Source organism: Phaenicophaeus curvirostris, chromosome 1, assembly GCF_032191515.1.
Source record: "Phaenicophaeus curvirostris isolate KB17595 chromosome 1, BPBGC_Pcur_1.0, whole genome shotgun sequence".
In the NCBI taxonomy this organism is placed as follows: Eukaryota; Metazoa; Chordata; class Aves; order Cuculiformes; family Cuculidae; genus Phaenicophaeus; species Phaenicophaeus curvirostris.
Genome location: NC_091392.1, coordinates 26,885,272 through 26,957,360, shown reverse-complemented (window position 1 = coordinate 26,957,360; position 72,089 = coordinate 26,885,272). Strand labels below are relative to the sequence as shown.

The 72,089-nt window shown below is 38.1% G+C and overlaps 1 protein-coding gene across 4 annotated transcripts; it reads left to right on the top strand.

Moving 5' to 3' along the window:
- Window positions 1-13,036: 13,036 nt before the first annotated feature.
- Window positions 13,037-67,007, top strand: MDFIC (MyoD family inhibitor domain containing). Of its 4 annotated transcripts, XR_011336902.1 has the most exons (6): window positions 13,037-13,160; window positions 15,079-15,234; window positions 28,247-28,369; window positions 51,225-51,500; window positions 63,349-63,671; window positions 65,219-67,007. XR_011336902.1 is itself a non-coding variant. In XM_069851067.1 (5 exons), the coding sequence occupies exons 2-5, from the start codon at window positions 15,144-15,146 to the stop codon at window positions 63,594-63,596; spliced, it is 738 nt and encodes a 245-aa protein (XP_069707168.1). In that variant the 5' UTR covers window positions 13,037-13,160; window positions 15,079-15,143; the 3' UTR covers window positions 63,597-67,007. The 4 variants fall into 4 exon arrangements, 3 of the variants coding, with proteins under 3 accessions (XP_069707168.1, XP_069707187.1, XP_069707177.1); XM_069851067.1 differs by having other exon boundaries at window positions 63,349-67,007; XM_069851076.1 differs by lacking the exon at window positions 13,037-13,160 and adding an exon at window positions 14,730-14,872 and having other exon boundaries at window positions 63,349-67,007.
- Window positions 67,008-72,089: the final 5,082 nt, after the last annotated feature.

Genomic DNA, 72,089 nt, shown 5'->3' with positions numbered 1-72,089 from the left:
ATGTCCAGAAGAGGTGGCAAGCTGTGTTTGACAACGCAAACCTCGCTATGTTCAATGTGAAAAGGGAGCTGGTGGTGGTCAGATGAGGGCTGTAAGCTGTCATTTAGAAAATAGTTCCCAGCTAATGGATAATTTTTTTTTTGAGCTTACTGGAATGGTTCCACAGCCAAGCTGTTATAAATGAATAGGTCTTTTGTTGTGAACCTTGATCTCTTTCCTCCTTCCTCCCTTTCTCCCTCCCCCATCTCTTTGTCAGGATGAGTCACTATCTTTCTAATTGGGTGTCCTTTCTGGACTTTTTTTCCAGGTTTTAGGCATTAAGAAAGTTCAAATCCTTAAACATACAGACCTGGTGCCCAGAAACCATTTCTTCCTTTAACAGATTTATCGCTTCAAGAAGTATTCATTTCAAAAGGCTCAACAGTATTTTTATGGGATTTTTGCTGCACACAAAAAATGTAAAAGGAACTCAGTTGTACTTCAGTGAAATGGCATTATCATCCCAAGAATGAACAAACTGATTTGTTATGTCCTCAACAAGAAGCCAGTCAACTTCTAAACAGTGTTGTGGGATTGTTCTAAAACCATGGCCCATTACGCTTTCAGAGATAACTACCCTGCTGTCTTGGTGGTAGCTCTTATTTTGTCATCACTTCCTTTCTGACTGCCTGAGGAAAGCGAAAGTGGGTGAAGCAATACGGGTGAGATAGGCCAAATTTAATGCTGATAGTGGGACAAGACTGAAAATCTGGTAATGTTGCCTCCTAAAGGGCCTTCTGAGATGGTCCTGTGGAAGATGAATGATGGGTGTATTTGGTGACTTCTCAAATTCTTGTCCTGAGATTTCTAAGAAATAATTACTACTTGGAAATCGTTGGTGCCTGCTATCCCCAAACCTCAGGCAAATATAACCTTCCCTGGAAGGAAACACTGCTATCCTTATTTCATAGATAATAAAAAGAAGGCACACAAAGATTAAATGTTTTGCTTGTAGATAAACTGAAAGTATGTGGTATATTTTAGAAGAGAGTTGAGGTTTCCTGCAGATGGTACATGCAGAGGAAACTATGTGCTTAAAGAAATGCAGCTGGGACTCTTGCACTGAGATTGTATTCGGTTTCAGGCCTGTAAGATTTTTAGAGACAAAAATGGAATCCCACATCACATTAGAGTGAGATTTTATAAACTTCTTTGCAATGAAAAGAATGTACTGATTGAACTGTATAAACATTGGGACAGTCTCTTTTATGGACAAAGCCTGATGTCTGAGGTAAGGGAAAAGCAACTCTTTGCAAATTAGTATAAGATACTGTCATGTGTAGATGTGAAGTAATTATTCCACACGTTTATCACCGACTTCTTTCACTTTTTCCTGAAATACCTGATGTTGCCTGCTCTAGGAAAGTCTCCAGAGTGCCTCAATGCAGCTGTTCCCTGGTTCTTCCCTCTCACTGAATGAGACCACGTGTGTGACAAGAGTTACGGGGTATCTGTGAGCAAAGGGGAGTGAAAATCAGTGCCCTCCTGCAATGCTATGTTCCTGTTTCCCTACCTTCTTCCCTTCTGAAATTTTCTAGGGAGAAAAAAATAGACATTGAAATTAAGACAACTAGGAACTGTAAATAAAAGTACTCATGTATTTTACCATCCGGTAATAGTCCATCTCCAGTCCTTGCAAGGATGTTGTTAAAAAAGACTATGAGGTATGTTCAGAAATTCAGATTTCCTCCCTTTATCTGTGAATCATTCCTAGTGCATATGAAGTGAGACAGTCAGAAAACTGAAGACAAAAAACTGTTGGGGCACATTTGTCTCCTTTTCTTTTTCTCTGCAACAGTACATTGTACTTCTATTCTGACCAAGAGTTAAGAAACTGCCAGCTTGCCACTGTGTTACCTGCTTTCTGTGTCGTCTACTTGGATAGGCTCTCCAAATGTGCCTTCCTATCTCTCTAGCACCTTTCTTCCACCTTCTTTGTTTCCATTAAATGAAAAGAGGGTTGAATTTTATACAGCTTTAGACTGACTCATCTGAGTTCAGAGGAAGAGGATGAAAGACAATGATAATGAGAAATGTCACTGGGCAGGTAACAGATTAGTTGCCCCAGTTCTGGAAGTCACCAGACTACAGCCTAATGTTCTTGGGTTTAGTAGTTCAGCTGCAGAAGATGTTACCTCATTTTCGCATGAGTACCAGTGACGCTTTCCTTGTAAACAAATAAAATAAACAAGAATTCCTATTTTGTGTATAGGAGTCGAGTCTCTTGATATTCACTGTCTAAATAAACATGGAGTAGTATCCCTGGCCTTTTACTTGTGACACAAGGCATTGACTAAAAACAAAAATTAAAAAAAAACCAAACCCTCAACTCGAGCTTCCTCTCCAAGCTTTTATGAGTTTTCCACCAGAACCTCCCTTCTCCTAGGTCCATTCCTTACTTCATTTACATTTTCGGAGGTATAAATGAAACAGGCCTGTTCCCATGAGACTGGAGAACTACAGCCGCTTTGAACTTGTTTCCAACGTATGCTAACAGGCCAGTTTGGCAGACGATAATTGTTACTCATTTACAGTAGCAATATGAAAATGAGTCATAAATCCTAACTCAAATCACTATTCGCATTTCAGTCTCAGTCCTCAGTTTCTACACAGGTAACTCCCTCATGCAATTATTTGTCCTTAGTTCTGCCTTTAGGAAGAGGAGTATACTCCTTCTGAATTCTATATGCACTTCACCTATACCTGTCCTTCATGGGACATGAAAAGGGCTTCTCAACTGCAGTTATGTCATAGAATTTCAAACCTCTGTTTACCTAGAAAAATCTGCCTTCTTAATGTTGTTTGTTAAATGTGCTTCTCTTTAGCTGATGGGTAGAACGTTCATGTGGCTAGAATATTCCAGCAACAACTAGCCCTTGTGATTATCAAAAGCTTTGGCTCCACTTCAGTATTTAATCACCCTCAAAAGCATAAATTGCCTCATACACTCCTCCACTATGAACACTGTCTCTTAATCAAACTGGACTGATAAGTTTAAGAGATATTACCCATTTATATGAGAATTTTGGTAGGTCATGAGAATAATGAGCCAGGTGTACAGGAGATGTAAAGAGCAATGTAAGTTGCAAGTCCGTAAGTTAAAGCTTATACAACACACAGAGAATAAAAATGTGTGATAATAACAGAGAAAGCTATTCTATACAAGTTCATGGTAACTTACACTTGACATACTTATTTACATTCAGCATGAAAATGTTTGCATTGTTTCTTGTCTCTAATGGGGTCACAGATACGCTTAGACCTGTTGACAGGGAGTAGTTTTCAGTACTGTCTGACACTCATTACTGCTTGTATACTTACTTGGAAAGGGTTTTGTATCCTGAACCAGTTAAAGATTTGTTCCAGAAATGCTTCATATACTGATTTTACAGTACCACGAAGGGGATTGCTACAATAGCTTTATTATTGCCATTTTTTAAATTTAAAGTTACATATCAATTACTGTATATATTTTATTTAACCATACTTAAAGAAAATAGCCCAAGAATAGTTATGGTAGGTGTTGCAAGCATTCTTGCCGACAGCTGTCCATAAACATCTAGTGTACACACAGATTACCACTGCTCATTAACTGTATTAGAAATTAAAGATTTTAACTGTTTGCTTATCCCAAAGTACTAAAACCCAACTGCATAGGCTATCACAAACTATAAGACAAGCAAACTCCGTCTGTCCACAGCAGCAAGGAGTCTGTGTGTAAATTTATGTTTTGAATTATAAAGTTGTAATGAACGTATTTTATGGTAGGAGCCCCTCAGTCCCAGTTTGATCTTCAGATCTGTGACACAATGATACAGGCTGCACTGATCTAAAGATAGCACTGACTTGGTACAGTACTGTGGGTACTCACAACTGGAAACAGAAAACTTACATTTTGCTAGGGGATTGCAGGTGTAGCCTGTGGTTTGAAAAGATAAGTGAGATATCACAAACTGAACAAATTTAAATCTGATTTTGCACAGAGTAAAGCACTGGTGACAATATTACAACTTTTCCAGTCTTAATAAAGCCATGTCCCCTTTAATTGATTTAGTTATATTATCAATCTCCTAAATTGCACATGGCATGCAGAAAACTGATTCTTTCCCAACAGTGATGTTTTATGAGATTGCCTGTGGATTTATAAATAGTCAGAGTGTTTTAAAATGAAATCAAAATCTAGAGACTGAAAGGAAGACTTTACTAGAAAGAACCTAGTCATAAATTATTGAAAGTAAATGTTCTTCATACATTAAAAAATAAATTGTAGTATTGATTAATGCAATGAGTAGCACAATTCCATCCCATTGCTCCCATATTATTGTCACTTCAACCTGAACTTGCAATTTTCACAAGTTTCAGCATTTATCTTTGGAACTGTCACTTGTCATGCTTAATGAAACTAAGTGACAATTGTATTTCTTTTGGTACATTAATATAATTAGGGTTTTTTAAAATCTAGTTCAGGGTTAAAATAAATCACAGAACTTCATTAAGTGTTGCAAGATAAGAAATCCAGCTTGCTGCTTTTTTCCAAAATACTGTAGGTTTGCCTTACTGTTACTTTGTCTCCTTTAATAAATATTGATTAGGATTAAATACTTTATAATATATCTTTTTCCGTTCATGAGTTCTAGGCATCCACCTTCACAAATGAGGATAAATGTATAATCTCATGGTCTACTGTAGCATATCCTTCACGCATGCACATTGTAAATGTAGCTAACTCTGGGTGTCTAGACAGATACTTAGACAAACACCAATGTACACGTACAGAAATATGTTGTGTCTTTATAAAACGTTTACTTTATTTTTTCAAATTCCCAAACTGTGTATTTCCCTGCAAACCACAGAGCAAACTAATGTAGTATTTCACAGGCTGCTGTATCCATGGGTCAAGATTCTGATTTTGTTTGCATCAATGTGAGGCCAAAGTCACCCCATTGCTCCCAAGTTAACTCATTCATGTTGAGAAAATGAGATCAAATACCTTCTGCTTTATTTTTAAAAGGTATTACACTGTCTCCTCTGTCATGGGAGCTTGTTGGTGCTACTCACCACTTTTTATTCCATAACAAATCTAATAAAGGTAAAGACAAGATATTAGAAGCTATGGATGTAAAAAGAGAGAGCTCCTTTTCTTGTATTATAAAGAAAAGAATACACACAGAATCACACACAGAATAACCAGGTTGGAAGAGACCCACCGGATCATTGAGTCCAACCATTCCTATCAAACACTAAACCATATCCCTCAGCACCTCGTCCACCCGTGCCTTAAACACCTCCAGGGAAGGCGAGTCAACCACCTCCCTCGGCAGCCTGTTCCAGTGCCCAATGACCCTTTCCGTAAAGAATTTTTTCCTAACGTCTAGCCTAAACCTCCCCTGGCGGAGCTTAAGGCCATTCCCTCTCGTCCTGTCCCCCGTCACTTGGGAGAAGAGGCCAGCACCCTCCTCTCTACAACCTCCTTTCAGGTAGTTGTAGAGAGCAATGAGGTCTCCCCTCAGCCTCCTCTTCTCCAGGCTAAACAACCCCAGCTCTCTCGGCCACTCCTCATAAGGCCTGTTCTCCAGCCCCCTCACCAGCTTTGTTGCTCTTCTCTGGACTCGCTCCAGAGCCTCAACATCCTTCTTGTGGTGAGGGGCCCAGAACTGAACACAGGATTTGAGCAGCGGTCTCACCAGTGCCGAGTACAGAGGGAGAATAACCTCCCTGGACCTGCTGGCCACGCTGTTTCTGATACAAGCCAAGATGCCATTGGCCTTCTTGGCCCCCTGGGCACACTGCTGGCTCATGTTCAGTCGCTGTCAACCAACACCCCCAGGTCCCTCTCCTCCAGGCAGCTTTCTAGACAGACTTCTCCTAGTCTGTAGCACTGCACAGGGTTGTTGTGCCCCAAGTGCAGGACCCGGCATTTGGCCTTGTTAAACCTCATGCCATTGAACAGAATAACCTTGTGTTCCTGCTTACCCTGGTGTTTTGCCTTTTCCAGCCAATTTTATAAAAAGAAAATTCAATGGATGATAAATTAGATATTTCTGAAGATTTCAATAACCCTTTCCTGATTCTTATATGATTCTTTTTCAGAATTACCCACAAATGGTAATATGAAGCAGCAAGATGCAGTTCTGGTGAGAAGTATTTATTGTTTTGGGCTGAGAGCATGGGGTGTCCATAAGAGGAGCGCTCCCATTCCCAGCCTCCAAAAATGATGCTGCAGTGGCGAAAAATGGAGTGGGCTCAAACATCTCATGTCCCCAACGCAAGTGGCAAATGTCTGAGAAAAAAATGGCAGTAGTATTTGTGCTACTCCCTTCACATACTCTTTCACTGTATTCATGCTGTAAACTAATTAAAAAAATACCTTTTACCCTAAAACTCCAATGCCAAATCTTCTTCAAGCCCACAATAAAACTGTGCTTGAAAATTTAACTATAGATTCTGGAGAGTACTATATCAAGCTCAGGGCTGGTTTAGCACTACTACATTAACAAATCTGACTTTAAAAAAAAATTATTTTACTATCATAACAAAATCAGACAAAGATCAAGGAACTGGTCAGAGATCCAGGACTATAACACCGACAATTCTACAGTGAAAGCTCCCACGACACAATTGCTTAAATTTTACTTGGCTGTAGATCCTTGTTTTCAGAACTTTACTTATATTAGAATAAACTGTATTAAACTGAAAATACAAATAATTTATTGGGAAGATGTGCAGCTCATTTTGGAAAACCACAGAAAAGTTGTTACTTGTTTTTTTGTTGATCTTTGATGATCAAGGTGATTTATAGCCTGCTAGCATTTTGCATCTTGAAACAATCTCTAAGAGAGAACACCTAGTTATGTTAGAATTATAGAATAATTGAGTACTATTTTACTTTTACTTACAGTCATAAAAGAAAAAAAACAGTTCAGACCTCAAAATAACTGCTTGTATAAGTTTACAGGAGCCTGCTTGTAGCTTTTATAATGTAAAACAACGTTAAATAAAATTATACTTCAACATTACAACTTTTACAGCATTTTCATTAATACTTTAAAATGTTTGACAGAAACCACAGACGAAAGAGAAGGGAAATGAAGGAATTCATATGGTACAATAGGCTTCCTCGCTAAACTAAAACGTGACCATTACTTTTAATGGGAAAACACTAGAAGCCCAGTGATTTCACATCCACATACACGCATACACTTTCTATCCCTGATATGTGGCAGATAGTACACGTATTAATTGAGAACATAATTGTGCTTATTATTCAGTGTGCAGGACTGCATCCCCATGTATGTGACCCAAAAGTACCAGCCCTAATGTGGACTCTCTGAATCTAATTTCTGTTTTCTGATTTTACTAATATTTTAGCTGAAGTATTATTATAGTCATGCATAAATATTTTGTTCTTTTATGGTTGGTAGTTTATACTTGTCATTAATTGCCAGCATGCTTATCTGAATACTTGTTGGAGTTAATGTCTCTGTGGTGATATCAGAACTATAAAATACCTTTCAGTACTGCTTATTAAAATAATACAACTGGAAGTATTTTAAAACTAATACTCCGTATGATCACTATGCAGTCCATGAAAAGTTACAGAGAATTTCTTCTTGTGTCTTTCTAGCTATTCCAGAAAGACTGAAGGATGAGGAAGGGAACCGGGCAAAAGGCCAGTATGTTTTCTTTCAGTTCCTGGGAAAATCGGTACCCTGTGACTAAAGATACAGAATTATACCAGTCCTGGAACCAAGATTTGCATTACTTTTGTTTAGGTAAGCACGAAACTGAGGCAGAAGACTACTTTTCTTTAATTCCCTGTTTTAGACAAGTAAGGGTGCTTTTTTTTCCACCTTTACTTGCATTGGTTGCCAGGATGCTCATCTGTCAATGTAGAAGAACAATAACTTTTTGATCCAAATGAAGTTTTGTAATCGTGTTACTTTTAATTTTATTTCTGTCCAATTTAGAGAATTCTAGGTTCCTGCCTGGCAAACCACCCTGTTATCTTAGGCAAATACACAAACAAACAAAAAAGGATAGTTAACATTACTAGTAGAACTGACTGAGGTCTATTTTTATGTTTGTTCCTCCTGCGAGCTGTATTTTACACGTAATATTCAAATGAGTGATGCCAAGACCTTAGGTCCAGTCATTTACAAAATGAAAAATCAGGCGCAGATATTCAGACAATTAAATAAAATATTGATTATAATTATCAGAAAGAATGAAGAGAAGAAAAAAAGACCTTATAATTTTTTTTTTACTTCAGGAAAACTATAATTCATACAATTCTTGCGATACTGGACTCTTTTTTCCTCGTGAGCTGTAAAGGTATGAGTGAGAAATGGCTGTGCAAGATGGCACAGCTGTCAGTGAGAAGCATGAGAAAATAAATTCTGCTTGTATGTATAGCAATGACTTTTTATCAAAGATTTGATTGTGCATTCAGTACTATGGGCTCATAATATGCAAATGCATTCCACTGTTAATACACATTCACAGCATACATGATGGTGATTCCAAAGGAGCTGTTACAATATATGCTCTGAATATGTATTAGGAGTAATACACAATGTGTAAGTAAGAACATTCTATATTATGAAAATGCAACACAGAATGCACAATATTTTTAGTACTCCTTCATAGTGCATTCCCTGGGAGCTCAAAAGGAGCCAACGTACTGTGTATTACACACTCACATTGAAGATGCACAAAATTAACTCTGTGTTTATAGATCTCTTGATGTGATACTATGATCTCACACGGTAATATAACATACGGTCTTCTGTTCCACTGCATTATTTATTCTATTTGTAAAATACACTTGGTTTAGTATTTTTCATTTCAATATTTTCTTGGAAGGATTAACTAGGTATACTTTCCATATGGAAGTATGTTTATTTTTGTGGAATTCTAGATATGGTATTTTTTTAAAATATCATTTGATATTGGCAATTAGTTTGATACTGCTGCGAAAAAGTAATGTAAATTTCATGAATACTCACAATTGTAAGGAATGTGCATAAAATACTAATGTTGAATAATGCCAGATCCAGATACTACTCAGCCTGCAGAAGTAAAAGGAGTCTAGTTAACCTGAAAAACAACAGAAATATTTGGCTTAGGTTTTTTCCTTGCCACAAATACAGCCTCTAGAATTGTTATGACTGTTTCAGGTAAATTCATTAAGTTATTCTAAACTTACTAAGCCTCCATATAGCTCATGCCACAACATTCTGTGTTCAGTTAGACACACTTTTTGATCAATACTCCCTTAAATTTCCTGTCCCATTAACTCAAAAGATTGTCCACCTTTTTTCTTTGATGAGATGATCTTTACTGTCAAGACAAGTTTGAAATAATCTTGGATGCACTAAAAATCAGCAGTGTTCAAAACGTTCACTTTTGCTGAATTTCAGGTTTCTTCTGAAGTCCTATATAAGTATTTTAATTAAGGTGCAATATTAACTCTAAAGTGAACAGCTGAATTACTGAAGTGAATATATGCAAATAAATTAACTGTTGCAATCCAGCACACTTAGTTGTAATTGAATACTGAATATTTCTTCTTGACTTATTTGTAGAAATGTAATGAATTACTAGTTGACATTTCATTGCGATGAAACATCATTTTGCATGCCTCAATATATGATCTGTTACTTTTTCATGTGAGCTCTATTACCTGCTCGAGTAAGCTACTTGCTTGAGCTTGCTAAGGAATAGCTGAAACTACTATAAACCACGCCAGGTGATGTGTTTCACCCTAGGAAGGATAAAACTTGTTGAGCTGCAGTCATCTTTGCACAACTCCTTGGACTTTATTGGAGTTACATCAGAAATAATTAATGTCAGAATATTTTGTTTTGTTTTACTTCATAATTGATCAATTTTAATGAAACCTTTGCCATCCACATAGAAAATATTTTACAGAAGCAAAATACTTCTTATACTATTATACTTACTACAAACAACAATAAAAATGGAGAATAATACCTTTTTGTATTTTAAATTCACGTTTACACCAAGTTTAATTCTCAATTGCCAGTTTGAGCCAGCACAAAGCAGTCATTAAGCCTCACATTCCTTTTCTTCTCACTGTGGAGTCCATCCTGTGGCAGAAAGACATCAAACCTGGACAAGAATCACCTACGGTATAAAGAATTTCTCTTGCTCACAGGGTAATGTACAGCATTACTGGAACCAACTACTTATCTATAAGAGAATGCATTTCTTTATTCCATTTCTGCTTATGGAAGGAGTTAGATCTGTATATCTCTAATTTCATTTTAGGCAATCTACTGTTCATTTGCTTCTCTGTATTCTACAGAGGTAGATTTCCTTGGACTAGAAGGGGTTGGTTGCCCTGTTTGGACCAGCTGGTCATCAATCCCATAGGACTTCAGTGCTGACAGTTTACATGGCTTTAAACAGGACGTTTTTGAGAAGGATAATATACAAATCTGGTCGTGAACACCGAGAACCAAAAGCACTCCAAACCAGGCATGGCAGTGACCTTCAAATTCCCTACATTACTTTATGCATGTGCTGCATGTATTTCTGATTTTGATTTATGTTTTTTTTTTTTTTTTAAAAAAATATAATCTTCACTTATAATTCTGTTATTTTGTTAATAATTTGATCTTAACTTCAAGTCTTTTCTTTAGCCATTTTAGCTAGAACAGTCTTCCCATTTCAGTGTTGCCCCATTATAAAATGTTAACGAGAGAGGTCCTGCCATGATCTAATACTGAAAAAAGCTATGCAATTTAGAGTAATACACGTGTTAAAAATGTGTATTACAAAGTTGAAAATATTGTTCTCAGGCATAGCAGAAGGATAGCTTGAACTCACAGCTACTAAGGCACAAGCAATCATCACAATAAGATTTACTAAATATTATTGTCCATCGTTCAAAAACTTTTAAGTGATGCAGGGTGTTAAGAAGGATGTAAAATGTTTCCAGTTTCCTCTTTTCCAGCTGAAGGAAGGAAGTCAGCATAACCTAAAGAGTAGCCTTGAGAACGGAGAGGTAACTGCTAGGATGGGGAGAAAATCTGGTTACCTACACCTGCATTGATCCATAAGTAAAAGTTACTGATCACTCCACTGTGTAAGCAGTAATATTTCTAATAAAATATTATTATTTTAAGAGTTATGCACAGATTTTGTACAGTGTTGTTGAGATGAGTAATACTGCAATCCAAAACTCCTCCACAAGAAACTATCTGATACCGAAAATACCTGAAAGACTAAAAGTTTGCCTTGGAAAACTCAAGCTGGAATTATAGCTTAAGTTTAAAATAATGTAAGTAAATAAAGTTTGCAGCTGTTAATTTTGGGATATTGTGGGTTTACCTTAAATAAACAGTTTAAATATTTTTGAAACTCTTTCTTTCAGTGACCAGTCTATTTTGACTAGAGGTAACAACTATCATATGGCTTGTGTAAAAGCTCAGATTAGTAAGTGATGACCAATTCTGCCTTGAAGGCATATGATTATATTCTGCGTTTTTTCCACTTTAAATAGGAATTTGTTTTACAGAATTTTTTTAATAAGGAAAATATCTTGGAGTTTTGTTTTTGATTTTTTTTCTTTTGGGAAATTTTTACCTGCCTACAAACTATACTTGTCTGCAAACAGCTCTGTGGCCTATGACACAAGGACACAGACCAGCTGGAGTGAAATCAGAGGGCCACGAAGATGAGGGCTTGAGCACTTCTGTGACGACAGGCTGCGTGAGTTGGAATTGTTCAGCCTAGGGAAGAAAAGGCTCTGGGGAGACCTTTTAGCAGCCTTCCAGTACCTAAAGGGGATGTACAGGAAAGACAGAGAAGAACTTTCTACTAGGGCTTGTAGTAATAGAGAAAAGGTAATAGCTTTAAACTGAAAGAGGGCAGATATAGATTAGACATAAGGAAGAAATTCTTCACAATAAGGGTTGTGAGGTGCTGGCAGAAGCTGCCCAGGGAAGCTGTGGATGCCCCATCCCTGGAGGTGTTCAAGGCCAGGTTGGATGAGGTTTTGAGCAATCTGATCTAGTGGAAGATGTTCCTGCCCATGGCAGGGGTGTTGTACTAGACAGTCTTTAAGGTGCTTTCCAACCCAAACAATTATATGATTCCATGATTTAGAAGCGTTTTGAGCTTCTCTTGATCCATCCCAAATCTGCCATTTATGGTCTAGAAGACCATACCTGAATTTTATGATCTAGCAACAGAAGAGTATATTGGAACATGTATTTGCAACAGCCTATACCTCAGTTGTTGTAATAAGACGCAATGTATCTCATATTTGCAGCCTAGCTGGAAGGCTGCTGATGTTAATGTCTGAGCTGCTGCTTCCTGACAATTTTCAGTAACTAGAACTTCAGAATGATACATATATTTAAAGAAAAGTAATAAAACTTAATTAATTAATTTAGATTAGCTGCGTATAAGCTAATAAGTATTAGCTGTGCAAAACTTTTTATTAGAACTATGCTGTACCATCAGGAAGTGCTGTATGATTGGCTTAAACCAATGAACTTTGCCCATCTGTGCTATCTCATTAACAGTGGCTACATCTGAACTCATCTTTTTGCAATCATCCCATCTTTGGAATGTAATGTATTATGAGTTACACAATATTTTTAATGCGCTATTTCAGTGAACTGTGCTTTTCATATATTGAATTCTCTTACCTTTTTTAAAATCTGATTTTGCTTAGTGTTATCTCCCACTGCATCGGCTGCAATATGGCTATATCAGTCGAAGATCCACTTCCATTCATTTACTTACTTCAAATTCTACATAAGCTGCTACATAGTTGAACCTTGGCAGGATGAACTCATCCCATCACCTTTTATAAGAAGATAAAATGAACGCCATGTAGTTTGCCACATGGGTTTCATAGATAAGGTTTAAAAAAAAAACCAAAATAAACACCAGCCCTGGATGGCAACTGCCCCTGAGAGATATCATTATCCAATGAAATATTTTGATGGCAGGGTGTGGTTGGCTAAATTATTGCTCCTCCCACTGTCCTCTGCTATGTTTCCAGTTTCAGAGGGAAAAATACAAGCTTGTACATTGCGCATGAGTCATAAGCTCTCTTCTGCTACTGACTCACTTGAGAGTTTGAGGTAAGTCTTTCTACCTGATGTCTCAAATTGCTCTACCCCCAGGGCAGTGAGGAGAGGAGGCGCTATGGAAAGTTATGTAATGTTTTCACAGATGAAAAATGTAGATATTGAGACCAATATTATTCAGTACAATAATAACTTTGTGTGCCTGAAATGGATTTTTTACATAGTTTCTTCTCCACAGAGCACATTCTTTTTCCATTTTGTCATGAAAAAGTTTAAAGAAAGACTATGTTGTACCAAGGAACATGTTAGGTTACTTAAATACTTAAAATTACAGTATTTTGCAGAGGAAAATGCATGCACGTTATATAGCATTTCTTATTAATTCAACCATGTTTCTCTTTTGCACCAGTAATGACTGATAATAAAGCTATAAAGTGCTGCAAAATTACCGATGACTTCTGAAATAAGAGGAAGCCTCTCACACAGAAATACTTCCTTCCGAGGTACTAACGCTGTTGGGGTTGGTTTGCAAGCATTGGAGGGCAACTGTAAACTTTAAGAGGTGCACTGTCAATACCTGAGCATATTCCTTAGCACTTATGATGCACACCTGATTGCGTGAGACATACTAGTAAAATATATTTACTAAACTACAGTAATAAAGCTACCTGCTAAGTTTTAAGGAAATTACAGTTTGAAAATGAGCACACTTCATTAAAGGAAGGTCATCTATTGTGATAGTGTAAGCAAGGCACGGTGTGCAGGTGATGGCCACCAGCACACAGCTGAGCAATAACCGCAGTGCTTCACGGGGTGGGCAAGAGCACAGCGTGAGGCAGGCATCAAATCAATCTGTCCCATCTGAAAGAAATGTATTTCCAATATAGAGAAAGCACAGTTAACAGGCAGGTGACAGCAGAGGACGTAGCTTGCTCTCTTGGGCTTAACTTTTGAAACACACTTGTTCTACCCTTCCTTCCAGTACCTGAAGGGGCTACAAGAAAGCTGGCGAGGGACTGTTCACAAAGGCTGGTAGTGATAGGACCAGGGGCAATGAATACAAACTGGAGAGGGGCAGATTTAGAGTAGACATGAGGAGGAATTCCTTCACGATGAGGGCGGTGAGGCACTGGCACAGGTTGCCCAGGGAAGCTGTGGCTGCCCCATCCCTGGAGGTGTTCAAGGCCAGGCTGGATGGGGCCTCGGGCAGCCTGGTCTGGTGGGAGGTGTCCCTGCCCGTAGCAGGGGGGTTGGAACAGGATGATGTTTAAGGTCGCTTCCAACTCAAAGCACTCTAGGAGTCTACGTTTGGCTCTCTTCGCCCTTTCCCGGGGCCGCCGGCGCGGGGCGGCCGGGCTGCGGGGCGGCCTGGGTGGCGCTGGGGGCGCCCCACGCGCTCGCTCCCCGCCTCCGAGGCGCAACCGGTTGCGGCGCCGGCCGGGGGCAACTTCGGAGCCAGCGCCTGCCCCGCGCTACAGCTGCAAACCCTGCCCAGGCACGACAGCCTCCCCTTTCGGGCTCTTGTTTTGTTTTCTCCTTCTTCCCTCTTTCTGCCGGGCGAGTTTCGGCTGCCCGGGGTTGGGGGTGCTGGTGGGGGGGTGCCTCCCGCGGCCGGCGCCCGCCCGCCCGCCGGGGTGGGATGTTTCATTGTCCGGAAATGATGGAGAAGAAGTGACTGCGAGCGGCCGCGTGTGCGCGCCCCTGCCCGAGGCGGGGAAGAGCCGGGGCGGCGGCGGCGCGGAGCTTCCCGGGGAGGAAATGCTGGGGTAGGGCGGCCCGGGCTCCGCCGCGGCGGGCGAGTCCCTCCGACCCCCCACCCGGGACCCCCGACCCCCCCCCCGGCCGCTCGCAGAGGGGGGCGGGGGGCGCGCCCGCCCTTGGTTGCTGTCCCTCCTCGGGTCCCTCGTCCCCGAACCGTGAGTTTCCTGCGTAAAGTACGTTAACGAGCCCTTTCGTTTGCTTGTTCCTTCAGGGTCGCGTGTTAGTTTTGTTGGAGGGGGGTGCAGGCTCTTTACTCCTCGGAGCGAGAGCTGGCAGATGTCCCAAGTGAGAGAACCTCTTCCTCCGGGGCCTGAAGGGCCAGAGCGAGCTCCGACTGAAAACAGCTCTTTGATCTCTCTGCCTCGAGGTAAGTTGCTTTAAAGTTTCTTTCTAATTGTTGCGCCTTTTATTTGAATGAGGCATTTACTGATTTGTTTTGTGAGTTTTAACCCCTCTTCTCTCGCCCCGTTCTCCCTCCCCCCCCCCCCCCCCGGCGTAACTGTAACACTTTCTCTTCCTCCTCTTTTGTTTTAACCAGAAATTCCTATGCGGGAAATAAATAAAAAAGAAAAAAGAAGAACTGGTGTCAGCGCTGGTTCTCAGTACTTGAAAAACTGCAGTGGTTCAGAGGCAGATGCTGCTCCTTAGAAACAGATTTCTTTTCCTCAGCTTTGCGTTTGTGTTTAGAAACTCTTTCCTGTAAAGCTCTCCTTCCAGGTCTTGCGGATCCAGAAGCAGGAGTGTTGTTCAAGTTGGTTCACTTTGCCGGTTTTGTCTTAGATTACTCTGTGGTGCTGCAGCCGAGGCGAGTTTCTGAGAGTATTAACTTGTTCTGTATCAGCTGTAAAGGTTGTTTAAAAGTACATTCATCTTAGAAATTCTTTAACTAATGTCTTATTTGCATTTGCACAAAACACATTAGTATCTCAATCACCTTCATGTAGGGAAGTTTGACAAGGTGTGTTGCAGGTTGTCCTCAAAATAGGGAAGTGTGTTTTTCTCCTGAGTCCGGCTCAGTGAAGGTGAGACTTAATTATTTGTTTTTCGTTTACAGCTACAGCTTTGTTTCCCAGAGTTCTGACAGGAGTTTAAAAGGTCTCTGAAGAACAAATAAGCTTGTTCAGAAACTGTAACTTTATTCATAACTGGTTAACTGGAGCAGAGCCTGGTAACACAGTTGTGCAACTGTGGATTAAAGATGCAGTCATGTTTTTGTAACTCGGAAAATCAATAGCTATGTGAAATCAAAGTTGAAGACTCATTCGAGAAACCAGAAAGTATCCGTAGCTAAGTAAAAAATGTTCTGGCAGGGAGACTTATTAAATTGGCTTATACTTATCTTATTGTTGGGGTTTTTTGCCCGAGAGAATGACTCATAACTTCTAAACAGTAACAAATAATAATAAATAAGATTAGATATAGAAGATCAAGCATGCAGAACTGAACTGTTAGAGTTGTGGTTTTGCCAGAAACATCAGTATCTGCGATACATGTTTATTTTCGATGTGTTGTTTTTATCTGCCATGCAATCAAGTGGCCATGCTGGTTAAGTGCTGCATGGTAGACCATACATCAAGGTTACTGAAGTTGTAAGTCAGTGAACCAACGAGCTTCAAAAGTGGTCTCATTCTTACAGTGTCACTTCAAACTAGGTTTTCGCTGTGAAGTAAAGCCTTATGTGAGTCTGTTGAGGTGGGGGATTATAAAGTTACTTTCATAAGGTACAAACAAGTGTAATATATTGATCAGATTTGCTTGCTGGCCACACCTCTCAAGGCATATGCTGAAGTTTAAAGAATGTATGTAGTTCACAGAAAGACAAGGCTGTTTTTTTTACAGAATTCAGCATGCAAATACATAATTTTTATTCTAATAAATTTAGATTTAAGGATAACTGTGAATATTTGTTGTTTTTTTCTGGCCTAAGTCTGTTGGGGAAATGGGGGTGGAAAGAGGAAGAGGCGAGTTCATAACATTTCCAGCCTATATTCCAGCATTTCTGTTGTCAGCTTTGCAGTTTGTGGTTACAGGGTAAGGTAGTCCAGATATTCCAGGACTGAAGATGTAAGTTAGTATGTCTGGGACTTTCAACGTCCTCTACTTCTTTTATACTATCCCTGGGACATCCAAAAGTACACTGACTTTGTTAGAATTTGGTGATGATTTTGAAATCTGTGGTTGAAGTTCATATTATTTCTGTAAATAGGGTAGAGATGTTTGGAAAAATCTGCAGTAGTTTGAAGTGACTACTACTTTACTTAGAATCACCTCATTGTATTTATGTGATGACTCCATATATTTACAGTGAGATACTTGGAATCTGTGTCCACCTAGGAAAAAAGATTTCTTAATTAGGAAAAAAGTGGTTTATGTTGTATATATAATAAAGTATTAAGTGAATTCTAGTGAGAAAATTTTGATTGATAATACCAAACTTTAATGTTCTTTTTATACTTGTTTAATTGGTATAGATACCTTATATCCCTGGAATAAACTTCTCTTGTGTAGTTCTGTGAGTTGTCATCAAAAAATCCAGATCCTTAAAGTGTTCCTTTTGCTTACTGTCATGTGCATTCAGATACTGAAGCTGAATTCTATTTTTCTGTGAAAGGAAAAGAAACTTCAATCAAATTTAAAATATTCAACAAATAGGTATCCCACAACCTAATTAAAAAACAGACAAAATTAATAAAGGGTAGGTAGATTGCAGGGATATGCATCAGTTGTGGATGTGGTGAAAACTGTGGGTTGTGACATAGTTTGGCCCACAGGTGTGGCATGCCCTGGCTTTCACAACTTACGTTTGTTTGTATGTTACTTTAACCAACATGCTCTCTCAACATCTCTCCTGGCACTGTTCTTTCTTGTTAGTTGATTTTTTAATTAATGCATAAATATCAGTGAGATTATTGGACTTTGCCCCTCCACAAATGAAATTGTAGGGTCTTCTGTGGCAGTGTCAAAACTCCAATTCAGTCTTCAAAGCAGTCTGTGCCAGTGAAGCCTGCTGCTCTAAAGTATAGGCTACAGGATGAAAGGTTTAACCTAATTTCTGCAAACATCTAGTTGCTTTTTGCTGCATACTTCGAAAAGTGTAGCTCCACTTGTGCACCTTTGTTCAAGACCCTGGTCATGTTGTCTCTTCTCCTGTAGCCCCAAAGGCCTTGGAATCAAATTATGACTACTTCTACCTGTGTGTAGTCGGTGAACAGCATCATCTCTATGCTCTACCCACTTCTGCTAGGCTGTGATCAAGTATTTTCTCCACTGGTAGGTACCAAAATAATGTCCCTAAGGAAGGAATTAGACAATTTGTGACCATCTTTAAGGAAGATATGTTAGAGATGATATAATGGTTATTACCTGGACTACGGGTAGATGTCTTTCATTAAATCCTCTGCATTTGAATAAACCATGGAATGCAAGAGAGAATTAATTGAACACAAAACTATATTTAGAGTATCAGGCCACATTTTAGAAAATGTAGGACTGTCATCTGTGAAGTATTTGGAATACTTTTACTTTTGCTTCTTGGTGATCAAATATAACCTAGAATTAACAAGTGAATAATATTTAGCTTTCTCAAATTAGGAGGAAAATCAATAAAGTAATAATAATAATACAAAACTACTATGAAACTGAGACTGATAATTGCACTTAAACTATAATAACTTTCTATTAACTCTTTAGATGATGGAAATTTACTAGAATTTATTTTTTTTAAGGGGCTGATGGTGGGGAGGAAGAAACGCAGTAGAAATATGAAGGGTCACGTTCTGTAAGTGACTGTTATCTTGTGTGCAAATGATGTTGCTGTTACTGGATGGAGATGCAGTTCTCATTTGGTGTCTGAAGAAACCATATTCAGCACCTAATACTTCCATTCAGAAAAGTAGAAAAAAGCATGTGCTCCTTTTCATGGATGTGATTCAGACTTCCATGTTTTCTGTGCTTAACTGTTTTCATGATGAGGAACACTAAAGGAACGCGCTGGCTAGAGGAGGCAGGGTGAAAGAAAACTTACTGCGGGGAATGTTTTGATATTCTTGAGGCAACAACGATTACTATCATCATAATTATTGCATTTACCAGCAGTGCCTCTGTTATGAGTAATGGATTTTTGTTTTAATGGTTAACCAGTGCACTTTGATTGCTCAAACTTACCAAATGCTGTGTCTATGTTTGTGTTCCCTCTTGTAATCTGACAAGGGTTGAGTGAATCTGTGTTAATTTGTTTTGTTGATGCCTGTCAGTACTAAGGCATTTATTGAACGTTACTGACTAAAATACCTAAAAGTTTTATGAATGTCTAACTCTTAATTTGTCATAAAAATATACTTCTGCTTTCAGTTTCACATGCTGTTCCAGTTAAGTGATTCATGTCCACATGGGTGTGATAGACTTGTATTTCATAGATTTGACTGTAAAGTCTTGTGTCAAATTTGAAATACTTTAGTTCCATCTCATAGGCTAATTTTATATCAGAATAATTCTTCTAAATTTTCATTCCAGGCCCTCAGAAGTTAGTTTCCTCTTTGTTTCAAACACTGTTTTTTTTCCTAATAAATAACATCCAGCAATGAGTGTGTTAGGCTAGTGTTTTCATATGGATCAGCAATGCAGTTTTGAAGTAAATCTCCTGTCCACCCCTGCTTTGGTTTGCATTGTGGAGTGATCCTGGGGAGTGACTTGGGCTGTATTGCTTTTGGACACAATAGTCTGAGAGATACACTGCAGGAATGTGCCTAATGCACTCCAACCACTAGTAAGCCTACAGCCTTTGAGATTAAATCTGAGAGCTAGTCCAAATTAGAAAGCTGCTGGTACACGTATAAAGAGGATTGTGTCCTTAAAATCAGCTATTTCACTCTACAGGCCCACTTTTACTGGCACCTTCTGTTGCTATTACAGCCATAGCCACTGAATTTTGCTTAGCACTCATGTGAAACTGGTTTTATACAGATGTGAAACATTGTTGGGTGAATGACATAAATCTATAACTGCCCATAGGACAATTAGTGTCATTATTTGTGAAAAGAAGCCATTTTCACTTATACATTTGAACTTTTTAATGCTTTTAATAGCACAGAGTACCTATTCGCATGTTGATATTAATTTTTTTATTTATCATGACTGAAATTTGACCAGGGCTGTTCAACTTGTAGTGCGTCCATAGTTGTTTCATAGCTGGCACCTGGAATTTCTGTGTAACAGATTTTCAAGAAGGTCAGTTGAATTGCTCTAATTTTAAGAGGCTGATTTTTTCACTGGCATTTTTGAGCCCACTGAGAGCTGCGATGAGACATTTAAATGAAAACCACTGAAATGAAATTTAAAAAAAATCAGTTATTTTAGTTTTGAAACAATCAGACATCTAAATGAAGGCTTCCAACTCCATAATTTGCAGATTATCAATATTAATTAGATTGTACAACCAGTCATTAATGAAATGACATCGTTTCAGGCAAATCATGAACTGGAATAGGCATTCTGTTACAGGAATAGCACAGTTGAGCTTACTTGTTATGTGAAATGCCTAAAAATTGTAGGCATTTCATGAAGTAGCTGGTGGGTGTTACTGTTAATGGTTGCATTGTGAAACCTGGTATTATCGCGGTTCCTTTGTGTTATTGTTGGGAACAGTGGAATTTTTGGTAGGAAATAGCATCCTCAGTGGTTCCTTGCCAGCGAGGATATTAATGAACAAAGGAAGTGTTAGAAATGCAGTGTTTGCCATATGCTTCTCAATCCCTCCCAGCTGCCGTAGGCTTCAGACAGGGAACCGTTTTGTTATCTTCCCTTTTGGAAACATTCTTCAACTTTTGTGTTCCTCATAGACTGTTGCTGACTCTTCATTTTTAGAAGTCACAGTGACTCCACTGTGCCAGTCCGTTCTGCTTGTCCCTCTGTCCTTGATGGAAATGGTGGACTCGTGTTGCCATCAGCCTTTCCCAGCAGTTGCTTTTACTTTACTTGTCATTTGGTGCAGTCACCATGTTGTTGGTGAACAGACAGTGAACGTGCAATAGCAACAAAGCCTTCTGTTGTTACAGTGACAGGATTTTTAACTCATTTTACATCCACAGTGTCCCTGTGTCAATAAGACAGACTCTAAACCTGTTTCTCAAGTCTGGTTTGTTGCTAGTGAAGCACTCACACAGGTCACATGCTTGAAAGAGATGGCTGAATCAGTATATAGGCTTATGTGTCATCTAATGAATAGAAATCAGCTCGTAACTGCACTCTGAGGACATGCAACCCATTTAAGGTGGGCACTTGTTCCCATTTTTTTGTGTATTCAGAGACTGAAGATTGCATAGTTGCTGATGCATTGAGGTATGGTGCCATGTTTGAACACACAGAGACCCATTTTTGTGTAACCTCAAGAAATGCAGCAGTGTCTATGAGGGCAGCTGGAGTATGAATGTGCAAATGGATAAGCACTTGGGGAAGAAAAGTTGGTTATTTGTCAAATACTTGAGCTCTTTGAGGCATGTCCTGCAAATGTGCATCCATTATGTATGTTTTTTTCTATCATTTTTGTGTATTAATTTGATGTCCAATCAATATACTCTATGCTTTTATAGAGAAAGGCAGAATAAAACTAGCTCTGAAAAGAGGGATACTTCACTGGGATGTTCTAAGAAATTTTCAGTAATCAGTTTGATCTATGTCCCAGGACTGGGAGGGATCTGGAGAGATTGCCTTGTATACCTTTCTTGCCTAACTATACATAAGTCTTTCTTGACAGCTCTGGCTGTTAAATTTTCTTTTTGATACGGCTGTTGTAATAGTAGTCTTGTTGCTGACCCAGTCTGCTGGTATTGTGTTGGTGAAGTCTTGTAAGACGGGTTTGTCATGATGCAAATAAGTGTATGTAACTGGAGGCACATACTCCAAACTAAAACAGAAGATAACAATCAATGTGAACTGTGAAAACAGGTTTTGATTCTATGAAATACATGTATTGCTGTGTAATTTTAAAAATAAATATAACAAGGTTATGGTAAAATGAATTTATGTACTGTAAAAACAATTTATATGAAGTGTATATATACTTTAATAATTCTAAATGACAAAAAATTGAAAGTTCTCTTTGTTCACTTCTTTCATGGAACAGTAATTTTGAGATGTGATTAAAATTTTAAGTTTTTTCACCAAGTGGCTTAGCAGTTGTCTGTAATATACGTAAGATTTGGGCTGTTAACGATTCTATACTTTGCCAGCATGTTGTTTCTCTTCTTTAGTTAAACATTTAACTTGCATTAATCTCTCCAGAAGTAGAGTTTGTGACCACGCTTACCTTCAGGAAAAATCACAAGGTACTCTGTGTGGATTTACTCCTGCAGGGCTTTTGATGAGGAGCTCTTAGCCCAGGGACTGCTGTTAGATTAGGAGAGATGCATAGCCACACAGGTTGCTGGTTTGGGGTCTGAACTGTGCTAGATAAGATGACTATGTTGCTTTTGTGACATGAACTAGAGTAACTTACTGTGGTTTTGAAGAGAGACTGGATTTCTACTTCAGCGCTGCCAGGCTTAGAACATAATGAGTCTTTTCTTGCTGTTATTTGAACTGCTAGGAAAAGCATCTCTTTTTTTTTTTTTTTTCTTGGCTCTCAGTTTTGGGGGTTAGTCACATGAGAATGGAAGGGTCTACTAAAGGAAGCAGAAGCTAAAATGCTAAAGAAGTATTACACAGAAATTCTTAAAGTTAAGCTTGATTAAAAGAGAGAAATGTTATAAATGTATTTGAAGATGCAGTATAAAAAAGCCATACCTGCCCATGGCCAGATCCAGCCATTAGTGTTTGTGCCAGCTGTAGGCTTTTTTAAAGCTTCTCTGACACAAGCTTGGCACATGAGAGAGGATTAAGGTCTTTGTCTTGATTCTTACTGGACTTGTAAATGTGTTACCTTTCATAAACTACTCTTATCATTACTCTTATTCACCTAACATGAAAACAGTGTTATCAACAGAACACAGACTGTAGTATTCTTAAGGCTGTCCTCATGTGTGGTTGGTTGTACCTGCACCTCTAGAATAAGTAAAAAAAAGTTTTGATCCCATCACCAGCTATCTGTTATAAGGGAATAATCAAGAAATCCATTTGTACTAAAACTGAGACCTGGTGCGCATTCAGGCAAAACCCCCAAATAATTAATCAGAACACCAGAATTTGTCTGTTTTCAGTGCTGTAGTGCATCAGAAGAGATGTGTGGAAAAGTCAGTCTTAAACATTGCTTAAAGTCTGCTGTTTCTAAAGCTTCATTGTACTGTCTGGCTTGGACAAAGTTAATTTCCTTCATAGCAGCCCCCTGTGATGCTGTGTTTGAGATCTGTGACTAAACCAAGGTTTCTAGCACACCAGTGGTTTGGCTGTGACTGAGCAGTACTTGCACGGTGCCAAGGTTTTCTGTTTTCCCACTCTCTCCCCTCAGTGAGTGGGCTGGTGTTGGACAGGGTGTTGGGAGGAGACACAACCCAGACATGTGGCTCAGGTTGACCAGAAGGATGTTCCATGCCATGTAATGTCACACTCAGCAATAAAAATTGAGGGGAGGAGTCTCTGGGGGAGGTAGCCATTGCTTAGAGATTGGCTTGAGCATCGGTCTACTTGTGGGAGGTGGTGAGTGATTGCCTTGAATCACTTGTTTTATTTTTAATTCCTCTTCCCTTCACTTACTGAACTATGTCTCAACCCACAAGTTTCTTCACTTGTGCTCTTTGTCTCCACTTGTCCAGCTGAGGGCTGGGGAGGGAATGAGTGGCTGTGTGGTCCTTGGCTGCTGCCCAGGGTCAGCCCACTGCACTCAGAGAGCAGGGTGTGCTTGGAGATGAGCTGCTCCAGTGGGTAATTCTGAAGTACAAAGTAAGATATCAGATAAGTATTTGATGTCACTGGTGTAGGTTTCTGTTATGGATTTTAATGGGGAGGTCTTCTTATGAATTCAGTAGATCAAAGAACAGGTGCTCAATTAATGTTAATTGTTGTAAATTTCCTATCAAAATTGTTTGGTGTTCAATTGCAACTTCAGGGATTTTTACTTTTTAATAGTGCCTCTTACTTCTTTCTTGTTAACTCTTAATATTGTTTACATGCCTTTTACAGGCCATTTACCATATCCAGCTAGAATAATAAAAGTAAACATGTAAAATACACATACAACCTATACAGTAAAAATAAAAAAATTAAGAAGACACCTAACAGAAAACAAGCAGAGGAATGAAAACTAAGTCCCTATGAATAATGATGACTGATTATATTCTGCATTCATTCAAATTTATTAGATCAAAATGTAATGTAGAACACTGAGAGTCCCATAATACTAAAATTGTTTCCTTAGAGCCATTCATTGTTTACTATGTGAAATAGTAGATCTGTGCAAAGTCCTATCCTGTACAAGAATCATAGAATTGTAGAATGGTTTGAGTTGGAAGAGACCTTAAATATCATCTAATTCCACACCTCCTGCTAGATCAGGCTGCTCAAGGCCTCATCCAAGCTGGCCTTGAACACTTCCAGGGATGGGGCATCCATGGCTTCCCTGGGCAACCTGTTCCAGTGCCTCACCAACCTCACTGTGAAGAATTTCCTCCTAATGTCTATTTTAAATCTACCCTTCTCCAATTCGTAGTAATTTCCCCTAGTCCTATCACTATGTTCCTTTGTAAAGACTCCCTCACCAGCTTTCTAATGCACCCCCTTCAGATACTGGAAGGTCAGTAGTTCCCAGGGTCATCTTTTCTACCCTTTTAAACATGGGCACAATGTTACCCTTCTTCCAATCACCAGGGACTTCCCCTGACTGCCCTGACTTTTCAGCTTGTTTGTGGCTACTCTTAAGTGACAGCTCTTCACACTCCATCCATTCCCTGATACAGAGGGCAATGCCTCCACCCCTCCTTCCCAGTCTGTTCCTTATGAACAGTCTGTAGCCATTGATAGCCACACTCTAGTCATGGGATTCGTCCCACCAAGTTTCAGTGATGGCAACTAGATCATAGCTTTCTAGTAGCACAGTAGTTGCCAGCTCCTCCTGTTTGTTGCCCAAGCTGTGTGCGTTCGTACAGAGGCACTTCAGCTGGGGTGTTGGCTGCATCACTTTCTTAGTGGAACACCCTTTATTTCCTTTAAGGTGTTCTGCAGAAGTTTTCTCCCTGACACCTACTACCTCAGGAGCCTCCCCCTCATCTCCACAGGACTTCAGCTGTGCCATGGCATACCCGGGGGCAGCAGGTAGAGGGCCCATGCCATCACCCGAACCCTCCAACCATTGTGCGTTCTCCCGCAGCTTGCCTGATGTTACTCCCCTCCCCCTTCATATCTAGTTTAAAGCCCTATCAATGACACCTGCAAGCAAAACCCCTCCTCCTGCATTGAGAAAGGTGGCTTCCATCTGATACCTGTAAACCTGATGCCGTGTAGACCATCCCATTGTCAAAAAATCTGAAGTTATTACATTGACATCAGCTACGGAGCCATGTATTAATAGACTGGTCCTGTCTGATCCTTACAATGTCACCACCTGTTACTGGAAGGAGAGAGGAGAAAATCACCTGGGCTCCAGATTCCCTCACCAGCTGTCCCAAGGCCGTAGAATATCTTTTAATCACCCTTGGGCAATGTACTGCAGCTTCATCGCCTCCCATGTGGAACAGCAGTAACGGGTGGTAGTCTGATGGCTTTACTAGACTGGCGAGTTGCCTAGCAATATCCCTTACCTGAGCTCCTGGGAGGTATTAGACTTCCCTGTGAGTAGAGTCTGCTTGACTTATTGGACCCTCTGTGCCCCTCAGCAGAGAATCTCCTACAACTATTACTTTCCCTCCTTGCGGCAGTTGTAGTAATACGGGGTGTGTGGGGGGGGTGTTGTTCTGGTCTTGGCCTTTCTTCTGATGTAGGCAAGTCATCACCCACTTTTCCTCTGGTTGATCTTCCACAGCTGGAGTCTCATATCTGTTGTGCAGAGGCACTTGGTGAGGTGTGGGTAAGGAAGGTTTCTGCCCTGTTGGTGGACTTGCTTCTACTCACATCTCTTTAAGTCCCTGCCTGTATCCCAGTGGAGGAAGGATACTAAATCCCTTTGATCAGGGGCTTTTACTGGTGTCTGCCTCTGTTCCTGTAGCAGGGAGCTCAGGTTTTGGTTCCACCAGTCTGTCTCTTGCTCTGACTCCTGATGCTCCTTAGCCTCTCTGCTTCCTCTTGCAGCTCTGCCACCAGGCTGAGGAGGCAGCTGCTGGGACCAAGAGTCAGGAGCTGCCTGCCTCTCACTCCCTGTTGTAGGGTTCCCTCAGTCTGCAGAGCACGTCATCTACCTCGATCTAGCGCCCGGCTGCAGCACTTGCCATGTCTGCTGCAGTATCTCGCTGGTTGAGAAAATTGTATACAGTAACTCTCCAGTTTTGTACTACCACTGCAGGGCAAATATTGTTGTAATCTTGGTGTTAATGCAGTAAAGTAATTTAAAAGCAAAATCTCTTAAAATAGCTCATTTAAGCTTAGTGTGCATGGAAATCAGAGTGTACAATGCTTTCATTTCTTTGACAGTAGCTCTTCCTGAGAAGCTACTTATTTTCATTCAGACTATTTCAGGGTACTTCTCAGACACTTTTGAAACACATTTGCACCTAAATACCTAACTGCACAGTCAAATCATTGTACTGCAATACAGTCAGATTTGTACCTGATAGATTTCAGGTAGAGATAATTTATATCTAATGTATGTCAAAGGGATTGAAAAAATCTGGGGATCTTTTGGCTGGGGTGAGTATCTAGGTGAGATTAAGTCACCAGGGCAAGATGCAAAACTTACTGAAGTCAATGGGTATCTTCCCAGTCACTTCAATAACTTTAGGGCAATCCCAGTGAAACAGTTCATCGCAGGATGGACATGAGGAAATACTCAAAAGTTGTTGAAGAGCTGATGATAGGAGAGAGGGCTGAGAGGTAAGTGAAGTACCACAGATGTAGTTGGGTCAGACGTTTCAGAGGCAGAAATTAATAGAAGGGGAGCAGCAGTGCTTGAAGGCACATGCTACTATACATACAATATGGCATATATTATTTTGAGTGATGCTCAGTGCCTCAGTTTAATAGGGTGGATAACAAAGGCAGAAAGTTAGGATTTAAAATCAAACTGCTATTGGTTACATAAAGAAACTAACCTTTAATATGTCACAGGAGCAGTAAGTGATTTTTCTGTGTCCCAGGAGTGGAATCATTGCTTTACTAGAGGACATGGTATCATTGCATTGTGAGAAGTGGTGTATAAATGCATTCTTATTTGAAACAAGTAAATAGACCTAACAGGCTAAATGCATTCTTATTTGAAACAAATAAATAGACCTAACAGGCTTTTCAGCAGTTGCTTGTTTAAATTTACTATAAATATTAAATGTTGTACGTGTACTCAAAAAATACTCAAGACTGAAAACTTAATGTTTTACAGATCCCCCTAGTAAGTGATATAAACTGATAACTTGTCACTGTGAGTAATGAACCAAGTAATTCTAGACTTGGAAATGTTTCCTTGAAGGACAGTTGGAAAAACGTGTAGCAATCAAAAAGTGAAAGATTTTTTTGTGTGTGTTTTTGACTATTAAAACATTAATGACAGTGAAAATGAAAGCTGTCACTTACCCTGATTTGAGAAAATGCAGGTCTCCATATGTTAACTGGTGAAATCATCAAACCAACAAGGTCTGCTATCTTTTGAAATAAGCATAAGAATCTCTCAAATAACCTTACCATGAAAATTTTCCTGTATCTTGTATATACTTGGACAGAAGAAAGCATTTTTCTTTTCGTCATAGGCTAAACTTTGGCTTTTATTCAGAAATGGCTTTTAAAGGGTGTTTTTTTTCAACAAAAACTAAGTAACTGTGTCAGATTTCTGAATTTCTGTACTAATCAGTTTTTAAATTCCAACAATATTTGTCTTTACTTATATGTTCAAATGTAAATAACGGAGAACAGACTTTTGTGGAATTTTTGTGTTTTTCATGTGCCAAAGCCACATGTACATGGGCAAAGAACCAATGTGATAAAGTGATTTAAAGTTTTGTCTGAAAATTTTGTGGAAGGTAACCAAATGTAAACAAACTCAACTATACCTTGTAAGAAAGCTGCTGAGTATTATTTTGCATGATTAAATACAATATGACTAAAAAACTTTCTTAAAGTTGGATTGTTTTGATCTGGATAAGAAAACAAATTGAAAATCAGCTTTATTATTTGCAAGGAAACTACATGAGATGCTATTACAAGCTATATTTTATGCTCTCAGTATTAATTTTCAAAGGTGAGTTTTGTTCACTTGGAGGAAAAATACCATAGAAACTAATACCTTAAAATTTCCTTTGACTTAAAAAAAACAGACCAAGAGAATACTGCGACAGGAGATAAAGACTTAAAGCAGCCTTCCAGTAACCGAAGTACAGAACCAGAGATACAAGACAAGCCTGTCTGGGGAAATCACACTGATGGTGACCTCATCAGAAGTAAGTATTTCCAGAACAAATTGCTGCTAACTTTCACTGTGTAATTGGATACTGCCTGTTGACTTAGTTAAATATTTGTCAAATGCAATCGTGTTGCAACTAGAGTTCATGCCTACCAAATTTATTTCCCAGAATAATGCCTGTTAGCGTACATAAGCAATAAGTTAAAAGAAAAGTGTGATTTGAGGGGTGCAATATGGTATAAACCTCTGTAGCATTGCTATTTTAAAGCTTTGATGTTATATTTTTCTCTTATCATTCACAATGGGATCTGTATATTTAGTAGGCATGTGAGCTGCAGCGTACCCCTGTGCAGAGTGTCATTGCCTTTAATTTCTCTGGTTATGCATTAAAGCAGCAGAGTAAACTACGCTGAGAGCAGGTGTGTCCAGATGCACTGAGCGCTTGTCAGATATAAGTTTATAAAGAGTTTTTAATCCTAAAGTAGTTATTCCATTCAAAACTAGAAGAATGTTGTAAGACAAGGTTTTAGACCTGTGCAATGGAACTGTGTTTTTTTTTTTAATTAGTTTTTACAAGTCCAAATTCCTAGTGTATGTCTTGCATGCTTTAAAGCACAAAATGGTATGCAGGGTTATTCCCATTTTTCTGTCTTGAATTGAAGATCATATGCTGTCCAAAAGATCATCCACAATTGCACCCTCCTGAGGCAGAAACATTTCTGTCAACTGCCAGAGCTAATACTGCTTTAAAACTCTGTGAATGCCAGAACGTTAGTTGCTCAAGGGAAGGGCAGCATGAGAAACTGTTCTCTAATTATAGGGTGTAGTCAGAAAGCAAATGGACTAAATATGGAGTGGTGCTCCAGCTTTCCGAGGCTGTTGTCTGACGACATACTTTGGGGTCAGTCTGTCTTCATGCTGAACACGTACTACATGATACAGAGTGGGGTAAACTTGTATTTCTGAACCCGTCGTTGTCGTAACTGGTGATTTTCTCTGGAGCTGTCTATTATTTTTAGGGTGTTTTTGTTGTTGTTGTTTTTAATCTTATCTATACAAACAATTTCTCCTGAACTTAGTGTTAGCATTTGAAGTTCTTTTCAAATCTTAGTTAATCCTTGTTTCTAAATAATGAATCCTGGTAAATACTTTATACCCTTAATATATTGAATAGTTACCTAGATCCTTCATAGAAAACCTGAATTTAGCATGTCAGATATCTATCTGACAATTTTAAAGTAATTCTTAAAGGGCTATAAAGGGGAAAACTGTCCCGTACAGCTTGAGAGTTTACTTAATCCCCAAATATTATTATTTTAGACCTAATTATCTCTGGACAAGCAATTGCTTTGTGCTTGTGTTGAGGACATACGAAGGTGCATATGACATCCGCTGCTTTTGGAACAACCTTCTTCTCATTCCATCTTCCTAGAGGCTTCCTTATTCCCAGACCTATGGGAAAGTAGATTTATTTTGTAGCAGTTGGCATCATGCCTGAACTACAGAGGAAAGAACCAAAGACAGTAGGGTGGTGCTGTGCTTCCTCTGATCTGTTGACTGCAACAACATAGTACAGTGGCTACACTGGGGAAGTGGGAGAGGAAAAGGTAAATTTTTCAATATAACAGAAATTGCAGCAGATTATGCAAGGCCTTGGCAGTGAAAGAAGGGTAGTCTTCATAGTTATATGCAATTGTATGTCTCTGTGATGGGAGGGTTATCTGAATTAAAAATGTAACAGGAAAAAGGGTAAAGATGGGATAAAATGATGCACTTCTCTGGTATGTATAGCTGTGCTCTTCCTGGTGTCACTAGTAATTTTACCTTTGACTTTGTGAAAAGCAAGTTTGGGTGAAAGCTTGAAGTTTCTAAAGCTCTTAGTCTTAATAGAATTTTGTATACTAGTGACTTTATTATGAGAGAAGTTTAAGTAGCTACTGTGATGCAGTCCTCCCTTTGTTTCAAATTCATGGGTTTTTTTAACCTTCAATGTTCCTACTGCCAAAGTCTTCTAGAGGGAGGAAATAAAAGCAGTGACATTAAAGCAGCTTCGTTTTCTTCTTTTTTGGGGAAGGGCTGTAGCTATGAGTAGGGAATTCTATTCTTAAAAAAACCTGAGAAACAGTGTTTGGCTCTATTACAAATACTTATTATAGCTGGCAAAAGTGTCACAACTTTTGATATACCTGGTAACTGAAGCTTGAAAAGTCAAACAAGAAGAGCAAAGAGAAGGTTGTTTATCACAAATATTACTTAGGTATTTTATCTTAAATAACAAGTGTCAAAATATTACAGAATATTGCATACTGAAAGAAGCTTGACATTAGAAATGAACTGTTTTGATCATTACAATCTACTTCAAAAGTGTTTCTTCAAATTGTTTTTGACAGGGCATGCTTTAATTTTCTCTGGTATTAATAACTATTTGTCACTATCCTAATGATTCATTTTCTTTTTCCCCCCCTGCAGATTGTTTTCCACCCCCACAGTTGATACATACTGTATTTGTGATTGCTTTAGTTTTCACTTTATAAATGTTTCCAGTATTTAATTTCCAAGGTTTTCCTTGTTTGCAGCTGTTTTATCCTGCTGTTATATGGAAGTAAATTAATCAGTCAGTTTTATTGGCACACTAACAATGAAGTCCAGTGTGAGAGACTTTGTATGACTTCATTATGTATGATTTGCACTTGTGAACTCAGTTTACCAGGCAACATCGGTAAACTAAAATGCTTCTCCTGTTTTCCACAGTAGGATGTTTTCAGTTCATCTTGCCCTGACTCTGCAGTCCTTTTCTCTAGTCCCATTTTTTTAACTCTCTAGTTGATGAGATTTCCCCCAGATTAGCCCCTTTCCCACCTTCTTCAGAACATCCCTTCTTTCCTTGGATGCAAGTGTTCATAATATCCCTTGTAAATAGGTAATCTTGGGGAAATTTTCAACCAAGGAATTAATCATTGTTGAAAAGAGCTTGAGAGTCATGGCAGAATGTTAGCTTCCACTGCACCACTGCTTCAAAAGGTTGCTGTATACTGACATGTAAACAGGGAAGAGCCAAATAAGAAGAAAAAGGTTATATTACCTTTCAGTATTAAGTGTTAATGCACTTGCACAGCTGTTGCTGGAATACCGCGTTCAGTTGGAGAACGTTCGTAGGAGAACCACAAATATCTCAGGAATGACTGGAGTAGTTGAAAACATGTCTTATTGTGGAAAAACTCTTGGAGTTTAGTGTTAGGATTAGTGTTTTAGTGTTAAGGAAGAGGATAAATAGGGGCTTGCTGTGTCCCTAAGGAGCACGATACTGTAAGAAGATACCAAGAAGGCTAATGGCATCTTGGCTTGTATCAGAAACAGCATAACCAGCAGGTCCAGGGAGGTTATTCTCCCTCTGTACTCGGCCCTGGTGAGACCGCACCTCGAATACTGTGTTCAGGTCTGGACCTCTCACCACAAGAAGGATATTGAAGCTCTGGAGCGTGTCCAGAGAAGAGCAACAAAGCTGGTGAAGGGGCTGAAGAACAAGTCTTATGAGGAGCGGCTCAAGGAGCCAGGGTTGTTTAGCCTAGAGAAGAGGAGGCTGAGGGGAGACCTTATTGCTCTCTGCAGCTACCTGAAAGGAGGTTGTATAGAGGAGGGAGCTGGCCTCTTCTCCTTGGTGTCAGGTGACAGAACAAGGGGGAATGGCCTCAAGCTCTGCCAAGTGAACTTCAGGCTGGACGTAAGAAAAAAACTTTCCACAGAAAGGGTCCTTGGGCACTGGAGCAGGCTGCCCAGGGAGGTGGCTGAGTCACCATCCCTAGAGGTGTTTAAAAGACAGGTGCATGAGGTGCTGAGGGACGTGGTTTAGTGGTTGATAGGAATGGTTGGACTCGATGGTCCTGGGGGTCATTTCCAACCTTGTGATTCTGTGATTCTGCGATTCTGCAATGATCAGGATTTTGCTAAGACAATTCTTCAACTGTAGCAGGCAAAGGGAGAACTAGATGTAATACTGAAATTTCACTTAGACTAGAAATAAGGTGTACATTTTTTAACGGAGTATTGAAGAATGGGAAGAACTGCCAAATACTTGATGTGTTTAGGTGTGTTAAATTGGCCTTACTCTTCGCAAAGTAGCCATGGCTATCCATATCCTCAATTTTAGACCGTGATTAAGGGAGAAACTCTTTTCCATAATGATTCCCTCAAGCTGGAATAACCTTAGATTTTTTCATCTCAGGTATTCATCAAGGCAATGTCGAGACCTATTCCTTTCCCTTCACAAACATACACATATTTTGTGTTTTACTTTAGGCTGTACAGGCTTTGCTTTTCAAAAGCTCCATAGAATAGCTCCATCTGCTTTTCCTCCTTCTTCAGCAGTATATTTTAAATATCTGCAAATATCTTCTGCTTATCTTCATTGTGTGATCTGGTGGCCTGTAACAGAGTTGTTCTGCTTCTGTTACCGCTCACCTTTGGCAAGTGAGGAAGAGTGGATGTTAAAACATGCAGCAGTGTAACCTGTGGCAATAGGAATGAAGCCACAGGAGTTTTTGCTGCTCCATGTTACCACAATGCCTTGCTTTGTTCTTTGGGAAAAGTTGGGTTTTTTCCTCTATTAAAAAAAAGTCTATAAAGGTGGATTTCAGGATATTTAGGTAGAATTTTTACAGGGGGTATTAGGTTATCATCAGTGTGTGCTGTTACTTAGGGGAGGGAATGTTTAGGAGGAAGAAAATAACCAGTCTTGAACACTATGTGCTTGTGGAGATTTAATGTCCTTTCCAGTTCTCAAGCAGGACCTTAGCTATGTGATATTTAAGAAAACAAAAAACACCTACCATAGATCCAAATTGTCATGAATAATTGATTGATAATAATCTAATTCTCAAGATTAAATACCTAAAATATGCCCATGTTTTACAGACAGAAAGGTCATTGCTATCCATCATTTCCTAGGTGGAATTGCCTCTTTTTTCTCCGTGAAACACCCTCCTGATAGGAGTGGTTCTTCAGAGAGAGAGTTGCTTCATTCAGCTCTGTGGGGATTAAACAATGTTACATGTTTGTGTGCCCATTGAAAAATTTATTAAATTCTTCTTAATTGTGTTTTGTTTTATTGAAATATACACCTAGGTATTTTTATCATTTTCTTTACTATATTTTTATGTTGACATTTTCACTTTACCCAACTATTTATTTAATTCTAATGTCTGGAGATTCCCTTTTCCTTCTGGCTGAGGGAGTAATTTCTGTAGTTTAAATTACGTAGTTTGGGACTTTTTTCTCAACAAGAAGGAGATAAACTGCTATTCTCGTTCTTTGCTATTAATCCAAATATCTTTTCATGGCTAGCTTATAGCACACAATCATCTTACTATTATTGTGATTTCAGATGACTGTGTTTATTCTGTCTAAAAAATAGTGCAAACTGCGTGAGATAACTTCAACGGTGCTCTTCAAAGCTAGATAGTATGACAGACTGAGTCTTCTTGCAGTGTAACTGAGTGTGTGAGTACAGAAATCGTGCAGAATAGATTAATGGAAATTATTACAAATATATTGCTGAGTCTAAAAGATCTGTTCTTTTAGTTAAAGAAGCAATTTATGTATAACATATCCAGGTATAAAAAGGTGTAAGCCTATGAATGAGAAAAACTTTAATCAGTTCAGTACTTAAATATGGGAATGCAGTATTTGATATTTAGATCCTTCTCTGAAAAAAATAAGTGTTTGAGGAACCTGGCCAGTAGAAGTAATGGAGGTGTGAAAGACCTCCCTGAGAGGTCCTCTCCCAGAGAGATTTTCTCATCCTGTACCCAGCAGAGAACTAGCCTGTGTTACTTCTGGTTTTCCTCTTGACGTGCCAGATCTCTTAGTACTTCTGTTCCAAAAGTCCTCAAAAAACTTGTCTCATGCTGGTTGAGGAAGAGGCTGATGGGTTTTTAACTTCTTCCCAGCCAGCTGTAAGGTTGCTTATATCACATACATTTTACAAGCATGTCATAAAGGTGACAGTGAAAATTATGCTGTTAGACAAAATTTTGGAATTCAGTTGGCTCGAAGGCAGGCCAGTGTGTTGTGCATCAGTAGTACTAGGGCCTGTGAAGGACCCATTGGTTTACTCCTACTGATGATACATCGGTTGAAGCTGAGGAAAAGAATGAATAATAGTGCTTTTACAGTAGGCCAAGGAATACAAATGGGAAATTGGAAGCCAGTGCTACTAGGATACCAAGAGACCAAAAATTGTCAGTATTCCATATAAACTACTCCGTTTGCAGCGGATGTACATATTCACAACTGGAGCTCATGTTTGCTACTGTTCACCTGAGTCTTGATGATTCAGCTGGGATTGTTTAGATTTCCCTCCCCCTTTTTTTAATCAATAATGATGATGTAGTCTTTCCAAGCTGTACTTGGAAGACTTCTGCAGAAAGATAGGCCTTTTCTTGCTGAAAGTGTATCCGTCTTCTTGTCATTTTGATTTCCCCTAGGAGTTTCTGGGATCATACCTCTTGTCTGAGACAATTTTTCATCCAGGAAATTTCACACCTCATTGTTGCACAACAATAGCATTTTCATTTAATTTTTATTTAATCCTCTCTTAGACAGAGAGGCATTTTCACACATAGATGTATCTTTACATGTACAGTCTGAAGAGTTTAAGACTGGGTCTTCGGGTTTTCAGTGTTTACAGAAGCTGTGGAACAACCCGAGCGTCAGTGAAGTTCGTAGTCCCAGACATCTAAACAGACTGCTGTGGTATGCAGATATTTTCTGTGTAGCCTCTCCCTTTTGACTCTAGGTTGAATGTGTTGAAGCAATGCAGTTAATGGTGGACAGCAATAGGTAAAGAATTTATATATTCTGTGGTGACTCCACATGGAGAAATAAACTTCTTGCTGTTGTTGATCCATTTACAGAACAGTAGTCAAACTTCAATGAGAACTTCAAACTGCACCAGATGACCATAAGATAGATGCGTGTACTCTGCATATCACTAGTTGCCAGAATTACCTGGAGCCTTTCATTTTCTGTTTTACCTTGCTTCTGACTCTCAGAACATCATCTGAATTTATGGTCTGAGGCTGAGAAAGTTTGGATGGCAGTAATCATCAGTACCAGACAAAGGTGAAGTTCTTCAAGTAATGTGACAATTACTGTGCTTGCTGTGTTTGAGCCTGAAGTAAATTGTATCTTAATTTCAGAATATTTTCCTTTCTTGTATTGGTACTGTCTCAGAATTAATGTGCTGTTATGCCTAGATGGAAAAGAATATTTATATTCTTTTCTTGATTAGTTCCTTGTATAGGGGGGAAAAGTAAAATGTATTTGTAGTGGTTCCTTAAAGAGGAAGAGTAGTAAAACTGACTGCATTCTAGTGACTTAGTGTGGTTTCAGTCTGCTATTTTCAGTACTGACGGTATTCAGTTAGCCATTTTTAGCAACGAAAACACCAAATTACTAAGTGCCTGAAAGTATCATCATTCAAGTTGTGCTTTTAGGCACCTGTTTTCTGGCAAAAATGTCTTGAACATAAACCTTGGCAAAAATTCTTCTAATTTTTCTCATTTTAAATTTTAATTTATATTTACTGTCATGTATGTGGAATGCTTGGACTAATTTTATACAGCTGAAAAGTAGTACAGTATATTGTGTGTACATGAACATAATAAAATTAATTCTTCAAAATTTAGACAAAATAGCTTTTAGTCTTTTGACTTCTGTATTTACTGGTAAAAAAAGTGAAAGATGAATAGGGCACATGATAACAGCAGAAGGCTTAGCTAAGTAGTTATGGTTAAACTTTTTTCTTCTTTAAATAGCTATTCAGATAAAAGAAAGATCTAGATACTACTTACTTGTTCTGCATTCATATCTGAAGTGGAAACGTACCCATGAGTACTTTTCCGTGAAGATATTTTTGTAAAGTGCAAGGAAAAACAGGTGCCTATAACCTATTTGCATGTTGTGATGTTTTTTTGTGTTCCCTTAAAAAAAAAATTCTGCATGATCCAAACCCAAAAGATCCCTCTGAAAAACATTCACATGTCAAACATCTGTGCTCACCCAAGGTGTTTCTAATATTGGTTTTGTTAACACATTATAATTTAAGAGAATTATGAATTATTTGCCACCTGTGCCTTAACTGTTTTTAAACAGACTGTAGTGTTCTGGCATGTGAGAAACGTGGTTTTGTATGGACACTGCTCTTGAAATTGTCATCTTGAAATGCAAACCCACAGCATTTTATACGAGAGCTTTCAAATTCTGAGTTTCATGTCTGAACCTATGAAAATTAGACGCCTAAATTTTACTTCTAAATCTGTTTCCCTCAAATTCCATGCAGTATCTTGGTTGTCATGTTTTTACTTTAATCTGAAGCTATAAATATTATGACACTTTTTCAGAGAAAGTTGTAAGACTTAGCAATGCTAATGTTAATAACAGCAGAATTTCAACTGAGAGACTTATTTCCCATTGCCGAGGTTCCTAAAGTTTAAGTGAATTTTATTGATTTATGGCTCAGACTTAAGATTGTATAATGTTTGCATAAAATGTTATGAAGTTTGCTTTTGAGACAAGTCAAGCAGAGCAAACTGTTAGGCAAGCCTATAAAATATGTGCCCTATGAGTCAGATTTGACCTTCGGGGCAAGTTTGTGCCCCTGAGAGAAAGCACAAGCCATCTGCCCATTTCTCGGCAGAGCAAGAGCAAGCCTGTCTTCAAGTCTGGCAGCTACGAAATACGTCTTTCTTCAAAACCAGAACTTAGTCAGTTAGAAGGCATGTACCTTTCCCCATCTTCCTTCTTTATTAGGACAGTTGTGTACTTTACCTCCATTCCATAATTTGCAAGTTGAAATAAAATTCACATTTTAACAGGAAAGCAATGAAAGATTGCCACATTGACCAAAAATGGCCATAAGAGTGATGTCAAACCAGAGTGAACGTCTTTTAGGTCTGTAGAATCAGAAATACGGGAGTTTAGTGAACAGTACTCCTTTTACTTGAAATTCAAAATGAAGGAAACGTTAAGTTTTGGTGAGAAGACCTGGGTTCAGCCTGCCTACAAAAGTTTGTCTGAGGTTTTCATTGAACTGTTATGAAAAATACTTGGATGGTGAGGCAGGGTATGGAGCTAACTTTGGGTAATGCACATGTAGTTTTCATATATGTAATTTTATTAAATTACATCAGCTCATTTAGCAGTATAGTATTTCCTAGCTATTTGCTTTAAAACTGTGGTCTTATAAAGTATTTCCCTACCTCAACAGATATTCTTTTTAGTGTGTGCTGAATTTAGAGGTAATAGTCAGTATCATATTTATAATGTAAAATCAATATTGAGAAATATGGGAATAGCTCTTTCAGCAAACTACACACTAATCACAATAAATGATCTAGCACTGTACGTTTATGCATCTGAAGTAGTTATAAAGATGTACATGTTTCAGAACAGTCTTCAGCTATACTGTGAACTGGTTTGTGCTGGATCAAGACTCGTAAACTTGAAACTAGTGTGAGTTTTACATTTACAATAAGACAATGTTTAACTTCTAAAAGATAGCAAGGAGAAAAAACCCAACACACAACACAGTTTTAAAAGGAGGAATTCTGGTAAAATCTTCCCCTTCTCATTCTTTTCCTTTGGATGTTACTTTATCTACTTCTCTGCCCACTGGATTTTCTGATTCCATGTGTGGGGTAGCCTGAGGACTCGATTCCCTACAATTCAACGGACAAATTCAATCTTAACTTTAAATAAATCACCATTTGGTTTTGACCATTTGTATATTACACAGCATCCTCTACCCTAGACCTATGAGAAGCACAAGCTAATGGGCAAGCCTCATTTGTTGTTCTCTGCTCTCTGCTTGAACAACAGAAATAATCTGACAAAAGCTTTCTTCCATTGTCGCGCCTGCATCCTTACCAGGGTTTCTGCTGTGATAGCTGGAATAGGGCAAGAAGTTTAGGTCTCCTTATACATATTTTGTTAGATATTTGTGGAATGGGCCCTTATGGAAAAGGAGACAAGACATTTTGAATGAAGGCAGGAAAGGTTCCCGTAGAATAATCCACCTTTCCCTCAAAATTTAAACTCAGAGTTAGAAATCAGTTTTACAGTGACTATAGCAGAATGGCATTTGGAAGTTTTAATTATTAAAAAAGAAATCCTTTACAAATTCCGGTAATTTAGGAAGAAAATAAAGGAATAAGAGGTACGAGTTGGTCATGTGGCACAAAGAGAAGTGGTAGCTATCATGGTAGAGTCAAATGTTGAGGTATGTTCTCATTTTTAATAAACTGTGCTGTGTCCTTTTTCCCATGTTTATTTTATAATGTAAAAAATGAGAGAAAAGACTGATACATATCTATTATAGTTACTGTCTCTAAGCCCTCTTTCACTTCCTATGTGGATCGTTTTCTCTAGGTCCCTCTTTTTGTTGTTTCTTTGTTTGAACAATCCTTTTTCCCATTTCCCCACTTCCCCACTAGTATGTGTTTAAGCTATTTTGTAAGTAGCCATGAACGTTCTTATTAGAATGAGTATTTTGACTGTTGCAGAATTAACAGTAAATTAAACATCGTGAAAAAGTACTGTGTATTCAGCGAAAAAAAAAAAAAAAAGCCCAAGTCTTAAATATTGCAACACACCTAAAATCTCAGCTTATGGAGTCACGTGATTATGTGAGATTTAAATTATTATGAAATAAACAAAAAATTAGCTTGGTTCAGGTATGTAGCTGCTGACAAAAGCTGATAGTTAAAGATGCAAAATTGAGAATATCAATAAAATGTATGTGTTTAAAAATAAAACACTGATGATTTTTGAGCACTGCCACTCTATACAGAAACAAAGAATTTTGTCTAAATGATCATAATACTAATTAAACGTAAGGTAGTGAGTTGTTAATTCCAGCAGCCTAAAAAAATGATAGGGCACAATAAAATATAGCTAATTACTGAAAGAAAAGTAAAGAAATGGTGCTGGAATTAACTCCAAGTGGCAGGGCTATGGTAGCAGCACAAATACAGTGGCAGATGGCATGAATCTTTAGTAGACTGGATAAGGGTCAAACCCACGGCAGTTCTGTCCTTTTGTCAGTTGTTTGAATGATTTTCTAAGATCTTTTCTGTTCAGGGCCAAGAAATACAAGCAGTGAGGCTGAGATGTTTCCCAAGCATGAAACAGCTGCGCAGCACAAAAGGCAGCAGTTTGGCTCACCCATCACCAGCCTGCTTGAGCTGCTGTTGCTGATTATGATATGAATGCTTTTGTGGGGCTGAAGGCTTGTGTAAGCTGCGGAGGAAGGTTGTTTGCATGTGATGTAGTTGCTGTCTTTGCTATCAGAAAAGGGTTGCTGCTGTACTTGGATCCTTTTTCGTAAGAGGAGGTTCCAGCCTCTTAGAAGCTCCTTTGTAAAAGGACAACCCCCCCCCCCCCAAACAACTGTAAATTCTAATGCTTTCACTTAAAATGCTGTTTCTTTTCTGTGAAATCCTTCAGTTCATTTGTAAAACCTCTTAATATGTTTTTCAATGTAAAAATGGACACTTCCAGTATTGTGAGTAACCTTGACATAGCAGATTTCACTGCTGTATCTGCACCCCATGTAAAAGTAGTCGTGATTAATGTACAGAAAGATTTTCTTTTTCTCCATATATAAAGGGAAGTATGTCTTCTAAATAAGACAAAACAAAAGGTCTTAAGTAAAAAGATCCTTGCTGCAAGAAGCTCTGATTCAAAGCATGGGCCTTGTCTGAATTTAAATGCTAGTTGAAAGTATTTTTAAAGAAAAGATGAACTAAGTAAATTCCAGTGGGACAAATAATGCAGTTTTATAAGTTGAAAGAAATATCTTTTGTTTTTTTAACAAAATATGAAAATCATTCCATATGTAATGTTGAATGCTTTTAAACATGTTGGAGTAAGAATACACCCTTTCTGTATGTCAGCGATAAAAAACAGTGCTGCAATTCAATCAGTTCTGCAGTACAAAGACTTGGAGGTGCTACTGGCCTAATAGTGCATTGAAATCGTTTGGGCACAATAATTCCATAGAGATTTATATCTTGTGTCATGAACAAAGTGGAGAATCAGAATTGTACCTCAGTTGTGAGACGAAAGAAAAATTTTTACAGGTAATTTCATCCCATTAAGACAAATTACTTGTTTCGTCAGATAATCTGGTATTTTCTCTTTTTTAATAATGTATTTGTTTCTCTAAATATTTTTGCTTGTGGCTGTTGGTCACTGGTATGACATTGTATTTTTCTAGCCAGACAGATTTGTAACTGTGTAGCTCAGATAAAAGAGCTTTCTTGTGAATTATTTGAGCAGCTTACACTTTGCTTCCTTTCAGGAAACTAAGTGCATCATTTTTACAGGAAGTTTGGTCTTCACCAGACGTGATCAGCAATCTGACTTTTGCACTGCTCTAGTGGGCGTGTGCGTAAGCAGCAAGCAAAAACTCCTTTAACATGTTATTTCTTTTTACCATATTCAATTCAAATAATCGAGGTCACGTGTAATAGCTTGGCCAAGATGAGTGAGTTTGTCCAGCTGAGTCAGAAAGAGGACTTCCTAGATAATTTCTGCAGTAATAAGCAAGTAAAAACCGTATTCCTTTGTGCTAAGTATCAGTGACAACAGTTAAATGTTAAACACATTCAGCTTTGAATTGAACACAGAAATCTCTTCGTTGATAAATTTTTCCCTTCTAAAATACATAATTGCCTTTCCCTTCAGCATATAAAACAACTATTTTAGTGTAAGACGAATTGAAGCTGCCTTTGGGGTGGGAAAGTGCAATGAGAAGAGATGCAGACTTCAGTCCGTAGAATCCAGAGTTTTGAATCTAGAGAAGGATAAATGAGAATTTTGGGTTTTCAAGGAGTCTGATAAAATTCTCATTTTCTGGGTCATCCTGATGGCAAGCTGTTGCATTAATGGCATAGTGAAGCCGAAGAGCCAGCTTTGGTTATGGCAGCTCTGCCTGGACTTTCTGTGTATTAATCAAAATCTCTTGGTAACCTGGGGTCCCTGGAGTGCTTTGGGATGGAGAAGCCCCGTTTATCCAGCCTAGGGACATAGTAGGCCGGTGGATTGATTACATGAGTCCTGTGCCCGTCTCCTAGACCCTGCTTCCCATGACAGAATTCCCGTGGCTGAAGGACATCTGTAGCAGAGACTAACCTTTCTCAGTGTGTTTACTGCCTGTGCAGATATATGTTGCTTCTCTTTCTCCCCACACTTGGCTTTTTTTCAGGATTGAGAAAAAGGTGGACACTTGCTGCACACTCGGCTACATTTCCACGTTTTTTTCTCCTACTGGAAATCACTCATTAACTATCCAATCTGTAGTAACGACAAGCTGGGTCATGAAAAGTTATTATTGTGGACCTCAAGTCCTCGCCCTGCTTTCTGACACAGAATTTCCATTTTCCTTCATGCTTCTATTGCTAAATGTGGCAGATTTTTGGCCTGGGCTCCAGGAGCCTCTCTGACTTTGAGCGGAAGGGAAACTGTTGCTTCAGCACTAGATCACTGTATAAGTACAATTTGTTCATTTCATTTTATTTCGGTGCTTATTAACCACTTATTTATCATTTAATTCCTTTCTTGTGAAATTCGTAGCAAATACTTCAGCTCTAGTGGGATTTTACTTACGATTTTTTTTTTGTTTCTTCTTCCTTACTCTTTTCTGCCCTAACAGACTGAAGAGGCTCAGCTCACTATGTATTTTTTCCCTTTCTACCTCCTTCCCCTCCAGTGCTGTCTTCTTCTAGGTGGTTGCTATCTGCTCTTTTTTCTTTTGATGTTTTTTGCCCTACTATTGTTTTAATAATGTAAAATCCCAAGTTTTAGCCTGTTCCTTGTGGTTACTGCCCATTTGCTTCTCCTGTTCCATTTTCCTTGCAGCTGTGCTTTCTCTCTTCCTTTGGTTTTCTGGTGCTTGAAATCAACTGATGCCAAACTTAGCATCGGCTCTCGGTTACAAGAAAGAAACAGAGAGAAAATAAGTGCAGCAAAGGGATGAGAATCTCAGTTATCAATGTATGTCATACTGTTTTTGCACTGGTGTTCTGTGTTTTCCTGCTACCTTTTTACATTACTCTCACTTTGTTGCGATCATTCTGGTTTTACTCCTCTATTTTTTATTTCTGAGTTTTGTTAGTTTTGTTAATTGTAACCTTGGGTACTACTTAACAACTATAGAAATGACAGAAGAAAGCACTGAGAGCAGGGGGGCAGATTTACGCTTGAAGTGAAGCACATTTTGTAGTCTTCTGAAATTTTGTCACGTTACCCGAGTGGAGGACTGGTAATCAGGGGAGCAGTGAGCATTAAAGAATTGCTCATTCCAAGCATTTGCCTTCACTTTATTTTTAAAACCAAGTAGTGCCAGTTTTTATGTATATTAGTATGAGTTTAACTGAACACTGAGTTTGTCATGTGAAAATTCACGTATCTATGGCCACTGGAGAATAAACCTGACCTTTGAGTATTTTCTCACTCAAAGGTGAATAGCTAGGGCTAGGCTGAGAAGCCAGGACTGCTGTTTGCTTCACCACCCCAGATTCTTTCCTGCAGTGAAAGTGTGTAGTTTGCCAGTGGTTGTTGGGGTTTTGAGGAAGGGAGCAGGAGATGCTGGAGCCAAGGGAACCTGTTCATACACTCACCCAGGTTACAGCTGATAATCGCTGAGGTTATCTCTCCTGTCCAGTACATCCTGCTTGGCTGCTTCTGAGGCAGTACCCAGCAAGTGATATCCTGTTGTTTGTAGCTTCTCTTTGATGTTTATTATTTGATTTGGGAACAAGTAACACAATGGTGAGGGGCAGTAAAACTCTTCCAAGTATTTGACTTAAGATCCATGGGACAACACCAGTGCATCTATATGCACTGGTATAACCATTTGTTGTAATAGGCACTTATTCCATAACTGCTGTAAGTGTCACATCAACAGCTTGCGTTACTTTTTTTGAGTCTAGCAATAAATTATCCTTCCTTTTAAAATTAAAGCTCAAGAAGCAAAGCATTCTGTTCTTAGTGAGGTGGCATTGTATTGGGTTGACACCTTTTTGTATCCTCTGTAGGTTTTGGGGACTGTGTTAATTTTTACTAAATCTGTTGGGTTTGCATGGCAAGGTTTTTGTAGTGGGGGGAGCTGCAGGGATGGTTTCTGTGAGAAGCTGCTAGCAGCTTTCCTTGTGTCCAATAGAGCCAATGCCAGACAGACCCATCACTGGCCAAGGCTAAGCCCATCAGTGATGGTGGTAGCACTTCTGGCATAACATATTTTAAAAGGAGGAAAATAAAAACCTGCGCAACTGCAGTCACAGAGAGGAGTGAAAAACAACTCTGCAGGTACCAAGGTCAGTGAAGAAGGAGGGGAAGGAGGTATTCCAGGTCCAGAGTAGAGGTTCCCCTGCAGCCTGTGGTGAAGACCATGGTGAGTCAGGCTGTCTCCCTGCAGCAGGAGCAGGTGGATGCCTGAAGGAGGCTGTGACCCCATGGGAAGCCCAGGCTGGTGCAGGCTCCTGGTAAGACCTGTGGATCTGTGGAGCGACAGGTGTCCATGCTGGAGCAGGTTTGCTGACAGGACTTGTTACCCCATGGGATACCCACACTGGAGCAAGCTGTTCCTGAAGGACTGCACCCCATGGAAGGGACCATGCTGGAACAGTTAATGGAGAACTGCAGTCTGTGGGAAGGACTCACATTGGAGAAGTTTGTGGAGAGCTGTCTCCCGTGGGAGGGACCCTGCGTTGGCACAGGGGAAGAATGTGAGGAGAAAGGAGTGGCAGAGGCTTGGATTTTTTGTGGTAAGCTACTGCTGCTTGTTCTCAAGAAATTAAAAACTGTATACTGCTGTAGGAGCTATGTCACTTCATGTAGATGTGACTTAACAATCATTACATTATGCGAATCGTCTTTATTTCTAACAATATTATGATCTAGCAAGAATTCTCATCATCAAAATTTATCATCGATCCCAATATTTTCAATCTCACAAAAAACATTGCTAGTAATTGCAAGATTTATGTATGATAAAGAAGGTGAATTAGCTGATAATCTAATGATAATAAGACAAAAGGATATTTGGATTTTGAGATAGTTATTAAGAGATAGATAATCAAAAATGTTTAGGATTTACTTAGTTCAGCAATAATTAAAAGTTTGCTATTGCGGTCATTAAAAAAATCAGCAGACATTTCTTCATTTTGAAAAGAAAGATCCAGAAAAATGATTTGTAAATAGAGAAATTCACTCCACTTTTCAGTGGGAGTGCCTGTCAACTTTGTAAACCTCTGACTACCAGCAGTTTTTATGCTTCCCTGTGGTAACTGCTTCTTTCTGGGTATGTCAAGGACATCTTTATACAATTCCTGCAGCCCTTCAAACGGTGTGTAAGGTCCTGCAGTGCCTTCCTTTGGAAGCACTGCAGGTGTCTTTGCACAGATTTAAGAGTGCTCTTGGCACCTTCTTGTGCACTTGTATTGCCTTCTCAACCCATAAACACACATGCTCACATGCGTTTGCCATTCTTGTCAGCCTTTCCCCAACTGAGAGCTGATGGGATAAAATGTCTTTTCCCTTTGTCCCCTGCCAGCTCCATTTCTGTTATACCTGGATATGTTCTCAGACGTGTTTTAACAAGTGATCTCAGTATGGGTCCTATAAAACTTGTACCAGCAATTTTACTAAAGTATTTTCATTACAAAGGGCATTCTGTTTCATAGTAATATATTGTATTCATTTTGAAGATATCCTCATGTCTTGCAAGAAGTGATTCAGAAAAAGTGGTTGATGCTGTTAGTTGGCACTTTGTTTTCCTTGTAAAGTCAGCATGGTATAAAAAATTCAGTGTAAAAAATTGATTTTAAAAGATAGATTGTACCTTGATGGTACCTTGTTATTTAGTTAATGTATGCCTTCTGTGATATGGAAGCTGCAGTATGTGCTATTTATGTCCTAGAAAATATTCAAAAATAATTGCTGACAAAAGCCACTTCACAGGTTGACTCAGAGGTACATCTTGTAATCTGAATGTTAATATTCCAGATAGCTAGGCAGAGAAAACTATTGATGTAGTTTTAGCATCTATGTAGAGACTAGTCAGGATTTTAGTTAGAAAAGTGGGGAGGGAGAGAGATGGAGATTTGAGTTCTCCCAGTTTCACTGAAATTTTATGTTTACTGAGCATGTGAATGCACATGATTTTTAATATTTTTGAAAAGGTAGGATTTTTTGCTAGTCAGTTTGAAATGTTTCCTTTTATATCATAGTAATTTATATCTTTTCCAGAAGCAATTAGGAATCACCTTAATTTTACTCTAGAATCCTGGCAGCTCCCTTTTTTTTTACTGTGCAATCCACGACTACCTTTCATATACTTTATTATTCCCCTCAAGCCTAGGTCTGTGTTACGAAGAAGTATTGACAAAAAACAGAGGTCTGATTCTTACCTCCCTTGCATATGGACTCTTGTGTGGTCCACACAGAGTGAGTAGGTGCAGCTACCACTGAGATCAAACAATTTCCTAAGCTCAAATTAGCATATAGAACTTAGCTTTCAGCGTTAATGGATCCAAGCAGGACCTCTGTATATCCAAAAAACAGTTCATCCCTCTTATTGTGGTTGCAACTGTTTTGGGAGGCAGACAAGTGTCTGGGATATTTTGAACTGAAATAATACTTCATATTTTCTCAATATTTGAAAATGCCAAAGGTTATATTTTTTTATACCCAAGAGTCATGCATTTTTATTCCTCCCTAGTTCACCTGAAAAAATATTGCTTCTGTGGCCTGATCTGATGTCATAAATGAAGTAAAACAGCATTCTTGCCTCTCTGGGTGTGCAGTCAGATGACCCAGGCTGCTAACTGGAAAGTTTTTTTTTCCATTGGTGGCACTGGCCAGCCTAGCAAATACCACGGGCATCTGTATCAGTGGCCTTGGAATTGCTTTTGTTGTGATTAGGCTATTAATTAGCTGTCTCAATTCTTCTCTCCCTTCTGATGTTTATTTTTTTTTTTATTCACTTAGACTCTGAGGACCCTGTATTCCATGTATGTTTGTTTTTTTGTTTTGTTTAAAATCCCTAATGATAACTTAGGCTGTCCTCTTTTGGTTAAGAGTTTCCCTGTGTTGACATACATTTTTCTGTCAAATGCATGCATCAGGACTTTTCTCCTAAGAGTAGCTGTTATTTTGCAAGTTGTAAACAATGTATCGTCAGTATGCATATGCACCTGCATATTCATTTATACTGTGCTATGGATTTTGCAGTCTGAATGAGAATATGCAGTTTTGATGGATTTGAAGTAAATGTTTAGTACTCGAATATTTATTCGCCAGATAGTAACCTCACAATTAAATTATTATGTAAAGTCAGTTAAATAGCAGCAGAAGTTATTGTATTCAAGGCCCACTTTGCAAGGAAACCAATGACAAGGAAGCAGTGAAACACGCTAATAGATTATGTGCTATAGCAATATATTGCCTTTTTATTGCTTTTCCACAGGCAGCAGATTCATGTATAGTTATTACTAGCTACATTATCTGCTAGTTTTCTATCAAAAAAGATTCAGTCTGTTGAATCATTAATCCAATATTTATCATTCTTATTGAAAATCCACTAGTGTTAGCACTGTATAAAATATTGACTTAAATCTACTGGTTTTGCTAAAGATTAAAAACATATTAACCTAAAATGCACAGTATTTCTTAAGACATTTAAACTATTCATTGTGGATGTTTGAAATGACAATATTTCTATGTTGTGTGAGGAATTTTTTTTTTTTAAGTCTTTAACATATAGTAAGTGACCAGTGCCATCCTGATTTGAAGATGCTGAATGTTCATCCAACTCATATTTGAAATTTTGATGTGTATTGCATTAGTTACTGGATATCAAGAATAAAATTTTTGCTCATACATAGAGTGTAAAATGGGATCTTTTGTAGCAGCACATGGCCTGTTTAGAATGATATAACAGGCGCTGAATGTTCACATATCAAACAAAATGCCATCTTTCTGTAGAAAAGAGGTGTCAAAAAGTTTCTTTGTACCTTTAACGTATGTGATTATGTAGTACAAAATGCAGAGTTTGTAAAATTTCTTGAATATACAGGCAAAAAATGAATAATTCAAAACAACTCATAAGTTCTACATTCTATTGTATCTTTTATAACGCAGGCAGAAGATAGCATTGTGTTCCCAGTAGAGCTGAATTTGCACAAGTTACACCTCTGAAAATGCCAGATGGTCTATGGTCTACTTTTGAGAGCTGTCACATATGTAAAGATTTGAAAAAAGAAAGACAGCTGAATGAGAGCAGTGGATCATTAAAGAGAGAGTGAGAGTCCCTGGGTATCACTGTGTTTTAAGAAGCATTGTGTCGTTCCCCATATTACACCTTTTTTTTTTTTTTTTTTTTTTTTTTTTTTAAGATATACACAGCCTTTAAAAAATAAGGTAAAAACATTGCTGTTTTAAACTGAGTGGTTGTGGCTTAATCTTGGAACTGTCAGTTGCTTTTGTTCTTTATGCTAGAATGCGGTCATATGGCTCCTAATTGGTTTCAAGTGTGTTTTAACCATTTAACCATAAGATTCAAGTCTCCCTAGTGCAAAATTATCAATAAAGTTAAAATAAATTTAAATTGAGGAAACTAATCCATTTGGGGTTTTATTCCATTTTGGTTTGACCTGCGTATCACATGTGAATACTGTAAAGCCAGTCAGCTAAAAAGTTGTATGTTAATGCTATAAGACTGAAGTGAGAATACTTTGGGACCAGGATTATTAAGAAAAAAAAAAGCAAACAAAAAATCCAAAACACCTCCCACCCCCAAAAAGTTAGTAAAAACAATAATAAAAGCAAACACAAACAACTGGTTGATTCTCCAAAAATTCCCATTCACCTACAGTTTGACAGAAATACACCTAATTTTGAAGATGGAATTTTGGATAATTTGTCAAATTTCTGCATTGTAGCAAAGCACTGAAAATATACAAACAATTATAAGCTGCCACCACCAATTTAGCTGGCTTTGAAAAGGTCATAACTGTCAGTTTTAGAAACTTGTTTCTCCAGTCATACAGAATTTTTAGTACCATCTCATGCTTTTATTTACTGAGGAAGGTTAACCCCTCCCCAGTAATTCTAGGTTATTGGTGTAACTGCATCACACTGCAGATGGGAATCATAGGCAGCAGCACAGTGTGAGGAAACATCATTCTATGGAACATGAAAAAAACTGTTCTTAATTGTACAGTTTGAATTTGAGTGAGATAATGAAAATAAAGCTATGGGGAGCTATGGTTCTGAACTCTAAACTTCAGAGAGTAAAAATTTTAATTCCTGATCTGGATGAAGATTTTATTTTTGAACTGTAGTTAAGTCTAAATTGAATATTTTTCAAATGGGAGGATTTGGTTAGTTTTTAAACAAGGTTTTGCACATAAATGGCAAGATGTCCTACACAAAGGGTTCCTGGTAGTATGCTTATAAAGACTACTGTTTCAGCTTGGAGAGCACTCCTTAACTTATTTGGGGTCTTTTATGACAGTGTGGAAATCTTAGCAGAATATATGCTACAAATAGAATTCCAGACTGTAGAAATTGCCTTGCCTATGCTCTTATTCATAGGGTTTGTAAACTGTAATGCAAAATGGAAAGGGGAAGCAGTTGCTGTATTGCTTTTGAAAATGTTTTGGGCAACAGTTGTTCAGGTGTCAGGTAGCGTTGTGTTCCTGCTCTGTTGGCTTACAGGTTCATAAGCAGTTATCGCTGGTAATGGAATGGAATGATCTTTATCTTCCCTGCAGCATCTTTGGGGAGGCTAAAGCATAAATGTTCCCCCAGCCCTTCCTTTCCTGCAACACAAAATTGTCACTTTTGTATAGTAGGTTCAGTCAGGGTTACTCTGACCTAGATAGATATGAGTAGTCGAGATTATCTTAAAATCTTAGTTAACATAACTGAAAAAATGAAATGGCAAGAAAAAATGAACCAGTTCATATTTAAACTACTGTGGAAAGCATCTCTTTATGTCCATGAACATGACCATGGGTTAAAATTTAAGATTTATCTGAAGTTTCATCTGGACAAGTTTATGATAGTTGGAGGAAAAAATCTGAGAATAGTATCAGTGTTCTTGATAAAAGGGAAACACGGAGGGTTTGTTAGGCAAATTCAGAACTGAGAGTCTTTTTAGATAGAGATTGTTGGTCTGTGTGTCTCAGTAGTATTTGTCCACAAGTTTGGTCACTTGTACCTGAAGCGATCAGTGGAGATGTGTCTTCTAGAGGAATTATATTATATTTAATTATCTGTTATCTAATATATTGTTATCTTGGGCACAGTGTAATCCGTATTCAAAGCTATACGGTGAAATCATCTGAAAAGAGAATGAACTGCTGCACTGTTTTTCTTTACTGCTAGCACCATTCTAATCTCTCTTCAGTAGACTGTGCAATAGAATCTGGGCTTTTTCCTTGACATTAGATTTATAAATAGTTGAAGATTGGACTATCTGAAAACCACTTTATGTCCAAGCATGATACAGTAGTGTTTTGATTAGGAAAGGTGATTGGGCTGATGCTTTTTGATTATGAAATCTTATTGTGTTATTATGTGTATAATTAGTTTTCAAATGAAATCTACATTTTGTTTCTAACTAAGAACCTTTAATTCAAAACTGTTTTTTTATTACAAAGCTTTACATAAAAAAATACTGTATCTTTTCTTTTCTTTAGATATGGATTTTAAATACACAGACAATGTATTTTCCATGTTATTAAAAATACTCTCCTTTATGATACAGTAGCACAATAAAGAATAGTCAAGTTTCATGCCCTCTTATTGGAATGCACTCTTGGAGTCTTAACCAGGGCACTGCAAATTCCTGTCATAATAGATTTTGTATGTTTTTCCTTTGACCATTTCAGTTTGTTGCCATCAAAACTCTAACTGACCCATTAGAGCCATTTCTAAAAATTGTGGTTCTGAATTGAGGAACATGAACAAAGGGACTGTGACTTGCCATAGCTGTGTGGTGTTTGATTGCGTGCTCCTTCCTGGGCGCTGGAACAGGCTGCCCAGGGAGGTGGTTGAGTCACCTTCCCTGGAGGTGTTTAAGGCACGGGTGGACGAGGTGCTGAGGGGCATGGTTTAGTGTTTGATAGGAATGGTTGGACTCGATGATCCGGTGGATCTCTTCCAACCTGGTGATTCTGTGATTCTATAACTGGAACCCCTCCTCCATAAAACCAGATTTGGATTGGTTTTGTTCTTCCCTGCAGTCTGCAGTCTTTATGAATTTAAAACTTTTAAACTGTTGTTAGTTACCTGGATACTCCTGTTCTTCTCTGACAGACTGGTCTGTGGTGGCTCGTTGTTAGGGGGCCCCCTTCCTTGTCACTCAAGTTATTTTCTGAAGGTTGGCGAGCCTGCAGCTTCACTCCTGTTACTGTAGTCTGTATTTCCCCTCCCATACCTTCATATCTCACTCCCTTGACCCAAGTTTACCTAGATTTTGCTACTTTTTCTCCCATTCCTGATGTTTTCCTTCTTCAAATTACTTACATTATTCTCTACGTCTAATTCACAAACCATTGTGAACCTTTGCATGCCAGTGCCAAAGAGGGAATCTAGGCCAGACATAAGGGTCTTTCTGAATACCTAATAATTATTTTTCATCTAAAGATATGTTTTGCTTTCTTTTTTTGATTGGGGAATATTATCTTTTCAGTCTATTCTTCGATCAATATGAGCAATGAAAGTTCCCTTCCCAGTCTAGCCTAAAGTGTTCCGTTATCAATTTAAATTAACAATTTAAATTTAAATTGGAATTTAAATTAACCCTTTTTTTCTTTCATTTTAAGCACAACCTCAACGTTTGCCTCAGCCAAATACCTCAGCACTGGAAGGGGGTGAGGAAGAAAGTGGCAAAATCCAAAATGGCCATGTGGGTCTGAGTAATGGAAGTGGAATTCACAGTGGGGTCAAGCATGTGTCTGCAGACAACAGAAAACTTTCATCTCCTGTTTCAGAAAAAATGCACAGGAAAATTCAGTCTACCTTGTCTGTCAACAGCAACAGCAGCAAGAAGAGTAAAATAAGCTCTGTGTTTTCTCAGAAGCCAGGTACTTCACCTGAAGGTAAGCAGAAATTCTTATTAAAAAAACCCAAACTGAATAAAGACTAGCCAAACCCCATTCTCCTTAATAATTACACAATCAACTGAAAATAATTGAAGAGCATGACTCATACTTCAGAAGCAAATAGAAATCATTATGATAAAACACAAGTTACTTCCCCAAAGGAAAATATTAAGTGTTTGAAGGAAATTGAAGCAATGGGAGATTTCTTGCTTTCAAACATTTGGGCAACGTGGTCTGATAATATTTTAGTCTCTTTAGTTGGTGTCCTGAACTGATAGAAACTCATGTAAACTTTGTTACATACAGAGCAGAAAAAAATGTTGAAGTGCTAATTTAAACCATAGTGAGTATTAAAATACAGTAATGGCAGGTTCCATGAAGGTAGAGGTTGCTTTTGAAAATGTTGTTAGCAGATATGCTGACTGGCAATGAGATCTGAACACTAGATGATAGAATTTGGACGTTTACTTCAGTGTTCAACATGCCTTATGATATATTTGAGCTGTAAATGATTTGCATGAAAAAGCTTCTATATAAAAACATACTCTCTATGCACAGCTTAAGTAAGCAAAAGTAAATATTTTCCCTTATGTTTTAGCTGTTTGTGTATGTTTTCACTGCTTGCTATTACTCTAATGGTCCCAGAGTTCCTGAGCCTTTGCTCAATCCACCACCTTCCCATTAGTGCTTATATACTTGATGGGCTTTGCTCTTGCCTGTTTTAAGAGGGGTGCAGAGCCTCAATAAATTTTATAGGCTTGAGGCTGGCAAGGATGTGACTAGATAATAAAACTCAGGGGTGGATACAGACTCAGATTCTTAAAGAAATGGGAAACAGTACTGTTCAGTGAAATGAGGAGGATTCTGAGAATGAATCCTAGATGAAAGGAAGAGGGATCAGAAGGACTGCATGTAGTGGCCTGAATGAAGCCTACTCATGTCAGTGGAGTGACTTTTGACTTCAACTACTTCAATCAAACCTAGTGAGTGAATCTGTGTAGTAATATCATGAACAGCTTCACTTGGACTGTACCATGGACTGGTCCTCCTTGCTGTGGTTTATTATCTTATTTATCTTCAAGAACCTACTGTTATTTTTCTTGTTGCACTTTCAGTCCTCTAAAGTTTCTTTCCAAAATCACAACTTCATACTTGCTATATTCCCCTTATCTCTTTCTATTATGTGCAATCCAGTTCATCCTCCAACCGAACATTTTTTATATATATCAAAAAACTGTAAGTCAGGAGACCTAGATCTGTTCACGACTGGTACAAAGTACAGGCCTCTGAATTTAGGAAAATTCAGCCTCTGAAAAAGAAATTACGGCTTTCTAAAGAGATCATCCCTGCCCTGTTTATGTCCTTATACAATTATTTAATGGCAACCATTGATTACTGATAAAGAGCTGGTGGGTGGGCGTTTGTGCACATATGCAGTAAAATAATATAGGTTGCATACAGTTTTCCTCCGTAGTGTTATGCAGAAAGAGACAAATTGTATTAATTTTTGCACTGTGAGTATTGAATAATCAGTCACCCAAGTTAACTAAGCTACTTCAATTTACTGTAGTGTCTAGATAATATGAGCAGAAAGAAAAAGAGGTAAACTTGAACACTTTCAGATAATCTAATTATCTTTAACTTTGCTATTCCTTAAAAACCCAACAAACCAGAAAATACATGCCATGTACTTTTATTTAATCTGTCTTGTGTTCTGCCTTGAGTGCTCTACTCTGTTGCCATTCAGGACAATAACTGGGTTTAAGTGAAACAAAATGGCAAGAAAAAATAAATAGAGTATGTCCTAAAAAGGAAGAAAAGTGAAAATTCTATCCATCAAGCTTAGTTTAGACTGTAGAAAAGAGAAAATATTTTTCACTTTTTCTTATTCCCTCACAAAAGCTGCATTTCTTTTTTTTCTTCTTAAAAGACAAGTTATGAATATTTCTGGAGCACCACACATATTTGTAATGCAAAGTAAGGCCAAGTCTTGTAGTTATTTTGCTCTAGAACATCATTAGCTATTGACAGAACAGAAAACCTGGTAGTGCTTGAAGCAGGATGGAATCAAGAAACACCCAGATTTGCCACATGTCCTGCATAGCTGCCTGTTTGGGCTTATGCTTATTTAAAAAGTTAGCAAATGCGGCATGCTGCATCATGTACTTCAGACTTCAGAACATATACCAAAAAGCTAAATGAAGCCTATGGTTATTTTATCTATGATATCATGCCTTCCCATGAAGAAGGTCAGCACTGCTACTGCTTGTCTCCAAAATGCTAGGCAGCCCTAATGGAAGCTGTAAAGCCACTCAGCTCCATACTGCACCAAAATGCCCCCACCATAGTTAACCACACATATATTAATTGTTCCAGCTGCAAATTCCACTTATGCCATAGATCACATCTTGTGAGCTTTTGAAGCTGACATTGCATTGGAAGTTCTTAAAATGTAACCTCAATTTTGGTAGCAGTAGTGTAAAAGCTTTAAAATCTGCCTTTTTAAATGAGCCTGTCGCCTATGGAGCCATGTCAGCATTGTGGAATATGCTGTTTAGAAACACTTTCACATCCAGTGGAGCTTAGGAAGGTGTGAATGCACTAGCTAGCTCTTCTCTTCCCCCTCATGTTATTAATCCATATTGTCCCTGAAGAAATCTTACTCAGCTCCATAACTTACACTACAAAAAAAACAAAGGAATTATGAAATGGTCTGTCTCTCTTAAAAAGCAGGTTTTAAATACTGTTTCAGTTGTAAAGATTTTTCAAAGAGACTAGATAGGCTTCAGTGCATGTTGGGAATAAAAGATTTTTTGAATTCAAAGAAATTTTAATAATATTTTAAATTATTTATGTCAGAGGTGTTGCAGTTCTTCCAAAACTCTGTTATGTGTAGTGCAGAGAAACACCTTGGAAACCTGGAAAAGCAATAGTAAATGAGTAAGAAGGTGGCAGTCTTGCTGCTGTGTTTAGAAGCAGTGATACCTGTCTAAAGCAACTTGAAGAAGGGAGGAGGTCTAAAGAAGACAGCAGTGAGGCTGCTGAACAGTAAATCTAGACACTAGGAAACTATGGAAAACGGGAAACTGAACACTTATGTATGTGTTTCAGAGTAGTGGAAGGGAAGTAGTAATGGCCTATGCAGAGTTGGAGGAGGAAAGGGAAGAAGAAACTGGGCAGTGGGACAGATGAAAGAGGAATTTAATTAAGAGACTGGAGGGGGCAAATGAAATAGACACTAATTATCTTGTAAAAAACAAACCAAGCTTTCCTACCAAAACCTTATGAAGCTTGATGTTACATATTTTTTTAATCAAAGCAATTATTTGATGAAGAGAGGGAATACACGTTTTAATTAAGTTTTGAAATGGTGCTCTCACTTCTGGTCAGGTTGCTGTGACCTCATAGTTACTATGTTTGTCAGGGTAGTTCCGACAACTCCAGTAACTTGTGATAATTTGAGCTTAGGTTGGTACTTCACATACTTAGAAGGCTGAGAGCATCCTCAAAAGGCTGTGTTCATCTGGAGAAGGGAGATTGTTAAACTGTGGTTAGCAGATCATGAGCCTGCCTCCCGTGTGTACGGTGAGATCATCAATTTATTCCTTCCCATGCTCTCTAAACCAAGAGGCACTATAAGGCATCTTCTTCCCATGGATTTTTTTCAAGATAGGTCTTAGGAAGTGTAATAAGGCCAGATGCAGGAGTGAAGTAGGTAAAGAGAATCTACAGCATGGGGTTGAAACTCTGTGGAAGAATAGGCAATGTAGACTTGCCACCAGATTTAAGTTACCACTCGTGCTTTTCCAGGGTCAGGGCCTGAAGCAACCCTCCTCAACTTTCTTGATGATGTGTCTTGTGCTACTGAGCCTAGAGATTCAGTGAACAATCTTGCCAAATGTGTGGGTTTTCATAAAATCCGATGTTTAAAATTCAATATTTCAGGCTGTGTTTGAATGAGACTTTTCTTCCCCTTCTTTTTAGTATAATTCAGCTTTGTGTGTTCTAGATGTTGAATTCAAGCATGGGGTTGGTGGGCACTATTGAACTCCCACTGCTGACTGCATTAACTTCTTAGAGTATCCCAAGTGATACTGATAGCTTAACTGGGACAAAGCAAGTCCACTAAATAGCCGTGTCTTAAGCCATGATCTTAAGAACGACTAGGTGCACACACATTAAAAGTAGCAAGTAGTTCTCTTAGCTGGGTAGCAGGCCTCTTTGTGAAGTAGGAGGATCTTACTTTGGTTTATATAACTTTTATAAACTGAGAAATAGTTTTCAGTCAACTTTCCTTTCCTTTTGGGCTTATGTCTTTGAATAGGTTTTTAAATTTTTTTTTCCTCTTGAGTGCCACAAAGGCGGCAGTGAGTTTTCTTTTATTTTTAGTTCTGTCATTAAATTGGTATTATTTACTGAAATTCAGGATGAATGTGCATTATGTGATGAACTTATGATGAACAGTATAACGTTGCAGAAATATCTGCTGGCTATCTCTCTCTCTTCTTTTTTTTTTTTTTTTTAAAGATGCATACTCTTCTGAAATTGGTCCGACTGACTACTAAGTTAGTATCTTGGAAGTCTCTCTACTTGGCCCAAAATTTCTATTGTTATCTTTTAGAAATTGATTCAAAGTAGATTCGTGTCTAATGTGAAGAGCTAAGCAGAGGTTTTTTTGTTAGTCAAGACTGTATCAGAATGCAGTTGTCCGTCAGGCAGTGGGCAAGTAACATGATCATGTGGTCAAACCTGATTTTTAAGAAGGCAGTTTTAAGAGTGGCGTGTTTTAAGCATGGTTTATATTTTTTGTTTGTCCACTAGTCTTGGGAGGTGATTTACATGTTTTGTGCTAGACCAAAAGCTTTTTTTTGCTTCAGGCCTAATTTTCCACTTACTCCTGTGACAAAACATGTAAATGTTAGGTGCATCTAACCAGTATCGGTATTTGCAGATATGAGCAATAGCAGTGAAGGCCTCATATTCTAAGAAAGCGTTAGATATTGTAAATTGACACCTCTCTTAGTATAACTATGTTTGTTGGCACATTTCTTAATATATGTGTATGTTTGAACTGGAGAATTTTACTCATGAGGTTACGTTTGTATTGAAAGTTTAGAGTATAAGTTTTCATGAAAGTTTCAGTGTGTTTTGCGGTGCAATTTGCCTGTTCAGGCAACATTTTTATTTTCTTGATCATTAGAGACAATCACTTGCTATTATAAAATGCTGAAATGTCACATACATTATGATTTGTCATCGTATTTCCCCTACCTAAATAAACGTAGCTCTGTTAGCTAGGGGTAGCTATGTTCATTGTGACAGGTCAGTTGGCTGTTTCTGCATTTCATATTTTTCCTTGAGTATTTTCCAGGAAGGGGATGGGTAGCAGAGACTGCACACCAGCCCTGTACGTTGCAGGAATGGTGGTGGGATGGTGTACGTGCTGCTGCTCATTAGGTTTACACCCCACCTCTATGTAATGGACGCCTTTTAAAAACTTGTGCTTGGGTGGTTTCTCTGCGCTCGCTGTGCCGCTCAGGCTGTGGGCTGTCTCTGCTGTCAGCACCACGTGTTCATTCTTGCTGCTGCTGGCCCTGTGCTGCCGGCTGGCGGGATGCTTGTAGCACCTGCTGGGGCTTCTGTTCAGGGCTCTGCGGGGCCCGGAGTAAACTCCCGCTGAGGACCTCAGCTGCCACTTTGATTGTGGTTTTGCCCTTTTTGATTCTCGCTGTGAGACAGCAGAGTGCCTGGGGATTTGTTTTGAGCTGTCTGAACTCAGTGAATATAGTTAGTAAGAAGCTGACCAAGGTCGCTATCCTGTAAGTGAGCTTATTTACCATTGCAGACATGAAAACCTTTTATCATATGCGACCTGCCTGCTTGATATGAAAGCTCATTGGGTCAGTCTGTGACAGGTTAGTGTCACACATTACAAAAGCAGCACAGATCAGCCTGCGCATGTGTTTCTCTGTACATTGTTCAGTTTAACTTCTGTATCCCTTGTACAGTTTTGACGGTCAATAGTTCTTTTAAAAGAAAAAGAAAGAGCAGCATCTTTTCATAAGAATGAAGAGGAGGCTATAAAAGGGACACTGAAGTGAAAGAAAGATATATTTCAGTATTTAAAAGGAATTAAATATCAGGGTAGTATCTATATGCAAATATTTTAGAAATAAAAAGGTAGTGTGCACATGCAAATGTTTTAAGACATGTACCAAAAAAGGTAATTTTATTGCTCATATTATTTCTTTTTCTTAAATAAACATATTGTTTCACTTGGGATAAGGTGCAGAGTGGAGCCCTCTGGGTTGTGACTAACTGCATAAACTGTTTTAGGGAACTTTTGGCTCTTTCATGTCTGGATATTGTCTGAGGTAGCATAACCCAGTTAAAGTAGATGTTACAGGGACTGTATACACACTGTTTGGTTTCTGCTGGTATCCAGCACAAAATAGCTGGATATGATTCTGTGATTCTGTGTGATTTTGTACGACAGAAGCAGCAAAAACGTGGAGTGGTTTGTTATCTATTTGCCTTGGCATTGTTTAACAGTTTTGATAAGTTCCCTAGCAAATCTGTAACTTTTGGGGATGTGCCAAAGGATTAAGGAAGGAGCTTTACTTACAGTGGTATTTAAAAATGCTGCATGGAATGTCCCTTTTAACTTCAGGTCTAACTTTTCATCCCAGGCAAAATGAAAGGATAATTGAAGATCAGCTTGAATGTCTGAAAACTTATCTTTTTCCCCAACTGTGAGTTGGTCTAATAAAATACTCTATCACAGCATACAGACCAAGCTTATAATAATTTATGACATTCAGCATAGCTTTTGGGAGATTGGGTCAGTCAACAATGCAATGCTAAATCCTGATGAAATCAGAAATGCATTTGATAAGGAAACTAGGGTAGATGTACTGTTTTGTTTTGTTGTTCCGGTGGTTTTTTTAATAAAGTATATCTCTGTACAGTGTTTAACACCCCACATCCTCTATTTTGGATAGTGCCGATCTGTTCTGCAGCATTTTTACAGTAATTAGGGAAAAGCGTGAAAGAATATTTGAAACGCAGTGGAAATTTGAGACTGATGTGTTGTAGTATGTAAGTCCTAAGGAAAAACTTATCTTCATTTATGATGGTTTTACACAGTGAAACACAGACTAATTTCTTCTTTCTCCGTGGAAGTATTTAATCAATACTTAAACCTCAAGAAACTTGGCAGTTAACTGTTATCAACAAAGCAGCATCATGAATGTCAAGGCAGACTAAATTTGGTCCTTGGTAAAGGCAACCCCCTAATTCTTAGTTGCATTAGTATATCTGATGGGTTGAGAAGAATGGGAAAACCTCTAATTCTCAAACAATAATAAAATAAAGTTAAGAAATGGATCATTTTATGCTAGCCTCTCTTTACAGTAATACAATGTCATAACTGGTAACTGCTATTTCATGCCTTTATCAGTAAAAACTAAAATATATTCAAAGTTTCCTGAAAACATGTCAGGCATTAGGATCATAAAATGTACATTTTTGGTTTTTCAAATTCTTCCCAAAGATATGAATCAAGTTTAGTTCTTGTTGAATTAATGTGTTCCACTAATTAGCTATCTGCAAAAACTATTAGGAATTTGATGTAGTAAGGTAGAAGAGTGGAAGTTAAGTACAGTCTTTATTCTTAAAATGTTAAAGTAGTTTTGAAATTTAAGATTATCTTTAATTTGAAATAGTATCTTTGGTCTTGGAAGCAGGAAAGTATTATTAGAGAGTCTTATGCAAGCAGTGAAATATATTTTAGTCGTCTCCAACATGATAATGAAAAACATGAGGTCATCTCTTTTAGAGTGAGTTTTATATAGCATTTTCTTGTTGGCTGGATTCCACTGATATGATGCCCTGCAACAGCAACCAAAGAAAGTGGGTTTTAGCTATAAATTATTTTCTGTGGAACTAACAGATTGCTGTAGGAATATGAGTACTAGAGAAGCACATGTGAGTTTTGTGTAGCATGTAGATTTTTTATTATTAGAAAAAAAACACTGTGACTGTATCTTTTCCTTATAATTACTCCTGTAGCTAAGAAGCTACAAAGTAGAAGTCATACATAGAAGAAATTATTCTTCCGCTCATTTTATCCAGAAGTATTACAGACTTTTACAGTCATGATTCTGAATTCAGCAAGTTAGGTAGGGCTAGGTACAAGCATGCTTTGCCATGTGTTACATAATTGCTACCTGGATAGCTATTAAGAGTCAATAACATGAAGAATATAAATGCATACTTATTTCAGGTTTGTCCTTGAAATGTGGATCAAAGTTTATGTTCATTGTACAAATGAGTCATTGCAAGAATGGAGAGAATAGTAAAGGGTATCTCTATGTTAAGTAATTATGTAGGTTAAATAAAATTCTTATGTAAAGATTTTCTTAATGGAAAATTAGTTCTGCAGTCCAGGGAGAAGGAAATAAAAATAAACAGTAGGTAAATAAATCCTTTTAGTGGTTCAGTCAGTGAAGAAGAAATGGGAAGAAAGACCCTCCACAGACATAACACTAATGGCCAAAATTCTCTTTCTGTGTCATGGACCATTTTTGATGGCTTTTATCTTTGAAATACGTTATTTAAATTAGGCACCACCTAATAAGTATTGGTGTAGGGTTTTTTTAGATTAGGAGGGAATAGTTCTTTTGTGGTCCAGAAGGTGCTTTCTGAAAACAGTCCCTTTTGTTTAACTGATGAACTCTGTCTCTTGCCCATCAATAAATAAATACAATTTCTGTGAATGTTTATTTCTCTCTCTGCAATTTTACATATCCCTGCATGAAGCAGACAAGATTTGTTTAAGCATCTTATTTTGAATACTGATAGACATAAAGTTTTATGATTGTGTTTTGTTGAAAAAGACATTTGTAGACCAAAATTTGTTGTGATGGTAGCTTCCTTCAGTTGTGTTCTAAAGATGGATAATAGTAAAAACCTCAGTTCCTCAAATATGAAGGTTTCTTAAATACAGCTCCTGGCTTCTTTATCTTTTTCCTTCATATTAAAAGAAAATCTGAAAGGAGATTGTACCTGAACAAATTTAACACCATCTCCATGACAACCAGCTAATTAATCACTATCGGTCTGTCTTTGGTCCTCTTCAGTGAACTGATACTCCCTAGCTTTATTTCACATATCTTCTGGGTTTTCTATGAAGGTCATTTATTTAGTGACAGTGTTTCTTCAGGAGAAGCAGCCTTTTGGTGCAAGCAACAATGTCCTTTAGAAACAGCTCAATCTCACCTGTGCTTTTCTCTCAGTATTACTTCCTGCACAGTAGTAGGGGTTTTAAGGTTTTTTCTTTTCCTTCTTGCTTTTTCTGATATTTCCATTTTTAGTTTGGGGCATAAGTTCATTATTTATATTACAACTGTGACCGCATTGCAGTAAAGGTATTCCCAAGCTAGGTTTGGATCTAAGTAATTTAGTAAGGAGGAGAAATCAGTCCTCAGCAGTGTGTTTAGTGCAAGCTGAAAGCTCAGATAGTTACTTTGCCTCTTGGGGTATATTTTGCAAGTCTGAGCCTGTGTTGCTACATTGCTGTTAGTGTTTGTGCTTGCTTGTGTAAAGTTGTCTCTGTATTACCCTGCAGTGAAAGTTTCTTCAGTGTTAGAGGTGCTTCAAATCAGTCAAGATAGCTGCCACAGTTATGCAATATTTTTGGCATTATAAATGTGTGTAGGAGGCCTGGTATTGTATTACAGTTGCAAGTAGTTGCAGCCTTTGCCCTATAAGAATCTCCAGCCTGTGCACTGTAAGAGCATAGCATCTGTACATGGTGAGACCTAATATTATGGGCTTACTGTGGGAGGAGAATGAAAACACCTGAGACTATCCCAGTTCTGCAGTCTCCTTTTCATTGGTGCTTAGGAAACTGGCAGCCTGGACAGGCGCACACTCTCCTGGGTGGAAAACTGGTTGGATGGCCAGGCCCAAAGGGTGGTGGTAAATGGAGTTAACTCCAGCTGGAGGCCAGTTACAAGTGGTGTCCCCAGGGCTCAGTGCTGGGTCCAGCCCTGTTCAGCATCTTTATCAATAACCTGGATGAAGGCATTGAGTGCACCCTTAGCAAGTTTGCGGACGACACTAAGCTGGGTGGAAGTGTCGATCTGCTGGAGGGTAGGGAGGCTCTGCAAAGGGATCTGAACAGGCTGGACCGCTGGGCTGAGTCCAAAGGCATGAGGTTTAACAAGGCCAAATGCCGGGTCCTGCACTTGGGGCACAACAACCCTGTGCAGTGCTACAGACTAGGAGAAGAGTGGCTAAAAAGCTGCCTGGAGGAGAGGGACCTGGGGGTGTTGGTTGACAGCGACTGAACATGAGCCACCAGTGTGCCCAGGTGGCCAAGAAGGCCAATGGCATCTTGGCTTGTATCAGAAACGGCGTGACCAGCAGGTCCAGGGAGGTTGTTCTCCCTGTGTACTTGGCACTGGTGAGACCGCTCCTCGAATACTGTGTTCAGTTCTGGGCCCCTCACTACAAGAAGGATGTTGAGGCTCTGGAGCGAGTCCAGAGAAGAGCAGCACCGCTGGTGCAAGGGCTGGAGAACAGGTCTTATGAGGAGCAGCTGAGGGAACTGGGGTTGTTTAGCCTGGAGAAGAGGAGGCTGAGGGGAGACCTTATTGCTCTCTACAACTACCTGAAAGGAGGTTGTAGAGAGGAGGGTGCTGGCCTCTTCTCTCAAGTGACAGGGGACAGGACAAGGCACAGTGGCCTCAAGCTCCACCAGGGAAGGTTCAGACTGGACATCAGGAAAAAATTTTTCACAGAAAGGGTCCTTGGGCACTGGAACAGGCTGCCCAGGGAAGTGGTTGAGTCACCATCCCCAGAGATATTTAAAAGATGAGTCGACGAGGTGCTTAGGGACATGGTTTAGCGGTTGGTAGGAATAGTTGGACTTGATGGTCCTGGGTGTCTTTTCCAACCTTATAATTCTATGTATGTTTATGTTTAGTTCCAGTCGTTGTGTTTCCTGTTGTGTCTCATGGATGTATTAATTGTTTGAAATTATTCCATATATTTACTCTTTGGGTGCCATATTTTTTGCCGACAGTTTGTTCAGCACTTCAAGTATTTCATGTAATTTAGTAATACTTACAAGAGATGGATATTGGTGTTAAGTGTAGGTATGAACTCTGTTGGAAGATTGAAGTAGTACATTAAAAAGATTGGCAGGTGATTTGTGTAGAAAAGCAACAGAAAAACATGTTTTGACTGAATGTTTTGTATATTGTTGAAGGTACAGAAATACATATAACGTGCTTTTATGCTAGTTTTAAGGTGAGCATAAAACTAAAAAGAAAGCAAAAATGTTGTGGCAACTCCCTTCTTCATAACTAGTAAGCCAACAAAACAGATTCCGAAGGCAAAATGCACTAGGAAAAGCTGGAAATAGTTTCCTTCATAAGCTGTTCTTTTTTTTTTTTTTTTTAAATCACTTTGTGGGTCTGCTGGAAGGAGATAAAAGATATGTATGCTTTACAAAATATATTACTGGAGAAATGGATCTAAGTGGATGTTTAGTACTTAGGATTTGTATAATGAGGAAGGGAAACTTGCGTCAAAACCAGTACTGAATTGGATACAAATCAGGCTGCAAAAGTGACCTTGAAGATGGGAAATGTGTTCTTTGTGATGCCAGTTTATGTCTATTCTGGATCGCTGTCTTTCAGCTACTTATCTGACATGATCATGTATCTGGATTTAGAATAACATAATGATTTCTTCTTTTTTCTTTCTGTTTTTTTTCTTTTTTGGTTTGTTTTGTTTGTTCATACCATGCCATCTGACTGACCTGGTACGTATGAAGATTGCTGTGTTCACTGCATCCTAGCTTGCTTGTTCTGTGAATTTATCACACTCTGTAACATTGTTCTGGGACAAGCATCCTGTGGCATCTGCACATCGGAGGCCTGCTGCTGTTGCTGTGGGGACGAGATGGGAGAGGACTGTAACTGCCCATGTGATATGGACTGTGGCATAATGGACGCATGTTGTGAATCTTCAGATTGCTTGGAGATCTGCATGGAATGCTGTGGGATCTGCTTCCCGTCATGAAATATTTATCCCTTTTTATTTTATTCTCTATAAAACTGGAGAGCTTTTCTTAAAATACATTTGAAGAAAGACAAGGTAAGATTTTCACACAACCAGCTGGTATTGCACTGTTACTTCTCTATGTATAAACATTTTTTTAGAAAGCAATCCTCTGTATTCTAACACAAAATGTATAGTTTTATATGTGAAACTCAAGCTACATTCCGTCTTCCTTCTGGCTTTGCAAATGGAAGTCTCTGTTGAAACCGAATTATAGGCCTGATAACTGCAGGCTGTATGAAGGCAAAACTGCCATCTGAATTGAGTGACAGGTTTTGGTCAGAGTAAAGTCTATAGGGCAAAGCCTTAAGCGTTTGCCTTTACATAGTTTAATGTTTAAACACTCAAATGCCTCCATGCATAACATACCTTTACAGGCATTCTGAAAAGCAAAATGTCTTTATTTCAGTCTCTTTGCATTTAAAGCAACTTCGGTCTATTATTTTAGACTTAATACGAAGTCAGCATTGGGAGTGTACTGTTGGTTTTGCTACAGGGGCCACATGAGCAGTATTTCTTTTGTTTATAAGTATTTCTTTTGTTTTAATTTTTGTTATTTCTTTAAATAGATCATTGGTTTGAGAGAGATTCCTGTTATTTTCCAGTGTCAATATTGATACAATGGGAAAATCTGGCAAACTGAAGTCATTTAAAGTTTTGCCATGTTCTGCAGTACCAGGATTTTGTTGTTATCAATCAAGGCAGAATAGAGAACTTACATTTTATTTCAGTACTAATATTACTTGAAGTGCCATATTTTTGAAAGAGACTTTGAAAAATCTGTGTAGACATTACATATATCGTTAAGACTAACCAACTAACAAACAGACTAACAAATCATCAAAATTTGACTATGAAAAGGGAATTACCAGAAGTTAAGTCAAGAATCTGGACCTGTACGTTAGTGTCACTGTCACCATTTGTGGCTTTACAGCCAGTACCATCTAACAGTATTTATTTCCTCACCATGTGAGAAATATCCAAAGAGGATGGCAGAATTTAAAGAGGATATAAAGACCAAATTAAAATTAACTTCCTCAAGGAATTCTGTCATTGAATGCAAAAAACGAGTGCAAAAATGTTTGTTCTTGGATGTGTTTTAAGTGTTATTTTTAAATAACTATGTGAATAAGGACATTTAAAAAATGTATCATATCCTTTAACTATAAAAGGACTATGATTTAAAATGTTTGAAAAGTACAGTTAGGATCTGGTCGACAGCTTTCTCCCTGTTAAGCCACTAAGGTTTGCTGAGAAGTCGCTCTCTGTCATTGTAATTGTGAAATGAATTTAGTCCAACACATAAAAAAGTTTAAAGCATTCTCAGATTTAGGGGCTGATGGTACCCATTTTCTTTACCATCTTTGAGTTCCTCCCCTCCATGTCTATAGCTCATTAACTTTTCTCCGTAAACTACCTACACATGTTGATTTCACATACTTAAACTTCCTTACGTACACTCCAGATTTCCCATTTGTAGATTGTTGGATCTCATGAAGTTAGGCCTTGTTACAAGAGTCATCAATAGCCAATAGCATATTTCTATTGAGTGAATTGACTATAAATGTCTCTTTCCGCTTTAGTGAATTCAATTTATGTAAATGTGACAAGCTAAAGATCACAGGAGTGTGAAGCTAAATCAACAAATGGTCTGATATTAACCAAAGCTTCCCCCTGTGAACACTGACTAGTAGTGCCTACTACTGCAAGTTATCACTGAAGGTAACATAGCTGAATCCTCAACTATTCTAGGGAGCTAGGAGGTGTTACTTTTTCCTTAACATCTGCAATGTTGTGGTGTATTCTCATGCAATGCAGATTTACTCAGAGGGTTTCTTATCTATTTTTTTGATAGTTAGTACAAGATTTGATTCTTACCATGTTTTCTTTTGTTTTAATTTTTTTTTCATATGTTGGGCCAGATTCAGATCAGTGTTGCATAAATTAAGTGCATTTCCATTAATGTCAGAATTTTCCATTGGTTTAGCTCCAGCTAGGGAGCACAAAGATATTATGGTAATAGGCAGGCTAATAAGGAATTGTATAGTTAAATTGATAAATTCCCTGAGCTCAGAATCAGGCCCATGGGGCTCAATTATGACTCCTTAAAGTCTGAACCATAGTGGAAGGGGGAAGAGGTGCCTTGGTTGAGTGGCAGTGCCTGGAGGCATTTTGCCTTTGTAAGGCATAATGCCTCTAGGGAAACGGGGGGCATCACAGTGAGCACTGGGACTAGATGCACCTTGGAAAAAGTCTAGACAGTGCTTCGCCCGTTGTAGGTCTATGGTGGACACTATGGTGGTGGGGACATTCTCTCTGGGGCTAGGCAGCACCATGAATTGTCCTTGCTCCTGCACTCCTGGTCTTGATGAGGTGAATTATGGCTGTTTCTTGTCTGATTGTGCTTTTTGGGACAGCAACGAGGACTTCCAGTCTCTTGTCCTGTCCTGACATCTGTTCCCTGCCAAAGCAGTTCCAATTTTGTGTTTGGAAAACTGTACAGTTGTGTATCAAGGTTTTAGCAAATACTGGATGTTACTAAAAGTAATTTTTACCACAGAACGACATAGTGTTAAAAGAAAAAGAAAATACCAATCTAGGGAGTCCTTTCTCTGTGTAAAAGTTTGTTTGTTCAGTCTGCTTTGCACAATCCCTTCTTGCTGCTTAAAAAAACTCAAGAGGTTTCTCTGATTTATTGAAATTATGAAAACCTAGGAACCGTATTTACTATTAAGCATTTACTTCCAGTACTGTTAAAATACAAATAACAATTAGAAGAACTCTGTTCATGTGTATATTTGTGTGTGTGCAGACTCTTTCTCACACACATGTACACACACACACATATTATTTTCCCACTTTGTGAAAATGAAAATAGTGTTTATTAACCCTCATAGTGATTAGAAGTATCAAAGTATTACAGAGAGTTGAAAAAAAATAAAAATTGTATGATTTGTTTGACATTTAAATGTAAACTGCTACTGTTTGTCATAGAGATATTAGCACTTTTGTAAAATGTATCATCTTTGTAGCAGAGAATATTAGTATGTAGTTTAAGGAGTTCCTTTCTATATTTATATTCTTAAATTCTGTTTTGTAATGTTCACTCTGTAGGCAATCTTGTAAGCACCTTGTGTAATTAAAACAAGCAGAATTAGAAGGAGAGAAATGTGAAAATACAGTTTAAATAAAGTTAACACATCAGAACTTAACTGTGTTTTATGATAGTTCTTGTGAAGTTGTACAGTGTTTCAGTATATAGTTCTGCAAACTGGCCCATTTGAAAAACTGGTAACTTGCTTTTCATTTTTTGTATCAACTGGGTGTGCTATTCTCAAACACTATTTTGAAATAAAGATCTTTATTTTGAAACTTCGGGATAGCTGCTTCTTCTGTTCTTTCCCTGCTACTCTTCTGAATTATATTTTCATGTCTTGTTAGTGGTTTGGTTTTTTTCTGATATGATGCTTCCTGAAGTCATTGGGTGATTTGCACAGCAGATGAGCAAGTGTAGGCGAGTTGTCTTACAGGTGGAGCTACACCAACGGAGGCACTGGAAGCTGTGCTAGCACGGGTCTCCAGCAGTAAAAAAGTTCATCATTAAGAGGGCAAATTCATTCCTTAGTGGAATTGTGTTAATGATGTGCTATTCCTCTAATGATTAAGTTTGATCAAAATGCAAATTATTTTAATACATCTGCAGCAACAGTCTTTTTGGGAAAAAAAACCAAAACTTTAAAACTCTGTTTCCTAAAAACAAGCTGAACAGAGTGTAGTCAATTCATAGCATTGCAGTAGACCTACTAAGGCCTGTGCAGCCTATGAAACAAAGATTTATACACAGTGCCACTATTTTAAAGTCAGATTTTAAAATCAGTTATCTCAAACATAGATAGAGTAGATTGTTTCAACTGATTTAAGCAAATATTTTTTTTTTCATGTTGGCTTAAGCTGAGTGTGAACGTCCTTATGTTCCTTTAAAACTGCAGAAACTGCATATCTACAGTCTTTTGCACCACTTTTTCTGTCTCTCACAAATTTATTGAACATTCTATAATGTCTGTGATATGTGGGCCATTAAAGGGTCTAAAAAATTCTGATATGTCTCCTCTAGGTATTACAGAGGTTAAGATATTAAAACTAACAGAAGTTGTGCTTTGAAGTGTACCATGAAGTCTTGCCATTGCAACTGTGTGCCTAAGTAATTGTGCAGGACAACTAATAAACACATAAATAATTGACCATTTGAGACTTATTACGGGTGTTCTAGCCAGTATCCATAATCTCTAATATTTCTAGAAAAAATGGGTTCAGAAAATACAAGTTGTGAACGTTTGCGAGCTTTTGGTTTGAAAAAGGACTCTATTTCAGCCACCCTAGTACTGTTAAGAGCTGTTTGTTGAGTTTGGTGTATCTTTTTTTTTATAATCTTCTAAATGAGAGTCTCTACTGAGATGTTCACACATCTTAAAAACAATTGTCTTAATGACTGTGATATTTGACCTGTGTTCTTGGAGGGGAATGTTGATTGTATTGATGTATTTCCATAATAAAGCTCCTTTTGTCAGCAGTCTTGTAACTTTCTGAAAGGCAACAGATGTATCATAGAATGAATCATAGATCTGGAATCTTTCTCTTGGCTCCAAAATTAAATTAAAGATTAAAGATTTTTTTGCCTGTATGTGAGTGTGTTGGAAGACTTCAAGTAATGTTGATGGTGACGGTAGTAGCTGTAGAATCCTACAGGCATTAGTCTTGCTTCTTTTCCTACCTTCTAGCCCTTCTGACAGTTCTTATCATGTCCAAAGAGACCTTAGCTCAATTTTAGCATCAGAATATTGAAAAAAGTTTTATAACAATAATACCCTGCACCCACTTCCATGATGCACTTGTTCATTGTGCTCCTTGTACTCAAATATGAAGTTGATTGCTTGTACAAAATTCAGCCACCTCATAAGTACTTGCTTATGCTATTTACAAGATGCTAGTGACATAAAAGGATGGCCTTTCTCTTCTTTAGAAGTCTATGATATTATAGGCTATTTCTACTATAGTTGGAAAAAGAAATTCATCTGAATTACCATTCTGCAAAATAGGCAGATAGTGAGATTGATTAGGTGATCCTAATTTCTATATGGTTTTTAGTGTATCAGTTCACCTCACTTAAAAATTAATTTAATAAAATACTACATACAATCCTGTTTGCTTCATGTACATGTGTATTTTCTAGCAGTTGTTCAATACTCATTATTGTTCAATACTCAAAAAATGAGACATAAGATGAAAGATTGTGTAATACCTTTTATACCTTTAATGGTATCTTACTAATTTTTATTCTGATGTGCATATATTATTTTAACTGACAAAATACTCCACTATAATTGAGGCTCTTTATATCATCTCAGTAGGGTATGTAATTGGTGCCCAAGCACTATACAATTCCTCTTCAATCAGTGGTGTAGGCTTCTGCAATCTGTCTCATCTCCAAGTTGCACAAAGTGACCATACTGTGAATATGCAGTTCTCCCAACTTGTATGTGTTTCACATTACAATCTTTTTCCACAGTGCCTACCTTTGTTTCTTTATCACAAGATTGTTTTGTTTTGTTTTAATCTTTGTTGTTCAAAGAGAACAGAAAAGGTTTTTATTATGGACGTCTAGGACAATCTAAGATATATGTTATGTTGTAAATTTTTTGTGTGTTTTCCGTATTCACTGCTAAATGTCAGTGTCAAATAAACATGTGAAAGTCGTGTGTTGGAACTTTGGAATATATCTAAGGAAATGTAGTTCAACAGGGTTTTATCTTTGAATATATGAAGTTCAAAATATGGATTGTCTTGTTTATTGAAATAAAGAACTAAAAGTTCTGTTGAAATAGACTCTGTAGAGTCTTGCAAACTGGCAGTTCTTCATAATAGTTCTCACAAGAAAAGACCAGTACATTATTTTAAAATTAAAACCTTTTTACAGTGGCACGTATATGATAGCTTTTATATTCTGTACGGCTTTCAGTTATTGAAGACTTAAGAACAAGCTGGGAAAAAAAGAGGTATTGAGCAATGTGGATTTTCTTTCCTCCCTAGGAAATGCAACTCCATTTGTCGGTTTCTTCATGTGAGGAGGAGACACCTTGATTACATAGTTAATGTAGACTAGCGGCAGTGGTTTAGAATCCACAATAACTTCAAGGGCATTACAAGTAGCATGTGAAGAATGAAAGGAAATGTGGTGCAGGGATTCCACTACTGTTGATACTGCTGTCTCTGCATCAGTAATCTGCTTTGCAGCTACCAAATTTTCATGGGGTTAAATTTAAGAAAATTAACGTATCCATGACTGAAATTTTACATTCAGTCATGTTTCCTCAGAAAGAATAATTAGACATATTTACACAGTTACATTTTAGTAAACTGTTATGCCAGCTTAACTGTAACACATCTTCTGGTAAAAGTACATTAAACAGAAATCCAAAAGCAATTTAGCCACTGAAGGCATTATTTTCTATCTAATTATTCACAAATTAATGAATAAAATTAAATTCCAGTCACTGAAAAAATGAAGCAATGGTAAGAATCAGAACTACAGATTAGTTAAAGCTATGCAATGCATAACAGAATTAAAGCTTTCTTTTATTCAAATTCAATGCTTAAAAAAGAACAAATCCATCATCTTGAAATTTGACTTGTAGCTTGACATTAAAAATAATATGAGTAGAATTTTCAGTGGGGTAAGCACAAAACTAGTTCAAGTAGTGTCACTCTCAATTAATGTACTCAGGTGGTGTGCCCATTAAAATTCCCACTTGTGGGTTCAGCTTTCTATGCAAATGGGGTCATTACCTGGAGAATTTAATTGGGTATGACACTGGGAGTAGGAATTTTCCTTTCAAAATAAACCTACTTGCACACATTTTCACTAGAAATTTGATTGTTGCATATACTTCATATTGTTTGGCTCTATAAATATTTACCAAAACTGAGAATGTCTTCACTTATTTATTTTTTTACAGGTGATTCATAATTCATCAAAATGATTTTTAAATTGTTCCATGTATTGCATATGCAAGTCTTGTTACAAAAACCTATGGTGAAAATGGGGGTTTTGGAGTTGAAATGATATTTTTACAGGTTTCACGTCCTTTTAAACCTGATAGTAATTTTTATGGCATCAGAAAGCAGAACTGTAATGTAGTATGTAGTTAATGTACAGGTAAATGAAAAAAAGGCTATGTCATACTCAACTTGTATCTCACAGATTGTTTGGAAAGGACAAAAATATACTAGCTTTCTGAGTAATACTAACTTCCAGCTTTTGCTTTAAATTACTTCGCAGGATCATTTGTATAAATAAGGCTGATACTGAAAGATACCAGTTTCAAAATGAATGCACAAATATTGTGGAAACACAGAAGCACATAGTTGAAAGGAACTTCTAGAGAACTTCTAGTTAGGCAGTCTAGGCTGAAACAGTGTCTCAAAAACATGTTATTGAAAACCTCTAATTAAGAGAATTTTGGACACTCATGTTGGCACTAGTGCTACAGTAGTATTACAGATAGAAAGATTTATTTCTAAAATCCCATTCAATCTTATTTTCTTTTCTGCAAGGAATACTCATGTATCCATGTTCTATTCCCAGTGGATGTGTAGAACAATCACCATTCTCTTGTTATAACCTTTCATATATTAACCTTTCTTATAGTTTGTATACTTCTGCCTAGTTTTCTCTTACCTAGTCTAAAGAAATCCATTCTGGTTTCTTCAACCTGTCTTCTTCAGTACAACATTCATTTCTAGACTGTATGGGCAGTGCTTCTCATTTCCAAGTATCCCGAGACGGAGGGGAACGACTTGTGAAGGGACTTTCTCAGCTAGTAAGAAATGTAGGTGTTGTATGATGATGTCTGTTTCAGTTACACTTTAACTTTTCTAAAGGAAAGAGTTCATCTCCTATGTGAACGCCTGAAAGATTTTCATGGTATTTGTAGAACACTTTAAAATTTCCAGGGTGGAGACCTGCAGGTGTTGTCTTAGCAAACAAAACCAGAGAATTAATCTACCATGTGTTTAAAGCCAATCTCCATTTGTTACTTCTGTATTTTTGCTCCATCTGAGCCTTCAGCTTCTTGCTTTTTCTCTCCACGCTGTGTTTTCTAATCCAGCATCTTCTGTGTATGCACAAAAACTTGTCTGGTTCTGCTGGTTTTCATTGCTTCTTTGATGCCAGATACTGTTTATTTATGTAGAAGGCCCTGCTACTCAAGAGTGGTACTGAACTTGCCTGCCACTTTGTGGTAGCCTTACCATATGGTTTTAAGACCCTAAAGGAGAGTAGATTTTGACATAAATGAATGGCATTACAAAATGTTGATGCTGCCTTGCTACTCTTCATCTTCAAAATGATAATTATAATTTGGGGAAAGCTCATTTTATTCTCAGGGAACAATTATT

Excerpts from the sequence above, each read along its gene's own strand:
- MDFIC (XM_069851067.1), top strand. The coding sequence starts at position 15,144 with ATGTCCCAAGTGAGAGAACCTCTTCCTCCGGGGCCTGAAGGGCCAGAG. Across the intron at positions 15,235-28,246 it reads TTTGATCTCTCTGCCTCGAG|ACCAAGAGAATACTGCGACA; the intron begins GTAAGTTGCTTT and ends TAAAAAAAACAG. Across the intron at positions 28,370-51,224 it reads TGATGGTGACCTCATCAGAA|CACAACCTCAACGTTTGCCT; the intron begins GTAAGTATTTCC and ends TTTCATTTTAAG.